General features: G+C 42.5%; 2 protein-coding genes across 3 annotated transcripts in view; both read left to right on the forward strand.

Moving 5' to 3' along the window:
- The first annotated feature begins 14,544 nt into the window (after positions 1-14,544).
- Positions 14,545-39,558, forward strand: LOC141114333 (keratin, type I cytoskeletal 47 kDa-like). 2 transcript variants are annotated; one of them, XM_073607948.1, is made up of 9 exons: positions 14,545-14,591; positions 14,738-15,503; positions 17,523-17,605; positions 18,253-18,409; positions 23,526-23,687; positions 29,460-29,585; positions 34,188-34,405; positions 38,079-38,197; positions 39,318-39,558. In XM_073607948.1, the coding sequence occupies exons 2-9, from the start codon at positions 15,123-15,125 to the stop codon at positions 39,416-39,418; spliced, it is 1,347 nt and encodes a 448-aa protein (XP_073464049.1). In that variant the 5' UTR covers positions 14,545-14,591; positions 14,738-15,122; the 3' UTR covers positions 39,419-39,558. The 2 variants fall into 2 exon arrangements, with proteins under 2 accessions (XP_073464049.1, XP_073464050.1); XM_073607949.1 differs by lacking the exon at positions 14,545-14,591 and having other exon boundaries at positions 14,624-15,503.
- A 10,057-nt stretch (positions 39,559-49,615) lies between these two features.
- The window catches only part of LOC141114334 (keratin, type I cytoskeletal 47 kDa-like), a 23,504-nt gene continuing 7,122 nt past the window's right edge, over positions 49,616-65,997 (forward strand). Inside the window, exons 1-6 of the mRNA XM_073607951.1 lie at positions 49,616-50,041; positions 50,328-50,410; positions 51,325-51,481; positions 52,124-52,285; positions 58,089-58,214; positions 65,771-65,988. Coding sequence (XP_073464052.1) covers positions 49,631-50,041; positions 50,328-50,410; positions 51,325-51,481; positions 52,124-52,285; positions 58,089-58,214; positions 65,771-65,988 — 1,157 coding nt within the window. The 5' untranslated portion in view covers positions 49,616-49,630. The remainder of the gene's footprint in view (positions 50,042-50,327; positions 50,411-51,324; positions 51,482-52,123; positions 52,286-58,088; positions 58,215-65,770; positions 65,989-65,997) is intronic.

The raw sequence follows: 65,997 nt of genomic DNA on the forward strand, positions 1-65,997 counted from the left end.
TAAGGCCAAAAAGTTCTATCATGGTCTCATCAGACCAGAGAATCTTATTTCTCACCATCTTGGAGTCCTTCAGGTGTTTTTTAGCAAACTCCATGTGGGTTTTCATGTGTGTTGCACTGAGGAGAGTGGTGGAGGGCTACAGTGATGGTTGACTTTCTACAACTTTCTCCCATCTCCCGACTGCATCTCTGGAGCTCAGCCACAGTGATCTTTGGGTTCTTCTTTACCTCTTTCACCAAGGCTCTTCTCCCCCGATAGCTCAGTTTGGCCGGACGGGTTCTGGTCGTCCCAAACATTTTCCATTAATTATGGAGGCCACTGTGCTCTTAGGAACCTTAAGTGCAGCAGAATTTTTTTCTAACCTTGGCCAGATCTGTGCCTTGCCACAATTCTGTCTCTGCGCTCTTCAGGCAGTTCCTTTGACCTCATGATTCTCATTTGCTCTGACATGCACTGTGAGCTGTAAGGTCTTATGTAGACAGGTGTGTGGCTTTCCTAATCAAGTCCAATCAGTATAATCAAACACTGCTGGACCCAAATGAAGGTGGAGAACCATCTCAAGGATGATCATAAGAAATGGACAGCACCTGAGTTGAATATATGAGTATCACAGCAAAGGGTCTGAATACTTAGGACCATATGATATTTCATTTTTTTTTTTTTTAATAAATCTGCAAAAATGTCAACAATTCTGTATTTTTCTGTCAATATGGGGTGCTGTGTGTACATTAATGAGGAAAAAAATGAACTTAAATGATTTTAGCAAATGGTTGCAATATAACAAAGAGTGAAAAATTTAAAGGGGTCTGAATAATTTCCGTCTCCACTGTAGGTAGAGAAAGGTTGCAACATGTATTTATACCTATTCACATCAAGGGATAGTCAAAACCTTAACGATGAGAACAAATTTTGCAATTTTAGTATGAATCAGCTTAAAGTGACTCTTTCATTAGCTCATGAAGGTTAAATCAACAAGTTTGTGTAAACGTTACCCTCTACCCCCAATTGCTTATACCTACTTATTCTTGTCTAACCTGCTGCGCAGTTTACCCACTGATATGAGAAGCCCCACTTTAAGCATAGGGAATTCTCTATGCCTTCACATGATGATGCTGCAGCATTTGCCATTGGCCCTATACAATTGTCACATGTATTTTTGAAAAATAAGGGTGACTATGGAGAAAGGACAAGAGCAAGTGTACCGAACACAAATAAGTCTATAGAACAAATAATATGTAAGGGATCATCACTTACTTTTTTTGAGACCATAGTCCAGTCCAAACAATCCATCTCTATTCATTCCAATCCCTACATACAACCCTAAATGCAGTTCTACAGCAAGAAAAAAAAGCAACCAACAAATTGTAGCACCCTGGTGTTTAGATAGGGTTGCTCCTAAATGTACCTGCCAGGTATAGCTACCTTGGTTAATTGTTAAGGATCAAGTGATTTCATTCTAAGTATGTAATTGCTGCACTTCTCTCTTTTGCTGCTAGGTGGCCGGGTACCTGGTGGCATTAGATATGAGAAGGGTAAAGCAAGGTCAGATTATGGGTATATGGGGTATCCCAGCCAATGGGCAGGGGTTTTCTTAACTCCTTTGGCCTGCTGGGAGAACCTATATATTTGGGTGGAGTCGGGTGATTAGTGTTCTGTGCCATCTGGATGGCTGTCTGGGTGAACGTGTGTTGTACTGCCCGGGCTGCTAGGCCAGAGTTTGAGCCTATCCCAGGCACACCTAGCTGCTAGGCTGTCTGAGGGCCTATCCAGAAGCAAGGGAGCAGCGCAGGGTTGGGATTGCGGCTTGCAGTCCAACCAGAAGTGAAGGTTCTGGCCAGAGAACGTGTCGTGGTCAGAGGTAGAGGGGAGGCTGTCATCGCTAAGGGACCAAACACCTTATTACCAGGGACCACCGTGAGTAGCTGAAGCAAGTACCGGAGCAGTATTCTCACCAATTTTCACCAACCGTGGACGGTGAGGAATCGGGAAACTTCAGTGGGTATCAAGCCAGGGACCCAGCCAGTGGAGGTGTTGCTTGCAGAGCAGCTTTGTGTGGGGTGAAGCTTGAGAAGTATCTTGAGTGCCAAGCTAGGGACCCAGCAGAGAAGCAGGGGTGATGCTTGAGGAAGATACTACAGTGAAGATTGGAGGAGCTCAAGGGATTCAGTGGCAGTGAATCAACTAGTCTAGTGAGAGACTTGGAGCTCAGTGGGCTGAAGGACTACAAGAAGTGATTGTAGTGAAAGTGAAGGAACTGTTATACTTTGTGTTAGAAACTGTTAAAGACTCTTGCCATAGGAGACAGCATTCCTACACATGCAGATGTGGCGTCTCGCTGGATGTCTTTCCCTGCATGGCTGTTCTCCTGTTGAAGTCTCGGAGTCTGACAATTAATCTTGCAACTACTTAAGGGTGTCCTGGCTCTAACCCTCTTTCTCAAAGTTCTGTTAAGAGAAATAAAATCTCTTTTGCATTCAAGAAGTGTCTGGCGCCCAAAATAAATCTACCTTGCATTACACCCACTTTGCCTTGCAAACCACCATATACAGAAGGATGTCAGCTATCTCTGACCCTGGAGGTTCTCATTAGACCGGAGTAGGTCTGGGACCTTTGTACAAAATCAAAAAGGCTTTTGTGGCTACTGCTATTATTGCTAGCCCTGCTGCTTTTGAGGATAGTAGTAGAGATATATAAATCAGAATACTTAGCTAAATGCCCAGTTGTGAGAAGAGCAGAAAACAAGAACCCTTAAAGTGGATGTAAACCCAATGTCATCCTTTCTAAACTACTGCCATAGGGGTTATCTATAAGGATATATATGCCTCCTGCATGTATCTTTACCTGTTAAATGTCTCCCCTCTGTCTGTTATGAGAGCCGAAAAACTGCAGATTCTGTGGGCGGGTCTGTTGTCTGGAGCTCGGTGGGTGGAGTCGTGATGTCAGTAGACTCACCTCTACACTCCCCTTGTCAATATGCATTTTCTTCTGTCTCCTTTCTAACACTGAACTTCTGCTATGATCTCTAACATCCAGTGAAAAGACAGGAAAGTAACCACATGACTTAAGCATGCCAAATCATGCTGAGGTGTGGAACAGCCAATCCTTGCAGAGCTGCTGAAGAAAGGAGTGGGGGTGGGAATTAAAAAATAATGCATGTCTTAGGCTAGTGCACGAGATGTAAATCACCTGTCACTCACAGCAAGGGGGAGGATTTGACAACGTTTTTCTCTGTTTGTCAAGATTTATCTCACTGAACAATAAAAGAGGATTGCTCAGAGCTGGATTAACTCTTTGTGGCAAGATATAAATAATTGCCTCACATTATAATATATAATGTATACAATTACATTACAATATAAGTATTGGCACCACATCCCTAAAGTATGCAATATACAAAACATAGAGGGAACTGGGATTTTAAAGGTGCAAAAGGGTAACACAAAATTTATGTAAAAAATGTCACATTTTATTTAGAAAAGTTGATAAAAGCATATTTGTAAAAGAGTTTACATTCAATATACTGAAATAATCTTTAAATAGTGCAACCGAAGGATTAATTTCTCAACATGTTTCACCACACGCCGTGGCTTCTTCAGGAGAAATCATTGAAATAGCGGATTGAATGCAAACTCAAATAGTTAAGCTACTTAAATCGGGAAGCAAACCCAGCCAGAGGATCAGCTGACCACAGAGGGTAAGTAAAATCGCATTTCTAACTGATGGAAGAGGTCCTAGAATGTGAGTGGAGAAAGGAATAAAGCAATCTATTAATTTGAGTCTCTTAATTCTTTGTTTTATTTTTTATATTTATATATTTATAGATTATATTTATATATTATAATAAATATAAAAAATAAAACAAAGAATTAAGAGACTCAAATTAATAGATTGCTTTATTCCTTTCTCCACTCACATTCTAGGACCTCTTCCAAGTAATGGACTCTTGCAGCTGCCCTTACAAGAATTTTACCAGGGGCTGCTGCAAGAGTTTTTTGCCGTCGGAATAAACTCTGAAGGTTTTTCCGACGGAGTTCCGACGGAATTCCGCTCAAGCTGTCTTGCATACACACGGTCACACCGAATTCCGACCGTCCAGAACGCGGTGACGTACAACACGTATGACGGGACTAGAAAAGGGAAGTTCAATAGCCAGTAGCCAATAGCTTCCATCTCATACTTGCTTCAGAGCATGCATTGTTTTTGGTGCGTCGGAACAGCATACAGACGAGCGGTTTTTCCGATAGTAATTTGTTCCGTCGGAAAAATATAGAACATGTTCTCTATCTAAGTCTGTCTGAATTTTCGACAGAAAAAGTCAGATGGGGCATATACACGGTCGGAATATACGATGAAAAGCTCCCATCGGAGTCTTTCTGTTGGAAATTCCGCACGTGTGTATGCGGCAAAAGGCATAATGAACTAGTATGCATAGCATACTGGCTCATTATGAAATACTTACCTTAGATTAAAGCCCCCGCAGTGGTCCCGGCACATCGCTTTGGCCAGCGACATGTCTCCCGGAGCTATTTTCGGGCATCGCGGGCTCCGGCGATGTGATTGGCCGGAGCTGCATGCACGCGGGAGCCGCTGGTAATGGCACAGCGGCTGATAGAATGGCATGAGCCATTTCAGTAGAGCGCATGTGCCTATGACGTTGGCACATGCTGATACAGTGAATATCGCCTAAACGGTGCAAGTTTAGGAGGTATTCATGGTACCTACAGGTAAGCCTTATTATAGGCCTTATTATAGGCTTACCTGTAGGTAAAAGTGGTGTGTAAGAGTTTACAACCACTTTAAATATGGTTAGTCTCTCCTGGCAAATCACAACTGTGTAGGTACTGTATACACAAAAAACACTGCTCACAGTAAAAAGCCAGCGATAATAAGTTTCCTGTCCCCTTGTAATAAGGTTTTTTACCCCGTGGTTGCGGATATGCCCCTTCACAAATAATAGCCTCAAATAATTAAGGTATTATTTGGATATTCCAACAATATGTTCACTTATATACAGGGCTTTTTTTCTCAGAGAATAGGTGCAGGAACTCGCCCTTTCTGAGTCACCCCTTTTCTCCGCCTCTGCCCACCTCCGAGCACCCTCTACCTATCTCCCATTACTGCCCTTTTAGAGAATACAGAACCATGTATCATTTTGTGGTGATAGGTAATTTGGAATTTGTTAATGATAACAAGAAAAGTAGTAAAATAGATCCCCTGTAGCCAGTAACAATAAAGCCCCCTCTAGCAACAATAGATCCCAACATTAACAATGGGCCACACGAAACAAAAGCCACCGGAAGCAACAACAGAGCTCCTCACAGCCAGCATCAATAGACTCTCCAGCAGCCAGCAATAATAGTCCCCCCCTCAACAGTAGATCTCTCAGAGCCATAACTGACCCCTCAGCCATATAAGACCCACCCCCAGCAACAATAGGTCCCCCACCAGTAAGAATAGACCCCCCTGCAAAAATAGATCTCCTCCAGGTAGAATAGATCCCTCAGCAGCCAGCATCAATAGACCCTGCAGCACACCCCAGCCCCCTTTACCATTACATACAGTCAGGGCTGGAGGTGCCGGAACTGCGTTCCCGCTGAAAAAAAGCCCTGCTTATCTATTATGGAAAATAAATAGAATAGTCTATCTGACTACTCAAATTGCTGGACACCCCAACCAAATTATAGTCTATGGCTACTACTCCCCCTCTTCCACTCCCACAAGGGTGTAAGACATATAAAAAAAAAAAAACTAGCACAGTCAGGGATAGGCAACCGTACATACCAACGTCTCCACCCTCATCTTAACGTTAGTCCTGGAAATCTTACAACCAACCCACATATATATTTCTTATTTCAGAAGATTCCCTAAACATTTTCCTTGGAAGCCATATTTGGCAACATTGTTCATATGTGTCCAATTCACGTGACAAGGACATCGCCATCATTACAATATGGTCCATCGCCATGACCCACTCAATCAAAGGTGTGGCATGGGCCGATCGCCAGTGGCGTGGTATGACCGTTCTTGCTGCTGTCAACCAATGCCTAAGAAGGCCATTTTTTATGTATTTATAAGAGCCAAAAAAAAGGATAACAAAGTAATTTGTGGCATATTGGGAACAGTTATCACAGTTGTACGTGTATATAGCTGAAGACTCGCACCCCAAAAATCATAGATATATGGGCATTCCCACCAGATATGCACTAACGAACCCTTAGCGGCATGACAATGCCAACATAGATCTGAAACATTTTATTGAAGCAACGTTCGGCATCTATACCAACGAGAGAGAAACTTGAAATTTGTCTCCTGTGCCCTAGTTGCTAATGATATACAGTGAGTAAGAGTAAATGCTCTTTCCCATTCTTCTGGTTAAATTTGAATATTCATATCTAATATCCACTTATCTGTGTATTCCAGAAAATGTGGATAGGTTTTCAAGACAAGAGCCCTATATACTGTAGAAAGAATATGGTCTGGTATAGTTTCCTGTAAAAGAAGAAACTCAAAAGTATCCAATTCTCTATCAAATACATCTCTTGTAGGAAAAGACAATAAAAAGGACAATGATTGCCTATATTACAGCCAATGCATAATTGATTGCTGCTGTATAGGAATCAGACTTGATAATAATGGAAGAGTTCCCTGGTTTAGGATTCGAGATATTCGGCAGCTTGTCTTCTTACTCCATGAGAGAATACGACTCCGCGCCACTGTCGGCAGAAACCGTTGATTACTGAATAAAGGAGTCATTGGTCCCACTTTGGGGGAAAGACCAAAGTGAGTTTGTAGTTTATCCCAGACACGCAAAAAATGAGCTTTAAGGAAAGGGAAGGCAGAGAGTGGGCCACGGGCAGAAGTGTTTAACCAAGAAAGAACTTGGAGATCGAAAGGGGCAATTATTTGCTTATCTGAACCCATTGATTAGGATGAAAGTGATGGAACCAATTCACTAACTGGGTCAAAACCGCTGCAGTATGGTAATAGTATAGGTCCAGTGCCCCTACACCCCCCTTTTCTTTGGGGAAGATAGAATTCTCCTTTTTAATCTAGGTTTCTTATATCACCAAATAAACCTAGTGAAAGCAAATTGTAAAGCAGCAAAAAAAGGAGCGGGGTACAATGGGTATAGTTTGGAGCACCTGGCACAAAAGTTCATCTCATATAAAGGAGTTTTTGAATCATTTAATGGTTAAGAACATCAAATACAGCCAATGCCAGTAACCCCTATTATCATCAGTAGATGCTAGTCTTTATTAAGCCTTGCACAGGTTGCTTAGCGCATTTTTCTCATACCCTGAAGAAGGGAGAGGCTTTTTCCCCTAAAACACATTGGCTGTATTTGATGCTCTTAAGCATTTAATGTTTTGTACCATGCATTCCTCCGTACACATCCAAGGATTTACTGTCTGACTAGCGCTTCCTTTATTGCAATTAGAGAGGTTAGGATCAGCCTAGGACCAGAACAGGGCCCACTCACACTATATTTTCACCACCGATCTGCTTCTTTGAAAAAGAAAGCACCTTCTGGTATATTCATCAGAACCAGCTTTCACTTCTATCGGTCTAGTGCTTATCGACACACATCAGTGCAGGATCCAGTGCCATTGTTGGGAGGTGACAGCTGTCAGAAGAAACCAGAGTACAGAATTATCAGCCTGTGTTATTCAGTCTTTTTTATTTCATTTTGTTCACACATTTCTTGATGCATCAGGTAAAGCTGAGCACCTTGTAAATCTGCATTTGCCTCAAATTTTAAACCATAAAACTGCATAAAAAGATGTGGGAGGAGGCTGACTAAGGATTTATTTGGACTGTTAACTCCAAAGACATGTTACAAGTAGGTTAATTGGCTCCTGTCTAAAATTGGACCCAGTATGATATTCTATTCAGCACACTAATGCCCCGTACACACGGTCGGACGTTGTTCGGACATTCCGACAACAAAATCCTAGGATTTTTTCCGACGGATGTTGGCTCAAACTTGTCTTGCATACACACGGTCACACAAAGTTGTCGGAAAATCCGATCGTTCTAAACGCGGTGACGAAAAACACGTACGTCGGGACTATAAACGGGGCAGTGGCCAATAGCTTTCATCTCTTTATTTATTCTGAGCATGCGTGGCACTTTGTCCGTCGGATTTGTGTACACACGATCGGAATTTCCGACAACGGATTTTGTTGTCGGAAAATTTTATATCCTGCTCTCAAACTTTGTGTGTCGGAAATTCCTATGGAAAATGTGTGATGGAGCCTACACACGGTCGGAATTTCCGACAACAAGGTCCTATCACACATTTTCCGTCGTAAAATCCGACCGTGTGTATGGGGCATAAAGATGGCTGCCTCACTTTCTATCTCCTCCAAAACCAATGTGATGATGATGGGTCAGAAAATCAAATTTTCTTTATTTTATTAGCCTATTTTTTTTTTTTTTTTTTATGCCTGTTAAAGAATCTATAATTGGATACCAGTGGGAGACCATGAAGCCTCTTTATTTTCATCACTCTTTAAGGTAGTGTGTTATTAGGCACTGAAACAATTCTTGGCAATTAAGGTTTCCCTCCTTTTCCATGTAATTGGACATACAGTTTATCTGAACACTACTTTATAGCTTTTTCTATACATAAAACTTTGCAGTAGGCTCCGGATACAGCGGGCATCACAACCCCAAGACATAAGATTGCTGCATTGAATAGAGACTGTATTTTAGGCCTGACTCTATTGCTATATATGCATTCTGATTATTACAATAAGGCCATTGAATATTTGTTCATATTTATGTTGATATTGTATAAGTTTTTTTTTATACATGATGTTTAAAACGCTACAATAAAAATTATTGAAAGAGAAAAATGCTAATTAATCAATCAATCAAGCCCTCAGAGCTTAGGGGGGCAGTATAGCACCCTTTGACTAAGGCAGGCCATAGATGGTGCAATTTTCATTCTTGCAAGCACTGGTTGCAGGAAAGAAAATCACTCTTGCAGAGCTTTTAGGTTCTCCCGACGAGGGGGTGTCTGGAGAACACAGTGATTATAATAATCGCATACCAAAAATCCAACATGCTGGTTTTACAAAAGTTGATTGATAGCTCGACTTGGGTACGTTCAGCCTGCCTATAGATAGTTCAAATATTGGCCAGTTGCTGCTGAACCAGCCAAGATTAGAATCATCTATGGCCGGTTAAAGGCCACGAGAACCAGCTATAAAAATTGCCCCCTAGTTAGTCTACACTAAGTTGTAGAACAATAGTGCTGCCAAGCTTTTACCAGGAATTCTGTAGGAAATTATGTTTAAATATACACTGTATATTGTTCTCTCTGTATATGGGTGACCCTGAAATTGTAAGAAAAAAGCAGTTCATAGTGTGGCTTAAGTCAAATAAAAACAAATGCATTTCAAGGATAATGTACTGATTATATATATGTAGTGCTACCCCAATGAGGGCCGCTTGAAAGATCTGTACCCCAATGATTGCCCAAACCTTGCAAGTCCCCCGACACCTCTGACACTCTGGGTTCCGACATTCTTGTTGTAACAAAAAGCACTTAGAAACACAAGTAAGGCAGTTGAATCTTATTTTTCTGGAAGATATTTTAGCAATGTAGACTCAGTAACTTACAATTGACACCTGCTGAGGATTTACTGCAACAAATAAACTTGACAGCAGAAACAGTCAAAGAATAACAGTTAAAGGAAATGTAAAGCAAGCACATACTGTATATTGAGCCAACAAACTCTGGTTTGGATTGAGCCCCATGGGTGCAGGCAGGAGGCATAGGAATGACCAGATTTGTGTCAGACCGCTCCCTTCTATTCCCCAACACAGTCCCAAATGAACTGTATAAACACTGTATTTAGTTCAGTTCAAACAATTTAACCTTTATGTCTTTAGACCCGCTCATTTAGTAACTGAGTCCTGGGTGAAAGTATGGGACCCTTATGGCACCAATAGATTCAATGCCTTGGGGGGGTGAATGATATGGTCTCTCAGAGGAAAGAAGGCCATGTGTCTTCATGTAGCTCTCTGGTGGTGCAGTTTAGGTGTTCTGACAAGCAGGGTGGAATAAAGTATGTTTAAGGTGTCCTGGCAAGCAGGGTGATGCTAAATATGCTTGTGAAGTTCTGGCAAGCAGGAGGAACCCTGTCGCTGCTCAGCAATAAGTAACTGTAGCACAAAGTCCTACAGGTTTAGTCAGGGAAACAAGACAATGGTGTCTGCATGCAGTGTCCCTTGTTATAGGAGGTTGGGCAAGTGCCCGCTCACCAATCCCAGCGACCCATGGCACCATGCCACAGTCTGGCTAGATCTGGTGTGGATGTGATGAGAGCTGCCTCCGAGCTGCCACTAAATAGCCAGAAGTGGATGCTCCTGCACCCGCTTGCAATGACTCTCCTTTTCTGTGTTGCAGAGATAGCAACTAGGCCGCAGCACTGTCTGACACTGAGTCACTGCTTGCAGATCAAGGCCGTGATCCCAAGAGCGATTTGGTACCCCACACAGGCTTTTTATATTCTCTCCGAGCATTATGTTCTACTTTCCCAGCCGGCTGGGATTTGTGGTCCATAACAGTTCATAACAGTCTGACAGAGTATAGAACTTGGATCTTTGGACTACATGTCCCAAGATGCTTTGCTCACTTCTTAGTTCTCATTCACCCTGACTGCAGGATGTGATGACATAGAGTCCAGGCTGGACACTAGGACAAAACTGACATTGTAGCAATATTGTAAAGTGTCTCCTGGATATGCAGGCAATATTAGCCAACTCCTGGCTACATGCTATATACTGTATGTCTTGAATCCTGCAGATGGTTCCAGTTTTCTGGTTGCTATAGCACAGGGGTCTCTAAACTTTCTAAACAAAGGGCCGGTTTACTGTCCTTTAGGCTTGAGGGGGGCCAGACTTTGGCCATTAGGAGTAGAAACTGTCTTGACGACAGTGGGAGTAAACAGTGCATCTTTGGCATTAGGGGGAGGGATAGTGCATCATTATTTGTATCAATGGGAGGAATAGTGCTCCATCATTGGTGTCAGTGGAAGGAATAGTGCCTCATTGTTGGTGTCTAGTGGGGGGAATAGTGCCCCATCGTTGGTGTCAGTAGAATAAAAGTGATATATTGTTGGTGTCAGTGGGAGGAAGAGTGCCCCATCATTGGTATCAGTGGGGGAAATAGTGCCCCATCATTGGTGTCAGTAGAAGAAAAGTGATATATTGTTGGTGTCAGTGGGAGGAAGAGCGCCCCATCTTTGGTATCAATATGGGAAGTAGTGCCCTGTTGTTGATGTCAGTAGCAGGAATTATACCCCATTGTTGGTGTCAGTGAGAGGCATAGTCTTGCTTCAGTAAAAGGAATAGTGCCCCATCATTGGTGTCAGTGGGAGGAATAGTGCCCCATCATTGGTGTCAGTGGGAGGAATAGTGCCCCATCATTGGTGTCAGTGAGAGGAATAGTGTCCCATCATTGACATCAATATGGGAAAAGTGCACTGTTGTTAATGTGAGTATCAGGATTTATACCCCATCATTGGTATCAGTGGAAGGAATAGTGCCCTGTCATTGGTGTCAGTGGGGGGAATAGTGCCCCGTCATTTGTGTCAGTGGTGGGAATAGTGCCCCGTCATTGGTGTCAGTGAGAGGAATAGTGCTCATCATTGGCATCAATGTGGGTATTAGTCAGTGGAAGGAATAGTGCCCCATTGTTGGTGTCAGTCAGAGAAGAATAGTGCCCCATTGTTGGTGTCAGTGAGAGAAGAATACCGCCCCATTGTTGGTGTCAGTGGAAGGGATAGTGCCCCATCATTGGTATCAGTGGTAGGAATAGTGCCCCTTCATGTGTATCAGTGGAAGGGATATTGCCCTGTCGTTGGTGTCAGTAGCAGGAATTATAACCCATTGTTGGTGTCACTGGGAGGAAAAATCTTGGATCAGTGAAAGGAAAAGTGCCCCAAGGTAAAGGCAAGCAAAGGGCCGCATCTGGCCCTGGGCCACAGTTTGGGGATCACTGCTATAGCAGAATGGAGTACAACTGAAACATTTAGCTTCTCATCCTCTCCTTCCCTTAAAGTGTATCTAAGCCCCAAATGAAAAATATAATATATTGCAGCTTACTTTGATGTGATAACTGCATTTGTTTTCTTTATTCAAGCTTCTTCTGCTTTATTTTCACCTGGTAATCCTGCAAATAACACAGTTCCTGTTGCTGGGTGGATGCGTTACTCCTCCACTGTATCTATGTAGGGAGCCATGATTGTCACCCTAGGCTGTTCTCCTGATATGGACAGCAAACGTGTGTATTTCTACGTTTTTAACACATTGGGGCAGGGCAACTGGTAGATTACAGAAGATAACTGAAAGGAAGTGACAAAGATACTTAAAGTAGAAGTCCAGGCTAGAGCTAACTATGCCTAAAGTGGCTCCCACCCGCCTTCTAACTCCTATACTAACTACTCTGTAGAAAGAAGATGCCTTTACCTACCCATTCTCATGGCACTCTGATCACATGAACAGCTCCCAGTGGCCAGCTTTAGGGGAGAGCTGGGTGTGCCGACAACAGATGCCCCATAGTAAAGCTGGCCATACACTATACAATTTTCTTATTCAATTTCCTTTAGATTTATCTTCAACTATGTAGTGTAAAGGCCTGCCTGATTGCATACAATTGAAAGTGTTTAGGTTTGACCTCATATTATATGGTTTTGGTAAATCTAAAGGAAGATTGAATAAGAAAATTGTATAATGTATGGCCAGCCTAAGCCTATGGATGACATCACCACCCAGGCATTCTATCCATTGTCAGAGCTCTCTCCTTTCCCCTGAAGCTGGCTGCCATGGGGATCACGTGACTGGACTGGAGTGCTTTGGGAATAGGTAAGTATATGCATCTTCCTTTTACAGGGTAGTTAGTATAGGCATTAGAAGGTGGGTGGGAGCCATTCTAAACATAGTTAGTTCTAGTAGACATGTGCAATTTGATATATTGTTGGTGTCAGTGGGAGGAAGAGTACCCCATTATTGGTATCGGTGGGGAAAATAGTGCCCCGTAATCAATGTTAGTGGGAAGAGCAGTGCCCCATCATTGGTGTCAGTGGAAGGAATAGTTCCGAATTCGTTTTTTAATGAATTTTGACAAATTTGTTAATTCCGAAACCTCCGAATTTTTCAATTTCTGAAATTTCAAAATCCCGAATTTCTGAATTTCCGAATTTTCAAATTTCCGAAAATTCTAAATTTCAGAAATTGGAAATTTCGGAAATTGGGAAATTCTAAATTTCAGAAATTGGAGATTTGGGAAATTGGAAATTTCAGAAATTTCGACATTTCGGAAATTGGAAAATTTCGGAAATTGGAAAAATCGAAAAATACAATTCGGAACTTCAAAATTTTGGAAATTCGGAAGTTCAGAAATTCAAAATTTCGGAAATTCGAAATGAGGAAATTCGAAAATTCGAAAATTTCGGAAATTTGAAAATTCTAAGATTTAGAAATTTGAAAATCTGAAAATTATTTGAAATAACGAATGCCGCATCTAAACAAATGGAATGTAACGATCTAATAATAATAAATAACAATAACAATAATAATAATACCTTTTTCTTATTATTTTTTATTATTAATTTGTTCCATTCCATTTGTTTAGATGCGGCATTCATTATTTCAGATAATTCGTAACTTCATATAAATTTGCATTAGTTACGTTCACAAACAGCCAAATTTGAAAGAAAATTGCAATACCTATAATTTAATAGTTAGCTATTATTTCGAATTCGACTGATTTTCTTTCTTTTTTTCAGATTTTCGAAAATTTGAAAATTTGGAAATTCGGAATTTGAAAATTCGGAATTCAAAAATTTGAAATTGGAAAATTTGAAAATTCGGAAATTCGAAACTCGAAAATTCAGAAATTCGGAAATTCGAAACTTCGGATATCTGAAAATTCGAAAATCTGAAAATTCTAAATTTGCAAATTCGAAAATTGGGAATTCGATAATTTGGAAATTCAGACATTCGGAAATTAAAAAATCCAAATTTTCGGATTTCCGAATTTCTGAAATTTTGAATTTCCGAAAAAAGCAAAAAAACAAATGAAACAAAAACGAACACATTTTTTGTCAGTGCAAATATCTAAGTTCTAGGACTTCTACTTTGTGGCAAGATCAGCAGGTATTTCTTGTTTTTACTAAAAATGTTGTTAGGTGTGGGAAAAAAAGAAGACTAAGGCAGCCAGAACATCTAAGAAATGTACACTGCAATATATTACATTTGGTTCTTGTGTTTAGTTATCATTTAAATCTAGTTAATGTTAGCTAAAGTTTATTCGTTGGCAAGGAGCTGTTGTGTTTTTCACACAGGCACATTGTAATAATCAATATGATCAATTGCACTCTGTCTTTATAGCAGGTTACTGACATCTGAAGCTTGGCCACATTTATCAAACATATTCAGCGCATGTTTTTCCTACTGAGACACAATCAATAACAATCTGGATTTTCCTGCTCTTCAGCAAAAAATCTTAGCGTCAGTTCCTTTTAGCAAAGAGCCAAAAGGCTGAATGACTTCTAAAGGAATGGACTCATTTTGTCACAGTAGGTATCTAAATTCTAACTTTATAGCTGGTGTGACCATAGAGGGCAAATGACCACAGTACTCTGAGCCTTCATATGTCGATATGTCTGTTCAGATCTAAAACTGAATTGCCTTAAAAAATAATAGTTTTGCCTCCTCTATGCAGGTTGGCAGTTGCCTGAAGCTGTGAGCATATTGTAATGTTAATGCCATTATGACGTAAGCCAAGGTGAGAGAGAGGGCCTGCAGAACAACATTCTAAGGAAAGAAGAGCTTGTCTCTAAGTTTCTAGTCAACACGTAAAGAAGAGCCAAACGGCTGCAGCATTTCTGTAAGGATGGACTCATTCTGTCGAAGCAGGTGACATATTTTAATATACTGGACTAAAAAAATCTCAAGGAGGAATTCAGTTGAAATTGCCCCTCTCTGCTGCAGTTTGTATACACATATAGATATATATTTGTGAAGAAGCCAAGGACCATAGTTTGCTTTCTAACTTTTTGCTTTCTGCACTTTCTTTGAGTCAGAGCAAGCCCACCAATACATGCACTATGGCCTTCTATAGGATTGCAAATCCTTATTCTGACGAAAGCAGACATGGAGCTAGCCTTGGTGGATATCTTAGTGGAGGCCTTGGTGGAGGCTTTAGTGGTGGATCCAGCAGTGGTTTTTCCTTCAGCTCTTTTGCTGCCTTCGGAGGAGCACAATCCAGCAGCTTTGGTGGATATGCTGGAAGTGATAAACAAACCATGCAAAACCTCAACGACCGCTTGGCTGCCTACCTAGAAAAAGTCAGGGCCCTGGAAGCAGCCAACACTGAGCTGGAGATCAAGATCCATGAGTGGTATGAGAAGCAAGCTGGCGATGGAGCTGGCACTACAGCCAGTGATTACAGCAAATACTATGACACGATCAATGACTTGAAGAGAAAGGTAGGTTGTCGATTTTTTGCTAAACGTACTTCTACCAATATTTGTATAAGCAAATAACCAGGGCCGTCTTTAATATTGATTGGACCCTGGGCAAAAATTTTCTTGGGCCCCCCCCCCCCCCCCCATGCAATTTCACTTTCCACCTGCTCTGAGACATACAATAAATAGCAGCTAGACTTAAAATCAGTTTACTGTATCAGATCAGGCAGCAATTGTGATTGGTTGCCAGCTGTTACAGCATATCATTACTGCTTACTGACTGCTTGCTAGAGGTTACAGAACATATTACGGCTCACTGATTAGTTGCTAGAGGTTTCAGCAAATGATTTCTGTTTGTTAATTGGTTGCTAGAGATTACTGTACAGTATTACTGCTCACTGATTGGTTGCTAGAGGTCACAGCACATCATCTCATCACTGCAGGAGGGCATGATATGCATATGAATGCCGCCTTTATTTACATATCAATGCCGCTGGCCGCAACTGTTTACTTATTAATGTTGCCACTATTTACATATGAATGCCGGTTGCTTACATGTAAACAGGGTCTGCAGGTGAGTCATCTGTACACAACAATAGGGCAGAGTAGGGCAGCATTAGTACCAGCACTTCACACTGAGATATCGGGACACAGCACAGGACTAAAACTTCAAGTGACAAGGGAATTTAAACTGAGATAGTTAGCAAGTATGAGGCAGCTGCTTTGGGCCCCACAACAATGACAAGGCCCAGGGCAGCTGCCTCTTTTGCCCTGCCTTAAAAATGGCCCTGCATATAGCTAAGCTGATGTGTCTACAAAGCAACTCAAACTTGCTAAAAACAAAATGTGCAAATAGTACATTTTAGCAATATACGGCATGCTTACTGGATAATGTAATGAAGAAGACTAGTGAAAAGAATGGAATGCTGAGTTGAACATTTTGTAAGACACATAAGATATCTGTTCAGAGTTGTGTCTATCACACATCTGCGATAATAAGCAATATATTGAGGCTGGGTTCACACTAGTGTGAATTGGATGCGGGTTCCCCGTATCTAATTCACAATAGCAGGAGATTGCGACTGGCTCTCTATGGAGTCGGTTCACATATCTCCGCTGTGGCTCTGGTGCAAATCTGCACAGGAGTCCTGTGCCTATTTTGGTCTGTTTCTGGTCTGAATTCAGCCAAAAATTCTGGCTGAAATCAGACCTGAAACGGTGAACGGGGACGCACCGGAACCCTGCTGTAAGCTGCATGTGGCAATAGTGTGAACCCAGCCTAAAACACTTCTTGGTTCCAGAGAACATTACAAAAACTTTACAAAACAAAACAAAATAATTATTGAATAAACTATTGACAATAATTATATGATTATTTTTCCAAAGCTTATGATTGCTGAAATCTTAAAGGGGTTGTAAAGCTTCATGTTTTTTCACCTTAATGCATCCTATGTAGTAAGGTGAAAAAACATCTGATGATTACCGGCCCCCCAGACCCCCGGTTTACTTACCTGAGCCCTCGATAGTCCCTCACTCGATCCCGCGCTCGTTCGTTGCCCGGGCTTCTCGGCTCTTCATTGGATAGATTGATAGCAGCGCAGCCATTGGCTCACGCTGCTGTCAATCAAATCCAATGACGCGGGGGCCAGGGGGCGGGGCCGCGTCCTGCACTCAACGGCTATGGACGCCGAATGCAGGACTCGGGAGCGCCCCCGCAAGGTAACCCCCCCGGGACAGTGCTTCTCCCAGGGGGTTATCTAAGATGGGGAGGAGCTAGGAGAGCTGCCAGGGGACCCCAGAAAAGCACTCAGTAATGGTTTATTAGAGCAAATAATCCAAACATAAATGGTTTAAACAGTTTTGAGACTCTAATGTTACCTGTATGAAATATATAAATAAAAATAGTAATGAACATAAAAAAAATTAATATTTTAGATTTGTTTTTGTGGCTCCTTGTTCAACACACAGAGGATCCTTTCCTATTCTTAGCTATGTATCAAAGTACACAATCACGTTAAATAAATGTCTTTTGTTTTTCAGATCCTAGTTGCCAAATTTGAAAACTCTGCCACGGAACTGCAAATTGATAATGCCAGAATGGCTGTTGATGACTTCAGCCAAAAGTGGGTTTTTAATTTTTTTTTTGTAATTTAAAAGTAGTAATACACGTTATAGAGTTTGGAACAAAAAATCATTCCAGGTTCACAAAGCCCATATAATACAAAGGAAAGTGAAACCTGAATTAAACCTGAATTAAAGCTGAACTCTAGGCAAATTGAAAGGCCTACTGTATATTGGAGGTGTGAAAAGAATTTGTGGTTATGTCCATCCAATCATGAGATTTACAACAACCGTACCACAACCTGGCGCCTGACATTTCTCTGATGCAGTTAAGCAACACAGATAGGTCACCTCCCCTTTCCCAGCCTGTGATTGGATAGTGAAGGAGTAGAAACAAACTGGTTATTTCCTCTCACCGCTCTCTCCTCCTGTCAACACAATACATCCCCTGATAGAACTGTACATCAATACAACACAGTACACCACATCAGTACAACTGTGTACAATTAGTTGACTCCATCAAAAGTTTGAATCATTTTTTTGTGCATTACCAATAAAATGTATTCCAATGTAGCATTATTCAGTCAAACTAATATGCTCAGTGCAGTAAAATGATGAGTTTTTGCAATGCCTTATTTTAAAAAAAAAAGTGTGCGTTATATCCTGAGATGTGGCCTTTTCTAAATAAATGCTATTTTTTTTTCCTAAGGAAAGAGATTGAGCTATCTCACCGCAAGCATGTAGAAGCTGATATTTATGCCCTTCACAAAGTCCTGGATGAGCTGTCACTGTCCGGATGTGACCTTGAATTCCAAGTAGATAGCATTTCAGAAGATCTGGCCTACCTCAAGAAAAACCATGAGGAGGTAAGAAAAACAGATGCTTGCCAAAAAACGAATATACTGTATGTAAATAATTAGGGTAGACAATGGATTCAGCAAACTGCAGAGAACCTTTGCTGTGGGTCACACTTATGCCCCGTACAGACGATCGGACATTAGGACAACAAAATCCATGGATTTTTTCAGACGGATGTTGGCTCAAACTTGTCTTGCATACACACGGTCACACAAATCTTGACGGAAATTCCGAACATCAAGAGCGCGGTGACGTACAACATGTACGACAAGCCGAGAAAAATGAAGTTCAATAGCCAGTGCGGCTCTTCTGCTTGATTCCGAGCATGCGTGGAACTTTGTGCGACGGAACTGTGTACACACGATCGGAATTTACGACAACGGATTTTGTTGTCGGAATATTGGGGTACAGATCTCTAATTTTGTGTGACGGAAATTCTGATGGAAAATGTCCGATGGAGCCTACACTCAACAGCAAGCTCCCGTAGAGCATTTTCCATTGGAAAATCCGACCGTGTGTACGGGGCATTACAGTGCTAAGTGCACTGATGTCACACATTGAAGATTATATTTTAACCTACGAAAGTAAAAAGTATGTGAAGGTTCCTGCACAGGCCCAAATTGGCCAATGGTGGGCCTATTTCCAATATGCAGGCAGCTGCATGGCTGCCATGTACAAAGCATAGTTCTACTAGACTCTGAAGCTTCGTACACACGATCGGACCTTCCAACGGAAAATGTTCGATCTCAGGCTGTTGTCGGTAAATCCGACCATTTGTATGCTCCATCTGACAATTGTTGTCGGATTTTCCACAGACAAATGTTTGATAGCAGGTTTTCAAATTTTCTGCGAACAAATGTGTGTTGTCAGATTTTCCGAGCGTGTGTACACAAGTCCGTCGGACAAAAGTCCAAAGTACAAACATGCATGCTCGGAAGCAAGGATGAGCCAGAAGTGGTTGGTCTTGTAAACTAGTGTTTGTAATAGACAATTAAGATTCGTGACGTGGAAAATATTGAAATATCGAAATGCAGCGCACATTCTCTTCTTCTTTAATGGGATAATAATGAAGCTGCTTTGCTGGTGATACTGATGGAGTTATTGCAAACACAATTTCAAAGGCTTTTTTTTCTAGTGATATCAAGAATAGTATTATTATACTTTTTATTTTTTATTTGGGCAAGTTACCACAACACCATTATCCCATAGTTTTTAGGATCAAAGATACAACTATGTTGGTGTCCCTTGTGAATTTTACATTGTATTTTTTTAAATGTAACTGCCTACTCCCAAATTGTCATTTGAAGTAAAACACATAGCCAAGTATTATTCTCCACAATTTTTTTATTGTGCATGAAAAAAAAAGAAAACAAAATAAATTAGACATGCTATCTGCCAATAGAACTTAATCAAAAAGTGCATTCTATGCATCCAAAAATATAGAAAATATACCAAATCAAATCATTATTCAACCAAAAAAATAATGTCAAAGCAATAACTCCAAGGCCAATAATAAATAAAACATTATCTTCTCCGATTCCGCAACATGTGTAGTTGACGAACGGCCACTTAGAAACTAACTGAAAAGTGCAAAATGAAAAGTGCGAAATGACAAGCGCAAATCAACACTCACCAAACTTCTACTAACACGAAATTAGCAGAAGGAGCCCAAAGGGTGGCGCTAAAGGGCTGAAAAACAACTAAGTACGTCACGTAATTGTTGGCTAACACTTGTGTGGCCGTGTGTATGCAAGACAAGTTTGGGCCATTGCCCTTCGGACAAAAGTCCACAGTTTTGTTGGCCAACAATCCAATCGTGTGTATGAGGCTTAACTATACACTTTCCCCTGAATTTAGAGTTGTGAAGTTTTTTTTGCTACACAATCCAGAATGAACTTAAAGGGTAACTCCACTTTTGTGGACAAAAAAAGTAGCAAATAAAGAAAAAAATAGCATAGTGTATACAATTGCGATACAAGTCATATTGTAATTTAATTTTAATAAAAATGACCTTTCCCTTTCAATCTGCAACTCTGTAAATTTCTGAAAATGGAATATGGCTACCTGAAGGTGTTATGTACACAAAATGTGTACAGAACGCCCCCCCGAAACATAATTTCCTGCTTGTGTGATTAGGTCACTGATTTTTCCAAAAGGCTGCACAAGTCAGATTTCCGGCATCCCCTGCAACATTTCATTGTCATTTTTGGTGAGATGCTTTCAACAGGAATACACAGCTAAACGGATGCAGGCCCAGCAGCTTTGCTCATTAGAACCCTGCAGGTGCACAGCTGATTAATAATTATGAAACCACTCCTATTAGACTCACTTTCCCACATGGACACAGACAAACACACAGGGATTTCTTCAGAATAACAAAAGGTAGGAATGTGCGATAAAGTTTGTTAAAAATCCTTGCAATGTACATAGATCACCCAGAGGGGAATTTTTTTTTCTCGACAAAAGTGGAGTTACACTTTAAAAGTTGTTTTAATTAAATCTTTAGTCCTTTGCTGTGGCTAATTCAGTGCAGACTTTAACTTTACTATAATGTAACAAAAATTTAAATTGAAGCCCCACACCACTATCAAAAGGATCATATAAGAGTTTATTCCAATAAAGGTCAAGGGGGAAATCGAACAAGTTTCCAATGCATTTCAGGGGTCCATAACGAGTAATCAGGGCTTGAGATTGAAAATAATATAAATGGACTAGAAGTGAACAGAACCTTTAAAAGAGAAGTTTGGAAAATAACTTTTTTAGAAATCATACTTACAGTACCTAGGTGGATGCAGCATTGGTCCCCTACCGGCTCTAAGACTGAGAACTGAGCGATCAAACACTGCTGATCGCTCAGTTCTCAGTGCTCCATGGGCCTGCTCTGCTCAACCCCCACCCCCCCACATGCTCACTGAAGTGCTAGGCTGTGGCCAGGCCGATAGCGGCTGACTCAGGATCTCAGTGGCCCGCTGAGAGGCTGAGCCGGGTGCCGGTCTCGGTGGATATGGTGGTTCCCGACCATATTGTTGCAATCTTTCCCCAGCCTGGATCGGCACTGTCATGTCAGCCAACAGCGGGCGTCAGTCTGCTGAAAACAGGTCACAGGAGTGCAGAACGAACTACACTCCCGTGATCCACAGGAGAAGTACAGCCAAACGAGTTTTGGCTGCACTTCTCCTTTAATGGTATTTCTTCCAGTGTGATTGCAAGCACAGATCTTGTCAACAACTGATTCTGCAGGAAAATAACAACAATGGAAAAAATATAGCTTCACTTCTAGTCTATTTATATTTTTCAATCTCATCCCTGATGAAGGTGGTGGTTTTGGACACCTGCCCCTTAAAGCGGAGTTCCACCCTAAAGTGGAACTTCCGCTCATCGGATTCCTCCCCCCCTCCGGTGCCACAATTGGCACCTTTCAGAGGGAAGGGGGGTGCAGATACCTGTCTAATACAGGTATCTGCAGCCACTTCCGGGCTTAGATAGCCGCAGAATATCCGCAGATGCCCGCCCCCCCCCCCCCCCCGTTGTGTTTTGAGAAACACACAGTTCCCAGAACACAACGGGGACCAGTGCAGAGGCACAGCACGATTTGCGCATGCGCAGTAGGGAACCAGGCAGTGAAGCCGCAACACTTCACTTCCCGATTCCCTGACCGAGGATGGTGGCGGGGGCAGCCGAGAGACGAGCGATTGAGCGGCTTCGGCTGCCAACGTCACTGGACCCTGGGACAGGTAAGTGTCCATTTATTAAAAGTCAGCAGCAGCAGTATTTGTAGCTGCTGGCTTTTAATCATTTTTTTTTTAAGGTGGAGCTCCTCTTTAACTAGATCTCCTATGCCAACATCAATATGTTAGGAGAAGATAAAGTACCAAGAAGATGACCTGATGGGTGTGGTGTTTTTTTTTCCACTTTCCTAAAGCAGAAAAAGGACATTAGTTCCATGTTAACATGAGAGGGAATAGAGAAATGAAGGCGCACCAGCCTTGCATTATCCTTTAGTAAATTTGTTTGTAAAACAGTTTAAAAACTACTCACAAACATGTGAAGATAATTAGTTTTGTAAAAGCCTCCAAATAGTGGCAGTCAATCTAGGTACGACAGTCTCTAGATGGTGAATGAGAGGACTTCAGGGCCACTGCCGGCTTACATGTTTCGAAGGAATACCTTCTTGCTCAAAGCTCTGAGGAAGAGGGAATTCCTTTGAAACATGTAAGCCAGCCAATCTGTTTTTACAAATAAATTTGGATAATGCACAAAGTTGGTGCACCCTTTTTTCTCTATTCCCTCTCTTGATTGTTAGGATACCCCTATCCTGGAGGGCAGCAAGGCCTGAGGAATTATCCTTTGAACATTAGATAACCCAGACATGACGCTCATGCGCAAGAGTACTGTATTTGTTTGTTGCTTCCATGTTAACACTCCTTGCCTCCAAAAGCTCAATTGCTGGAAATGTCTATCCCAGAATTATGTGTACCTGGTCCTTCAGCTCCCAGAATACTTACATCATATCTCCTAGGTGGCTGCAGCATTGTCAAACAGTGTGGCCAGTGGGCAGAACAGGGGGCAGCTCTGGCGCACCACTGGAGCTCAGTGCCTGTACTCAGAAGAGGTAGCCAGCTGATGGGGACCAAGATGGCGGCACAGGACCCGCTGTATGGCACCTGAACAGTGGATTGGAGTGGCACAACGATGGATTTGCTGGGTGGGTAAGTATGTGTTTTCACGAGAACACAGGCCTACAGTTAAGAGGGAAATAACATGGGTGTGGGGGGGAGAGGGGGTTGAGTACCTATTGCTATACTGGTTTCTAGTGAATTGACCAGTATGAATGTTAATATCACAACAGTATTATATGAAAGCGTGCCTCTCTTTACTAAAGAAACAACATTCTGCTTTAAAGATTTCTACTCGTGATCTCATGGCTATGAAAATTTTTTATTTGGAACTTGAGACATAGAATCTGATTGGGCACTAGTGGCTAGAGCTCCAATGTTATTTGATTTGTTCTTTATAAACATACCCCATAATGCCTCTTTAGCATAAACTTCAAGAATTACTCTTTTGAATATTTTGAATTAGATACATTAGTTTTTTAATGTGAGCTTTAAACAAATGTCTTAGGAGATGCATGTTGCAAGAAGCAGTTCGGCAGGCCAAGTTGATGTACAGATGAATGCCGCTCCAGGAATAAATCTCACTCAAGTTCTGAATGATATGAGGACTAACTATGAAGCTCTGGCTGAGAAGAACCGAGCAGATGCCGAGGCTTGGTTTGCACAGAAGGTAAGATGGAGTCTTAAAGCTTAATTATACACCAGCAAACATATACATGGATGGGCAAATGTATCTTTTGCTTGATTTTGTTGTATGTTAGCACCCTCCTAGCATGGGATTCTAGGCAAAGTTAGTTTTTAGCAGTGATTATTTGTTCTGGGCTGATCAGGGTTTCACATGCTGGGAGTTTGATTGCTTCCCTCTGCTTCTATGGAGGGAGATTCAAATAAACAGTCTCAATATTTATCAAGTTTCAGCCAATCACTGGAGAGGAGTTTCCAAAAAGGATCTAGAAAGGTGATAGTCTGAAACCCCGGAGAGCTGGGTGAGTTACAAAGTATGAGGGGCTTCTGCCCCTGGGCAGCTAAAGGGCTGTGTAGCTGTTCTTGAGGCCTCAGCGATGTCAGGGCTGAGGGCCTGGATGGATCGCCTGAGAAGCTGGCTGTAGAACTTCACCACAAGGGATCTGGACGATCTCCCTCACTACACCACATCTGGAGGTGACCCTGAATTGTTTCCTGGTGACTGTGTGGTTTTAGGGATGTAAGTCCCAGTGGTATCAGTGGACTGATACCACTCTAATAGGGTCTCAGAATTCTGTCCATTCCCCTGTCTTCAGCAGAATCATGGAGTGTGAACCTGGAGAAGATTGCCCCCTTGTTACTGTGCATTGTTTGGGAAACCACACTGGTTGCCATTAGTTGTGCAGTGGCTCAAGGTAACCAGATGCCAAAGAAACTAGGCTCATGGTCTACAGCTGTGAGGCATTAGATTGTCCAATATTCAAATTTACCTAAGCAGAAGCTTGTTTCCCCATAGCTATTTGCTAATTGTTCTTTGGAGTATCCCATGCCCTAACCCCTCTCCTGTTAATGTTTTTTCAAGCAAAAGATATAAAAAAGACATCCCCTAGACTGTGTTATTGGAGCCTGTGTAAATGGACTGGTGCTTGCAGTGGTAGGCAGCCTCTGTACTATTGGGAAAGAACCAGCTATTACCAGTGGCCCCTATGGGGTAGCGCTACACACATTTAAGGATTGATGTTGTAGACCTGTAGTGTCCAGCCTTTTGGTACCCAAATGTCCAGATGGTTTTATTAACAAAAAATAACCACGCTTAAAAAGACCAAATAGATTCTGACTATCGATATTCTGACCTGTAATTGATTGCCAGATTCCCTCCTATAAATGTGGTGATGGTCAACAGATTGGGACTCAAAGGATTTACCTTTCTGTTACATTGGGCTCCATTCACACAACCAGATAGCACGCGGTATGTAAGTGTCCAGACACATATTTCCTAAATATCGCATACGATCCTGCAACTGTCAATTCACTATACCGTTTTGGGGTATTCACTGCAAAACGCTCAAAACAAAATAGTAAATGAATGGTAATTAAAAGGGTTTAAAGTCAATTCACAGAAGGAAATAAATAATTAAAGGCATGCAGTAATTAGGTAGTGGTCCAGACATGCGGTATTTAAGGAATGTAAAAATATAATAGCCAATTTTCAGTAGTCTCTGCCTTTTTGGGTCAGTTTTCTCAACAGTAGTGCATAGAAACCTAAATATGGAAATATGGAAATTATTGAGGTTGATTTACGTAACCACTCATTCTGGGTGGACGTCATATGACTCGCAGCTCTCGCGCGCCCGTGGGGGCGCACATCGCGGTGATCGGTGGTGCGGCGCGTCAGTCTGACACACCACTACACCGATCTCGGTAAAGAGCCTCTGACGGAGGCTCTTTACCACGTGATCAGCCATGTCCAATCACGGCTGATCACAATGTAAACAGGAAGAGCCATTGATCGGCTTTTCCTCACTCGCGTCTGACAGGCGCGAGTAGAGGAGAGCCGATCAGCTGCTCTCCTGACAGGGGGGTCTGTGTTGATTGTTTATCAGCACAGCCCCCCTCGGATGCCAACCCAGGACCACCAGGATGCCGCTAGGACCACCAGGTATGCCACCCTAGACTATCAGGGAAATGCCAATCAGTGCCCAGGCAGCTGCCAATCAGTGCCCATCCCCAGTGATACCTATCAATGCATCTATCAGTGCCGCATATCAGTGCCCATCAGTGCCAGGTATCGGTGCCCAGCAGTACCCATCAGTGCTGCCTATCAGTGCCCATCAGTGCCCAGCAGTACCGCCTATCAGTGCCACCCATAAGTACCCATCAGTGCAGCCTTTCAGTGCCCATCAGTGTCGCCTTTCAGTGCCCAACAGTGTCCACCAGTGCCACCCATGAGTGCCCATCAGTCCCGCCTATCAATGCCCATCAGTGCTGCATATCAGTGCCACCCATCAGTGTACCTGGACGATGTAACTCTATTACGAAACGTGTAGGGCGGAGTGACGCGCTTGCGTCACCTCTCATCGCTGTTGTTGTTACCAGCAGGACGGGTTAGTCTGTGAGCTTACCGGCTGGCACTCCAGACATTTTAGGCACTTATTTTACCAGGACTATGTGAGTGCAATATTTTTTTAAATTTTTAAATAAAGTTTTAAGGTTATACACTATTGGAGAATTTTATCTTTCATTGTGTATCCATCTATCTGCGAGTTGGAGTTAACACGTGGCAGTTTGAAACACACATGTTCCGGTGGCTACGTTCTGGTTATGTTATTACATCCTAAAGACCTTGGCTTATCGGATGTGGTCCAGAGGAATGATTACTATTCAGGCTCTCTCTGATCTTCTGTAGTGGGGGAGCATGAGTCTCTGGTAAGCGGCCAACTTACATCTTTTGGTGGTGGATCGAGCACTATCTTAACATTAACAAGGATCCCACAGTTCTTTGATGGACTTTTCACATTAACTTATTCATTCATCACATGGGTGATACAGACATTTATGTGTTTGGACTCACATTTATATTTATTTTTATCATTTATTTTTAATTGTTTTTTTAATAATTTTTGGTGATATGACACTCTTCAAATGTTCACATTTCACATGATATACATTCAGGAATTTATTGCTGAACTAGTGAGTATATGTATGTATGTATATGTATGTATATCAGTGCGATTCCATTCTTTTCTATTTGTAATACACTGTGTTTATGTTGTGCAGAGGAATTGCTGCTTCTTAACTTGCACAATTATTTAGTTTCACTACTTAGGGTTTTGATAATTTACCAGAGCGCAGTTTCTTCCCCTTTTTTTCCACCCATCAGTGCCGCCTACCAGTGCCCATCAGTGCCGCCTATCAGTGTCCATCATCAGTGCCCCTCAGTGCCCATCAGTGCCACCTCATTGGTGCCACCTCATCGGTGCCACCTTATCAGTGCCCATCAGTGCCGCCTTATCAGTGCCCATCAGTGAAGGAGAAAATTTTAGGTCTTTTTTTATTCGTTTAGCAACAAATAAAAAAAGCAGAGGTGATCAAATACCACCAAAAGAAAGCTCTATTTGTGGAAACAAAATGATAAAAATTATGTTTGAGTACAGTGTAGCATGACAGCGCAATTGCCATTTAAACAGCAACAGCGCTCAAAGCTGAAAATTGGCTTTGGCAGGAAAGGGGTGTAAGTGCCTGGTATTGAAGTAGTTAAAGTATAACTAAAGGAAAAACTTTTTTTAAGTTTTGGAAAGAGTGGAGAGGAATTAGAACACCTGTTGGTTTTTACTGTTGTCTCACTCTCTCTATTTGTCCTGTTTACCATTATCATTGAAAGTAAAAGAAAATCCCAAATTGTGGGTTGTCCCCAAAAAAGTAATAGAGGGGTAATGTTCCAATGAGACACAGGTGGCAAAAAAGAAAACTAACATGGATTATAATCTTTCCTTACTCTATCCAAAATGGAAAAAAAAAGATTTTTGCCTATAATTCTACCCTGCAAGTTTCTCCAGAGCTTAGTATATGAGGTAAACAGTGTCGGCCCGTCCATGCAGGGCGCAGGGGAGACTTAGGACTCCCGGCCATTCGAGGAGTAGCTGGAGTTAGGAGCAGTAGCCCTACCCCGGATCCTTATCTTCTGCCTCCTAAGGTAAGGAGGCCGCTGACCGCCACCTTCCCATTCGTCTTCCGTTGCGGGGGAAGGGGGGATCGCCGCCATCCCATATGTCTCCGGCAGGGGTAGGGATTCGCCGCAATCCCATCTGTCTCCCACACAAGGGGAGGGTGGTGGTGTTGGTTTGATCCCCCCCAAAAAAAATATTGAGCACCAGCCGCCACTGGAGGTAAAGCTTCACTTTCCAAAGAATACCCAATCACATGCAGGAAAAAATGTAAAACAATTATTTTTTGCTTTCACATGATTGGATGATGGAAGTCAGTAGAGGTCCCCCCTCATTTATTAAGCTTTGGAGTAACTGCACTTGCAAAGCCCTCATTGTATGTGCCTTTAGAAAATCAACCCCATTACCAGTAGTGAATTATATCTAATTTCTACGATCTACGAAGACTTTTTCTTGTGTAAATACAAGCATATACATCATTTGCTGCAAACCTCCCTATCACTCCAAACATAAAACAATGTACATGCATATCACAATGGTCTAATCCTTGTTAAAACATACTGTGTGTCATATGTAGTGCCGGGGAGACTTTACTCATTCACAATTATTTTTAGAGATATTTTTGGCTCAAATATTCACAAGACAGAACTGGGTTATGAACAGACAGGGATTCTTACAAAGGTGTGGAACTTGAGCTGTTGAGCTGTTAGGAGAGGGGTGTCATCAGTTTGAAGGCTTGACAGATGGATACCAGAGTGACACTTTCAAGAACATCAGAGAATGACAATGAGTATTCTCTAACAAGAAAAAAACAGACCTGCCCAAAGATATAGCAATGACTTCGCCAAATATCACAACAAAGAATACTTTAAAACAGGGTTTCTCAACCAGGGTTCCATGGAAGCCGAGGGTTCCTCCAGAGGTTACCAGGGGAAAATAGTATCAAAAATTACACACATATATAAATACCTTTCTTCACCACCAATAAAAAAGACGGCTCGTATTTTTTTTATTGGTGGAAGAAGGGTGTTTATATATGTGTGTAATATTTGATACTATTTTCATTCAATATTTGAAATTTTTAAAGATATTTTGTATTTACTTAAAGCAGAGGTCTGCCCCCCCCAAAAGAAATTAAAAGCCAGCAGCTACACATACTGCAGCTGCTGGCTTTTAACAATAGGACACTTACCTGTCCTGGAGTCCAGCGATGTTGGCACCGCAGCAGACGTTTCCATCAGCTGTTAGGTGCTGCCACCACCATTGCGGGTAAGGGGACCCAGCAGTGTAGCCTTACGGCTTCATGCCGGGAACCCTACTGCGCATGCACAAGGCCCTGCTTCTCTCTCCTACTGGCCCAGCAACAGAGGGAGAAGGAGAAAGCCCCACGGTGACGTTATGGGCCACAACGCGGACTCCTAGAAGTGGGGTCAAAGACAGGTATCCTGTCCCCCCTCCCCCACGAAAGGTGCCAATTGTGGCAACGGAGGGGGAGAGGAGACAAATGAGAGGAAGTTCCACTTTTGGTTTGAACTCCGCTTTAATTGAACTTAGTTGTTTTTGATACACCACGCATTTCCTGTGAAAGTAGCGTCCCTTTCACTGGTATTCTAGTCAACTTTCTTCTTTTGTATTAATACATATCCTGCAGGGACCGCACTGACTGAGTGAGTTGGCATATTTCTATGCTTTTGTGAATGGAGCCCATTGTCCCTCGTGTGGTAGTATTTTTGTCTATGAATTCTTTTTTTTACTTTTTTTAATTTAATAAAATAATGAAAACGGAAGAAGCCATCAAAATGTTCCCATTTTAGAGCAATGAACTGAAGACAGAAATTTCAGCAGGTGTGGAACAGGTAAATACAAGCAAGACCGAAATCACGGATCTCAGACGAACCCTCAAAAGCTTTGAGCTTGAGCTGCAGTCTCTGCTGTCATTGGTAAGTCAAGAAACTAATATAGAATCTAAACTGTGGAATTAAAATTTCACCCATTTTTATAAGAAGGTCTTGTTTTAGAAAACATGCTGCTTTAACCCTTTCTCTGCCAGAGATGTTTTTGCATAGTTGCACACATGTTTAAAAAATAATTTTAGGTCTCATAAACCACTTACATAAACCCCCAAAAAACCGTATGTATTTTCTGAAAGCAGACACCCTAGAGAATAAAATAGTGTTAGTTCCAATTTTTTATTTCACACAATATTACTGCAAAGGTCAAGGAAACTCAACATTTCAGTAAAAAATACACTAAAGTAAATTTTAGGCCATACAAATACACTAAATTACCCGTTCTATAAAAGACGAGATTGGACCAAGTAAATAGATACCCAACATGTCAATATCTGCTAACAAATTATGGTGTCATCCCACCAGTATGGCCCCACAGTGGGAAGGAGGGACAGTTCAAAATTCCATTATTACACCAATATATGGTGTGGGTCAGCATACACAAAAAAACAACATGCAAAAAGATTGGGGAAAAGTGCCCCAAGGAAAAGTAGGTATTAAATGTGACCTCAAATGGAAATGTCAAAAAATACATATACAAAACTTTATTAGGACTTAAAACTTCCACCCGTTACTTTAAAAATAACAATGTTGTTACTTAAAAACAGCAGAGTCCGGACTCAAAATGACAAAATTGGGAATCACTTATAAAGATGACCACCACACCATAAACACCATCCACGTCTTAGTGCTCAACCAGAGCCTCTGAGAATGTCAGATAAAATATCAATGACATAAAGGCATGAATGGTGATCAGGTGATAGTGGTTATACTTGAGTATGCATCACAGGCTACACTCAATTCAGGTTAGTAAGCTCAAAAAATCATGGGGGCGTCAATCTACAAAAAACTCAGATCTCAAAAATAGACATAAAAGTGTTTCCAGTAACTGAAAGAAAATTTTCATGTTTGCATACCCTTCCCACTGCCTAAACCAGGGAGTTCAACATTACCCACGTATTGACAGAAGTTTTAGACAACATTAGAGTCCAGCATGATGGATAGTGTCCACAGCACCATAGAAACATGGGTTAACAGTTCCCAAAAGCGTACAGATCACAGGGTAATTCCTACTGCAGACCTTGAGGCTGTGTTAGGCTAAGGACCTTTTGGTCTTATGCCAGAGATCATGCCCAACAAGTAATCAGACCACCATGGACCTCTCCGGCTCAATAGCAAGCAGACTGACTCACCTCCCAGGTGTTTAATAGTTAGACTAGCACAGCTGTCAAGTGGAGATAACAACCCCGAGCTGGTTGTTGCTCTAAGGGGTAAATACTCAGATCCACGGCAGTGAATGACGCCATCCTGCAATGTGAGCCGCTTGTGTAGTTGGCATTCCTCAAGTCCACTCCTGCTTTAGTAGTATTGTCCAGACATGTGCAGTGGATGTACACTCACAGAGCTTACAGAGCTTTACTGCATGTTGTTCCAAGAGTCAATGCGTTTCGCCCACTTTCTATTGTTGCAGGCTTCCTCTGGTCCTGAGTCCTGGTCCTATGTGAAGACCTTTTGGTGACAGATTCTCTTTAAGGAGACATCCGGGGTCTAAAAGACCCCGGATATCTCCCCTGTGCTCCACTGAATGTATTGCAATGTAGATTGCGTTGCAATCTATTCTTTTCTTAGCCATGCTGGCTGAGGACACTAAGAGGCGGATCCGGAAGATGCATCAAACGCGTCAAACTCAGCTCCCTCCCCCCCATCCAGCGGCACCCACTATGCTGGTCCCAGGCCCGCAAATGGGCAAGTGGAGCCTGGGATACATGGTGGGGAGGACTGCGTGGAACAGTAAGTTGCCAGGGGTGTGTGGAAGCAATCGGTGGCAGTACAGCCGACTGACTGCTTCTATCTGACAGGCAGAAGTCTGCTTGTCAGATATGCACACAAGGGAGTGTCTGTAAAACCCCTGTTCTGCCGAGAAAGTTCCCCTCGGCGGATAAGGACCCCTCTCTACTGCGCAGGCGCAGCGCTTGCGCAGTAGGAGCCGGCGGAAATAGCCGAAGCCGAAAAGAATACAAATCAGCTGTACACGGCGCCTGTAAGAGGGCCCCCTCGTGGGCTCGCTTCGATCGCCACGATTCGGGCACGGCCTCGCTTCGCTCGGCACTTTTTAATTCTCCCTCTGGGTCCACTTGGATGGTGGGGCTTGATCCTGGACCTAGGGCACAGGCGCCGTGTACAGCTGATTGAAGTTTCTCAGCTTCGGCTATTTTCGGCGGCTCCTAGTAGTTCGTACTGCGCAAGCGCTGCACCTGCGCAGTACAGGGGGGTCCTTATCCGCCGGGGGAACTTTCTCGGCAAGACACCCCCGCAACAAAAGGGTTAAAGTAGACCTCCTCCCAAAAATAAGGTAAAATATATAGCTTTTAAAAGAAAAAAAAGCAAAACAAACTATTGCTGCAATGTTCAACTTCAATCCAGAAAGCCCCAACTAAATGCTTTTTTTCTGCAACTAATGTCCCCAGTCTGATCACCACTTCCTCTTAGCCCAGGTCATCCTGGACAGGCCCCAGCCTGTGACTGGACAGTGGAAAGAAAAGAAGCACATTGATGAGCTCATGTCGCTGTCACTCTACTTTCTCTTCCAATTAGCTGCTTAGTATGAGACCCAGAAGTTAGCGGTGATCACTGTAGTAGTGGTGCCTGCTACAGCGGTTGCCACCTTACATAGATATCAGGTATAGCACATACATGCTTACATTTGTTCAAGCTGAACCACGCTTGTCATGCCTCCCCCCCCCCCCCCCCCCCTCTGCTGCACCTTTTGGGGGGACAGGTAACTGGTTTTGACAGGTACCCACTCCCACTTCCGGCTCAGTTGACCCCCCTCCTTCCCTGCAGCCTTCTGGAACACTTCAAAGGTCAAGATGGCAGTGCCAGCACTGGATAGCCGATTGAAGAATCGGCTCTGGATGCTTGGACAGGTAAGTGCCCTAATATTAATTTTATTTTTGGGGGCTTTTGTGGAGCTGCTCTTAAATATCTGTTAGTCCTTAACCCCTACTTTTTTTTGTACCTTTTTTAACTTCATACATGTTATGCACTGACAGCCCGTGAAAATACCCCTTCCACATCCACCCAACAAAGTCAGTTTTGAGTAAAATGAGCTGATTGAGCAAGAAAATCCTGCATATACACTGGAAAGACATCCAAGCTCAGTTCAGCTAGTGTTCTGAGAGGGAATCAAACCAAGGGTCCAGGCATTACAAAGCAAGAGTGCTAAGCATTTAGAACATACAGTATATAAACCCCAAAAAGTGTAATGTATTACAGCTTGCCAGTCTTTTATATGTGGTGGCTGCATTTGTTTTCTTTTTTCAGGATTTATTCACTTTATTTTCACCAGTTGTAGAATAGACCTAAAATGTGGGAAGAAATGTGGTTGTTATAGTACGGCCAGAGGCAAGTCCTGTTGCTACAGCTAGCAGGAGTAATGTAATAACTGGGCATACAAATGGTCGTTTTGTTTTTAACCACCATTTCCTACAATCCTGATAAAAACATACTTTTTAGCCCTATGGTGACAACGGTAATTTACTGCATTTGAGGAGCAGTGTTGCAAGACTACAAAAAGCTCCTATTCAGTCCATGGACACTATTGCATCATTTTAAACGAATCCAATTTTTAAAATATCCATTTATTCTCCTCCCATACATGTAGGCTTTTATGTATGCAGTGAAACTTGCCCAAAACTCTTCTAATATTTTTGACAGCTCCATCCCGTCCTCTTCTCTAGGATGGACAAGCTGTTAGGACAAGTGCCCCTAGTGGTACAGGAGCGAGTGCCGTCCTTCCAAGGGTTTTCTAGTTTGCTACAAAATAGTACCAATAGCAATTTTATTTTTCATAAATTACATGTTAATTGACTAAAGTAGGGATCTCAAAACTTTCTTAAGCCCCATACACAGGGGCAAAATGTCGGGAGACATTAGCCGGTACAAAAAATACCATCCGACATTCTGTCCATGAGTATGTCAGCCTGTCTGACAGACGCCGGCTGGCTTCTGTCGGATGTGCATGCTGGAAAACCAGCAGCCGACTGACTCCCATTGGCTGAGAGCGCCGATCAGAATGTTCTTGCGGGGTGGCTGTCCCCCTGTCAGAACACAACAGCTTAGCAGGGGAGATTGCTGTACTAACCTCGCATGGTTAGTACAGCGGCTCCCGACCAATAACTGTAGTGTGAACCTGGCTTAAAAAAAAGGGGCAGTTTATTTATTTTGCTTTTAGACTTTAAGGGAATGTGGCCAGCAGGAGTGGAAATTTTCCTGGCATCGGTGGGAGTAAACATCACTACATTTGTATTGGGGGAGGAATAGTGCCCCATAATTGGTATCATTGGGAGTGGTGCCCCATTGTTGGTGTCAGTTGGCAGAATAGTGTCTCCTATCAGTGGGAGAAATAGTACCCCAAGGGACAGATAAAGGCAAACAAAGGGCCACATCTGGCCTCCGGGCCGCAGTTTGGAGACCACTGGACTAAAGGACACAACATGGTTTACTGAAATTATTTGTCATCCAACATTTTAGAAAAAAACCTTTGAGGACACACTTGCGGAAACGGAAGCCGATTATGGAGAACAGCTTGGTCAGATCCAGGTCATCATCACCAGGCTAGAGGAACAACTCCGTCAGATCCGAGCAGACATGGAACACCAAAGCCTGGAATACAGAGAGCTTCTTGATATCAAGACAAGACTGGAGATGGAGATTAAGACGTACCACCACCTGTTGGAGGGAGAACTAGGGTAAGTGCAGGAAATAAAAAGTTACTGATATTATAGGCTCCTTTCTCACTTTTTTATTTTAATGCGTAGAATGCATCAAGATAAAAAAAAAAACCTTCTGGCTTAACAAACCCTTTAATAAAATTACAACAGAATGCACTAAGAAACCCGTGTTAAAGCTTAGTGATTATTGTCATTTCCTAACAGGATTCTAGGCAGTTGTGCATTCTGTTGTGATTTTATTAACAAGGACTGCTCAAGCCCTGAAGAAGGCGGAGATTTTTTCCTCGAAACACGCTGGCTGTATCTAATACTCTGAACCATTAAATGTTTCAAAAAGTCCTTTAAGTGAGAAGAGCTTTTGTACCAGGCGCTCCTCCATACACATTCAAGAATCGACTACCTAGTCTACACCAGACTTCAATCATAAACTTGCTTCTTTAAGAAGGAACCATTTTAACAGTGGATCAATCGGAACGGGTTTTACTTCTAGGGCTATTACACACACAAAAGGCACAAAAGAAAAAGAGTAGCGAGTCAAATGCTCCTCAATACTTGGAAATATGTATATTGTTTTTTTGCTCCCAGTTGCTGAATGGAACTGCAGTGGCTTGAAATGTGGTCCTGGGAAGGCCATTGAAGGGAACCTGTTGCTTTGCCATAGATGGTTTGTTTCTAAATGTTTTTTGGGAAAACATAAGAGGCTCTGAGGGTGCTAAGGACATTGACTCAGAAATCTTACCCTGAAGATGAACATTTATAAAGTGGCCAGTGTGTAAACAGGCACTTCCAAAATGTTCTGTGTATTAAAAGTTTTTCTTCTGTTTAGTTATACCTCCTCGGTTTGGATATATCAACTGTATTTGTGTGTAGAAGCCATCGTTAGTTGACCTGTGAGTTGCTGTGAGGAAGAATTAACACTGCTAGCCAGGTTTTCCCACTCTTTTTAGGAAGGTTACTGCCCCCTACAGGACATGCCATATAAATAGGGGCTCTTTAGTGCCCTAGATAGGTCAGCTAGGGGAAAGACTGCCAAAAGTGGCCGTTATAATGCAAGGTGTACCACCCCTTTGGGGGGGGGGGGTGCAGTCAGGGTTCTAAGAGAGGTATGGACATACATGGACTTATGATGCCAGTCATGGGTTTACTACTTTTTATGGATTATCACCACCTCATGGATTATCACTACCTAAGCACTGTATGGCTACCTCATGGAGCACTATTCAGTGGCACTAGAGAAGTTTGTTCAGAATGTGTTGAAGATACTTTCAAATGTCTCATCTAAAGTATTAAATATTTTTGATTTTTTTTTCTACTCAGCCTGTTCTGAAGTCACTAAAGGTGTGAATGCATGGCGTATCAAAAAACAGGGCTTACAACAGAGGATTAGTTATGTTAAAGAAGATAAAGTACCAGTTCCCCTGCTACTGCGACCAATCTTGTGGCACAGAGTACCTAGGAACCTACCCTGCATTTATGGCAGAAGATGTAGTGGGTGTTTTTCGGCAGAATTCAGCATATTCGTTAATTTTGAAAAATCCAAATTAACGAAAGACCATTTAACAAGTTTTTTTTAAAACAAATTTTTTAAAACAATGAAAATTCAAAAGAACGAAAATCCGAACATTCGAAAATCTGGAATTTGAAAATTAGAAAATCAGAAAATCCAAAAACCAGAATGAAAATCCCAAAATTCAACAATCAGAAAATCAGAAAGAATGAAAATCAGAAAATCCAAAAATCCGAAAGAACAAAAAACATTTGGATAATTTTTACTATAATTAAAATATTACGTTTATTAACCATTATTATAGTTTTTTGATTATTATTATTTATTAATAAAAAAAAAAATAATAATAATAATAAAAACTATAATAATAGTTATAAACAATAAAATTATAGATATTGGAATTTCCTTTCAAATTTGGCTGTTAGCGAACGTAACAAATATGAATTCATCCGAAGTTACAAAATTATCCAGCATTCGTTATTATGGATAATTCGTAACTTCGGATAATTTTGTATTTGTTACGTTCACTAACAGCCAAATTTGAAAGGAAATTTCAATACCTATAATTTAATAGTTTAAACCTATTATTAGTGTTTTTATTATTATGATTATTATCTGTTATTAATAAATAATAATATTAATAAAACAAATATAATAATGGTTAATAAACTTAATATTTTAATTATAATAGCAATTATCTGAATTTTTTTTGTTCTTTCTGAATTGTCTGATTTTCGGATTTTCAGATTTTTGACTTTCAGATCTTCGTTCTTTCGAATTATTACGAATTATCGAAATAACGAATACCGCATCTAAACGAATGGAATAACGAATTTGAATTTATCTGAATTTTCAAATTATCGAAATAACTAATACCGTATCTAAATGAATTATCCGAAGTTATGGATTTATTCAAAATAACGAATATCAATCATAACAAATGATCCGAAAAATGAAAGACAAAAAACGAATGAAACAAAAACTAAAAAAAATAAATTCTTTCGGCAGTGCACATGTCTAGTAGTGGGATCCTGGGAGGGGAACAAGCATGGATCTACGGAGAAGTGTGTTTCCTGTATTCAATAGTAATATATGAAACATTATCACTGGGAGTGGGGTGACGGGACAGCTAAGTTGGTGGAGACTGATGCACGCTCTGCCGTGGTGGCTCAGAAAAGTTGCACCCCTGGGGAGAGGTGATCTCTTACAGTGGACTATAGAAAAGAACAAAAACCCCTTGTGGTGGACTTTAAAGGCACAAAAGTTATTTAAGAGAATTAATCTAGTTTGAAAAATATTTATTAAATATAGTAAATACAAAACATGTATAAAAATCACATCAAATGTATTAGAACAGATTATACAGTGCTGTCATCATAATATGATACAAGTAATGGACTAGTGATTCTTGCACCTGACGCGTTTCGGTGTACATGTGTATCTCTCCTTCTTCAAGGGTGTAATTAAGCAAGAATACTTTAGTAGGATGACAGCCCTTTCAGACCATGCAGATTAAAAACATATTAGTGCAAAAAGTGCTCCTAGTTTGCTTGAGCCAGAGATCCAACAACAGAGGTAGCGTGCCTCAACAGAGGGGTACCTAGCCCAAAAAGGTGACCCAGCTCCACTACACCACACAGACCTGAGGGGGGGTGCGCCAAAAGAGGAAAAAGACCCTGCAGATGGTGCGTGAGGACCACTTGGATATAGAGAAAGAGTTTTTTTGTTGTAGAACAGTCCCCACAACTGTTAAACTTTTGTGACCGTTCGCTCCAGCATCCAGCACAAGACTCAATAGTCTAACAGTGGACTATGTACACTATGGACAGTTGTGTCCATAGTGTAGTAGCGTCAACAGTGTAAGAAGTATGATCACAGATTACAAAGTGTTAACAGTGTAAGTTGACTGGTTTGCTTCTATATCTGGAGTGCCGCCTTAATGCTGAATTCACTTGACAGCGTCTCCTACCTACCGTGCAGGCAATAGCAAGTCCTGTTCCACAGTGTCCTCACTAGGGCCTGTTAATTCCCACTCACAAGTATATGTCCCATTAAGTAGTAAAGCCCTTAACCTCAACCCTTTACTACCTACCTACAGAGAAGTGCAAAAGTATGCTGATTGTCTGAAAGCTTGTACCTTCATTCATTCTTTGATAAATTGATCAAAAACCTTTGTTCTTGCAGTAAACTCTCCATCCAGAGCTCATCCTCCGAGTGTGCATCTTCCTCAACAGTGTCAGATGAACAGACTTTCTCATCTTCAAATACCATATCACAGACAACCCCTGTAGACTCCAGCAAAGGTAACAGGACACTAACAGCTGTTTAATATCTGTTCAACAAGTACATTAAAATGTATTCATAAACATGAGATGGTATCAGTTTTATCTTGCCGAAATTACAGAGTTGAATATAAGGGCGTAACTACAGCCATAGCAACTCATGCAGTTAATGTGCAACCCATGAATAGGGCACCTGGTCATTATATAAACTCACTTACTTTGTTTCTTCCGTTTCACCTTCTCATTGAAAGATTTTTGTTTGTTGGCCCAGAGGCTGAGAATTACAGACTAGTTTTGATCCATCTAGCAACATAGTAACAGCTTTTGAAGTGGAAGTAGCATTATGACCCATGGAATGACCCATTCAGATTGCCTGGACACAATTTGTAGGTGTTCAGTTACAGCAGCCACCTGTGTTAGGAGACCTGCAAAAGTTCATTATAAGCTACCCACCTCTGACCACGAGTATAGTGGCCATATAGCCTCCTAATTGACAGCTAGGTGGCACCCTAGTCTACAGGGAATTGGCTACAACCATTTTCACCTTTAGCGTAGGCAGATTTTCGACAGGTAGCTCCCCAGAATTCCATTAGGTATCATTGTTTGTTAGTGCGGGACACCCTCATCACTGTGTATTGGCCCTTCATCTATAACCCCCCCCCAACCCAGTCAACATGGGCCCTTAGGGCACCATCCACTGCTGGGCTCCAGACGGTTGTTAAAATGCACGCATGATTCCATAATTCATAACAGTTTTAGGGGTTCATTATAGCTGCATACCACTGATTGGGGCACTATCAACATTTTGCTATGAGGTCCTGTAATTGCTAGCTACGGCTCCGATTATATAAATACATGGTTGCCAATGGGCTATTACAGACTTGAGAAGATATTGTTAATAAGTTGATTGTGAAGGAAATGGCAACTGGCTGAGTTGGATTTCTCAGCTGATTTAGGATTAGCATATGCATATATACTGATTGGTGGCAACAAACAAATTAGGAGATTGAATGCCCAGTTTACATCATAAGAGATATACATTTATAAAAATGTTACTCTTGCACAGCATTTTTTTTGTTGTATTGTTACTTCAGTTACAAGCAGAACATAAATAATTATAAATCAAAATCTTCATTTGCAGCACCGACCAGAGCCGTAATGGTGAAGACCATCATTGAAGAAGTGGTAGATGGGAAGGTAGTGTCATCAAGAAGTGAGCAGTTTGAAGAGATGAGGAAATAAAAAGAAAGGTTACATTAAAGAAAGCCGATGGTGAAGACAAGAAAAGGCGGCGCTGGGTTGTGTTGGGACACCTACCTAATGCTATTGCTCTAAAGTAAAATTTTACAAAATTGACTGAATAAAGCCTGCATCCTTTCTGACTATGGCATATCTTCTGTTAAGAGGACAGGGACGAAACATGCATTTAATACATATAGCTAAAGCTTCATTCCAGCCAAAACTTGTACATTTTGGTTAAAGTAGGATTAGAAGATCTACCTTTTTTTTTTTTTTTTTTTTTGCTGTGTTTGACCCATGCTGGAGGAATTTTTCCTCAAATCATCTTCCAGAAACACAAGAACATAAAGAAGTGAGGGGAAGTGTCTTTAAGGGAGACACAGAAAACGACGATAAATGTTCCTAATGGAGGTATTGAAGCCAGAAAAATGACATAGGTTATAAACCTTCCACATGCTTTCCAAAATAGACCTCTAAATGTCTATTTTACTGCTTTTTTTCCCCCTATTCATTTCAGAGAATTTTTAGTTTGAGTATAACAATCGTAAAGGTAAAACAACGCATTAACCACTTGCCAACCACCCGCCGCAGTTATACTATGGCAAGGTGGCCGTACATGTACGGTGGCTCGTGCACTAGCTTTTGTGGGCACGCGGGTGCCGCCGGAGGCATGCGCACGCTCTCATTGGCCAGCGGGGGAGCTAATCAGCAGTGACAGAACGGGGATTTGCCTGTGTAAACGAGGCACATCTCCATTCTGACAGGGGAGATCACACAGATCCTGTCTTTCTGCTATGCAGGAAGACGGATCTGTGTGTTGTCCCAGTGAGCCCATCCCCCATACAGTTAGAACATACAGTGAGGGAGCACACTTAACCATTTGATTGCCCCTGATGTTAACCCGTTCCCTGCCAGTGTCATTAGTACAATGTCAGTGCATATTTTTACTGATTACTGTAGTAATGGCACTGGTTCCCAAAAAAGTGTCAAAAATGTCAGTTAGGTGTTCGATCTATCCGCCGCAATGTCGCAGTCCTGATAAAAATCGCTGATCGCCGCCAGTACTAGTTAAAAAAAAAACAAAAACGGCATAAATCTGTCCCCTATTTTGTAGACGCTATAACTTTCTATAACTTTTGTGCAAACCAATCAATATGTAGCAGAATACATATTGGCCTAAACTGATGAATAAATTTGTTTTTTTACATTTCTTTTTTTTTTTTTGGAAATGTTTTATAGCAGAAAGTAAAAGTTTGTTGTTTTCAAAATTTCCGCTCTCTTTTTGTTTATAGCGCAAAAAATAAAAAACGCAGAGCTAAGCTCTACAGTATTTGTGGGGAAAAAAGGACATACATTTTGTTTGGGTGCAATTGTCAGTTAAAGCGACGCAGTGCCGTATCGCAAAAAATGGTCTGGTCATGAAGGGGGTAAAACCTTCCGGGGCTGAAGTGGTTAATCAAATGCCCTTCAGTCATTGTTAACAAATTGTAGATCTACTTATTCAAAACATATAATATAGTGATATCAGACTATTGTTAGCAATAAAGCTAAATACAGACATTTCAAATTGTATGTCTTCGAGCCCATAAAATGTTGCAACTTTACACAGTATAATGCAGGGGTAGGCAACCCCCGGCACTGGTGCTGCAAGCGGTACACGAAGCGTCTTTTGCCGGCACTCGACTCCCTCCCCATCAGCAGAGCAGTGCAGGAAAGTGTCAGTGAGACACTAATACATTCCAATTTCAGAATTCCCCACGCAGCATCTGCACTGAGGGGGAGGCACTGTGCCCCCACACATTGTAAAAGATGGGAAACATTGTTTGGTTCTCTAACTTTGCTGTAGCTGCAATCTTCAGCTTTTGTGATGGGGAAGAGATTGGGTGCAGTTCTGCTGGAGTTCTGTTTCCAGGAGGAGGAGGACTGTCATTGGCCACTGCTAAAGCCAATCACAGTCCTGCTAGCCCCGCCCACCATCTGGAGGAAGATGACTCGCTTGGTTGCCACCACCAATCTCAGAAAGAAGGGATTTCACTGTGATTGAGAAAACCACAATCAGGTGACAGTTTGTGGAATTAGTGCCGGTTCACACTAGACGCGGCACGACTTGCAGGTCGCCTCACCGAGGCGACCTGCACACGACTGCCGGGGCGACTTGCAAGACGACTTCTGTATAGAAGTCTATGCAAGTCGCCCCCAAAGTAGTACAGGAACCTTTCTTCTAAGTCAGAGCGACTTGCGTCGCTCCGATTAGAACGGTTCCATTGTACAGAACGGGAGGCGACTTGTCAGGCGGCTAGGTTGCCTGACAAGTCGCCCCCGTGTGAACCGGCTCTTACTGTTGAGCTTCTGGGAACTTTGTTGAAATTATTCCTGAACCTTTGCGTCACTTACTACTGAACCCCGGCACTCTATGTCCCTTTAAGCCACAGCCAGTATTCAGCGCAGTGAAAATCACACCCAACCACTTTTTTTTCAGCTGCGGGGGCCCATCTTATGATCCTGCACACAGGCCCACTGCTTTCAGAAAATGCCCCTGACCAGAACTCATCATTGCGCATCCATTCTAGATACTTGTATGTGACATCACATACATCCCATACATCACATACAAGCACGTGGGCTGAATGCAAGTTGGATCAGCAGGATGAGTGTGCTAGGACAGGTGGATGAGTCTCATCTCTGCTTCCTTTCACCACTCTGCATATCATAGATGAGAAGAGGGTACAGCAGTGGAGCAGATGAGCAGGAGGGTACAGTAGTGGGGAAAATGAGCAGGAAGGGTTCCGAGGTGGAACAGAAGAGCAGGAGGTACAGCGGTGGGGCAGATGTGAATGGAGGTAGAGTGGTGGAAGAGATGAGAAGGGGGTTCAGCAGTGGGACAGAATAGCAGGGGGGTTCAGTGTTGGGACAGAAAAGCAGGGGGGTAGAGCAGTGCAGCAGATGTGAAAGGAGATTTATTGGTGGGGCAGATGAGCAGGGGGTTACAGTGGTGGGGCAGGAGATCAGGGAGAACAGAGGTGAGACAGATGTGCAGGAGATACATTGGTGGGGCAGATGAGAAAGCAGGTTACAGTGGTGGGGCGGATGAGCAGATGGGTTCAGTGTTAGGACAGATGAGAAGGTGATTCAGTAGTGAGACAGAAGAGCATGAGGATACGGTGGTGGAGCAGATGTGCAGGGAGGTACAGTGGTGGGGCAGATGAGAAAAGGGGTACATTAATGGGGCAGATGAGCAGGGGGGTTACAGTGGTGGGACAGAAGAGCAAGGGGGTACAGTGGTGGGGCAGATGTGCAGGAGGGTACAGTGGTGGGAGGGATAAGAAGGGGGTTCAGCTGTAGGACAGAAAAGCAGGGGGGTACAGGGATGGGCCAGATGAGAAGGGGGTTACAGTCTTGGGAAAGATGAGCAGGGGGGGTTTAAGTGTTGGGGCAGAGGAGAAAGGAAGTACATTGGTGGGACAGATGAGCAGAGGGTTACAGCGGTGGGGCAGAGGAGCAGGGGGTACAGAGGTGAGACAGATGTGCAGAGAGGTACAGAGGAGAAAGGAGGTACATTGGTGGAACACATGAGCAGGGGGTTACAGTGGTTGGGCAGAAGAGAAGGGGGAACAGAGGTGGGACAGATGTGCAGGCTAGACAGTGGTCGGGCAGATGAGAAAGGGGGTTAAAGTGGTGGGGCAGATGAGCAGATAAGTTCATTGTTAGGACAGATGAGAAGATGGTTCAGTGGTGGAGCAGATGTGCATGGAGGTACAGTGGTGGGGCAGATGAGAAAGGGGGAACATTGGTGGGGCAAATGTATAGGGGGTTACAGTGGTGGGACAGATGAGCAGGGGGGTACAGAGGTGGGGCAGATGTGCAGGGTAGTACAGTGGCGGGGCAGATGTGCAGGGGGTTACAGTGGTGGGGCAGATGAGAAAAGGGATACATTGGTGGGACAGATGAGAAAGGGGGTACATTGGTGGGGCAGATGAGCAGGGTGATACAGTGGTGGGGCAGAGGTACAGGGAGTTACAGTGGTGGGGCAGATGAGCAGGGGGGTTACAGTGGTGGAGCAGAGGTGGGGCAAATGTGCAGGGTAGTACAGTGGTGGAGCAGATGTACAGTGGTGTGGCAGATGTGCAGGGGGTTACAGTGGTGGGACAGAAGTGCAGGGGGTTACAGTGGTGGGGCAGATGTGCAGGGGGGTACAGTGGTAAAACAGATTTGCAGGGGGGGCAGTGATCTGAGGTGTGAAGGTGCATGAATTGGGGCTAAACTGAGGTGTGAGAGTGCAGGATGTTAATTTCTCACTACTAAAGTAGTTTACAGCATTTACTTTATAAAAAATCTTTTTGTGATTGAGAGTGTGAAGTTTACATTTTTTTATTATAAAATCAGCACGCTCAATTTCTTTGAAAACATTTTTCTGCACACTGTGCTCAAGGAGGAGCAGTATAGGAATAAATTTATTGGGGGGGGGGGGGGGGTTGGCAATACGAGGGCCCAATGACTTTTTTTTCTGCATTGATTTCAAGCAATTGAAAAAATATAAAATGTTTCATCCTTAGATACCTAAATCTACAGTTGCTCAAGAGGAAAGCAAAAATCCTTTATAAAGCATGGTCCCATTTGTTCCAACAGGAATAAAACTGTCTTTCTACAGTGTTATTACTTATAATTATTAATAGCCAGTTATGTTCTGTGCATCCAGCTTTCTTTTTTTTTTTAAATACAAAATTGGCTTTTCAGTGCCTTGAAGAAGTATTCATACCCCTTGAAATTTTCCACATTTTGTCATGTTACAACCAAACACTTAAATGTATTTTATTGTGATTTTATGTGATTTACCAACACAAAGTGGCACATAATTGTGAAGTGGAAGGAAAATGATAAATGGTTTTCAACATTTTTTACAAATAAATATCTGAAAAGTGTGGCGTGCATTTGTATTCAGACCCCTTTACTCTGATACTCCTAACTAAAATCTAGTGGAACCAATTGCCTTCAGAAGTCTCCTAATCAGTAAATAGAGCCCACCTGTGTGTCATTTAATCTAAGTATAAATACAGCTGTTCTGTGAAGCCCTCAGAGGTTTGTTGGAGAACCTTAGCGAACAAACAGCATCATAGAGGCCAAGGAACACACCAAACAGGTCAGGGATACAGTTGTGGAGAAGTTTAAAGCAGGGTTAGGTAATTAAAAAAAATATCCCAAGCTTTGAACATCTCATGGAGCACTGTTCAATTCATCATCCGAAAATGGAAAGAGTATGGCACAACTGCAAACCTACCAAGACATGGCCGTCCACCTAAACTGACAGGCCGGGCAAGGAGAGAATTAATCAGAGAAGCAGCCAAGAGGCCCATGGTAACTCTGGAGGAGCTTCAGAGATTCACAGCTCAGGTGGGAGAATCTGTCCACAGGACAACTATTAGTTGTGCACTCCACAAATCTCCTCAAACCTTATGGAAGAGTGGCAAAAAGAAAGCCATTGTGTAAAGCAAGTCATAAGAAGTCCCAATTGCAGTTTGCAAGAAGCCATGTGGGAGACACAGCAAACATAAGGAAGAAGGTGCTCTGGTCAGATGAGACCCAAATTTTACTTTTTGGCCTAAAAGCAAAATGTTATGTGTGGTGGAAAACTAACACTGCACATCACCCTGAACACACCATCCCCACTGTGAAACATGGTGCTGGCAGTATCATGTTGTGGGGATGCTTTTCTTCCAGCAGGACAATGACCCTAAACATACAGCCAGAGCTACAATGGAATGGTTTAGATCAAAGCATATTCATGTATTAGAATGGCCCAGTCAAAGTCCAGACCTAAATCCAATTGAGAATCTGTGGCAAGATTTTAAAATTTCTGTTCACAGACGCTCTCCATCCAATCTGACAGAACTTGAGCCAATTATTGCCTGAGAGGCATGTTGAGTATTTTTGTCACAAAGTTTTAAAAATTGAAAAAAAAAATATGTTCTTTTCTTTTTTCATTTTCAAAAATAAATGACATATGCAAAATACTCACCATGCCGTTTAGCAAATACCTTGGGGTGTCTACTTTCCAAAATTGGGTCATTTCCAGTGCTATCTGGATATTTCAGGGCCTCCGTAACTGTGCCTTTAGAAAGTCTGAAGGCGGTGTTTGGTTTTTGGGGTCCTGTACGCGGCTAGGCTCCCAAAAAGTCTCACACATGTAGTATTCCCATACTCAGGAGAAGCAGCAGAATGTATTTGCGGTGTAATTCCACATATAACCATGGTTTGAACAATGTATCATTTAGTGACAACTTTGTGTAAAAAAAAAATAAAAATTAAATTTTCCTGAAACTTATGCCAAAATATCAAATATTCCATGGACACAACATGCCTCTCAGCAAATAGCTTGAAGTGTTTTATTTCCAAAATGGGGTCATTTGGGTGGGTTTTGTGCTATCTTGACATTTCAGGGCCTCCGAAACTGTGATAGGTAGTGAGGAAGTGAAATCACCATTTTACGCTCTTAGAAATCCTGAAGGCGGTGATTGGTTTTCGGGGTCCTGTACACGGCTAGGCTCCCAAAATGTCAAGCCAGTCATACAGCTGTGAGTCCGTGGCCCCTGAAGGAAGACGGGAGAAGATGGATGCGGCCTGCAGCGGGGACGATGCAGGCTTTGTGTGCAGGTAAGTGTTGCATAATGTGCGATGCATACTAGCACATTATGCCTTTACTTTGCAGGGATGGTTAAAAAAAAAAAATTTGCAGAGTTTACTTTCTCTTTAAAACCAGTGTGCCTTTCACAGTCTTTGTAAGGCTGTAAAAAGTTCCAGCATGTAAAAATGGAACAGGTGAGATTTGAAATTCAGTAAAAAGAACCCACAGTTTAACCGCTTGCTGACCGCTACATGACGATGTACGTCGGCAGAATGGCACGGCTGCACAAATGGGCATACCCGTACATCCCTCCGTCATCGCAGGCTATCGGGCACGCGCATGGCGATGTCCACCGGTGGCCGCCGGTTGCCCGCAATCGTGACACGGAGAGCCAGAACGGGGAGATATAAACAAGGCATTTCCCTGTTCTGCCTAGTGACATGACAGGGATCTACTGCTCCCAGTGATTGGGAGCAGTGATCTCCGTCATGTTCTAGTGAGCCCACCCCGCCTACAGTTAGAACACACTTAGGGAACACACTTAACCCCTTGATCGCCCCTAATGTTTAACCCCTTCCCTGCCAGTGACATTTATACAGTAATCAGTGGCTATTTTTAGCTCTGATCGCTGTATAAATGTGAATGGTCCCAAAATAGTGTCAAAAGTGTCCAATCTGTCCGCCGCAATGTCGCAGTCACGATAAAAATCGCAGATCGCCGCCATTGCTAATAGAAAAAAATGAGTAATAAAAATGCCATAAATCTATCCCCTATTTTGTAGACTCTGTAACTTTTGCGCACACCAATCAGCATGAGCTTATTGCGATTTCTTTTTAACAAAAAATATGTAGAAGAATACATATATATATATATATTTGGGATATTTATTATAGCAAAAAGTAAAAAATATTTTTTTTTTTTCAAAATTGTCGGTCTTTTTTTGTTTATAGCACAAAAATGTAAAACCGCAGAGGTGATCAAATACCACCAAAAGAAAGCTCTATTTGTGGGAAAAAAAAGGACACCAATTTTGTTTGGGTGCAACTTAGCACGATCGCGCAATTGTCAGTTAAAACTACGCAGTGCCGTATTGCAGAAAATGCTCTGGTCATTAAGGGGGTAAATTCTTCCAGGGCTGAAGTGGTTAAAGAAGCTAGTATTAAATTGTTCACCTTTTCATAAAAAATGAAAAGGTGAACTAACACCCTACACCCACCTCGGTTCCTACTATACTTACCCACACAGCCAGCACAGCGGTATGAAAACTTGAAATCCCCACTCTTCTCCCTCTTCTCTCTGCAGGACTTCCAGGATAGATCAGAGTAATGCTCTGTGCTGGTGCTGACTGTCACGCTTACCCTTAACACAGGTGGTCAGGCACTATAGCTAGCTTCAGTGTTCCTCACCTATAGCAGCCCCCTTTCCTATAAGGCTAGCAGGTCTACTTGGTTGCCCTCAGGATTTATACACAATGCTATTTTGGCCACTGCGCTGGGGCAGGTGCGAACTAAGCACAGCAAACAGGTAATTGCAGTTGTCAGAGAGGCAGAATAGTTAAATGACAGTCCAGGTACAAGGCAGGCAAGGTTCAGAATAGTCAGGGTCAATCCGTAATCAAAAGGCAGGCAGAGTTCAGAGAATAGTCTGAGTTTCAATCCAAGGTCATAAAACAGGGGGATCCAAACAGAATACCGGGCAGACAAGCAGGGACCTGGGAGCATATGTTAAACATAATATCACAAGCATGAGACTGCAGGCTTGGCTGGCTTAAATCAAGGCTGTTCTATATCAATCACCATGCAGGTGGAGAAGCAGACAGGGAGTCTGCATCTCAGCTAAAACCTGGATGCTGGAATGAGACCAGCAGCTGTAATGGAGCAGGAGTGCTTCACGCTCCTGACACTGACCAATCAGAATTGCTTCGATCCATCCTAGAAGTTCTGTAGAAAGAAGAGAGAGACGTGAAGGGATTTCAGACTTCAGACTGCTTCACCATTTGGGTGGGCTTATTACCCACAGAAATATGTATAGCGGACCAGGAAGGTGGGAAAGATTTACGGTGTTAGTTGACCTTTATATTTTTTCTTAAAAGGTGAACTAACACTTTACGGTTATATAATAATTGTGTGCAGGGACAAAAACAATTAAAGTGTTACTAAACCCTCAACAGTAAAATCAGTCTGTAAATGCAGTAAAGCATGCTTGTTATACTCACTGTGGAACCTCATTGTGTAAAAATGCTGTGTGATCCTGTCTTCTCTGTTCCTCCCCTTCTTCCACAGTCCCCAAACCTGATAGAACAAAGGCTATGGGGTAAGCTGCACATGCTCTGTGTGGTGTGTATTGCTAGAGATTTTTTTTTTTTTCTTGGGAGAGTGCATGTGATCAGCACAGGGCCAATCAGCACTGTCCAGACAGAGGGTCAGCCTCATAGGATGGTCAGAGCAGAATGAAAACTCCTACAAGCTTTAACTAGACACTGATAGAAGTCACAAGACTGCTCTAACTGCTGATGAGAAAAGGTATTTAGAAATGTATATTTACTAAAACTATTGCCATGTTCTGTGTACTGTGAGAGACCAGATATAGTGAATGCGGGGTCCTGGGTTTAGTAACACTTTAAGTAATAATATAAACTAATTATTATTATTGCTACTGCAGCTCTCTTTTTTTAAAAAAAGCTATTAAACTGCAGCGTAAAACCCTTTCTCAATAGAGCTCAATGGATGTGGTGCGAATAAACGCATATTCTATGACTTTCATCAACGAATTCCTATCTCAGCATTCTGTCGGACACCCTTCCTTCCCTGGCTGAGTGCATGATAGACAGATTGGGCCAGAAACTGCATGGCTGTATCATTGAACCAGAAAAAAGTAACCTGCAAAGAGGGCTTAGCATGACCAGTACAGTTGGAGGAATAGAACTGGTGTTTTTAGGTCGTACTACCTGAATAAGGTACCACTATGGATAAGGGAGAGACATTGACTGCCTGTTTTAGGACTGTCTATAGAGGGTGGTATGTAACAGGCATGTAAATATTAAACTTGTTTGTATCTGGAATGGACTACACAGTGAGGTGCACAAGGTTCAATTTTTTTAAATTAATGGCAATGAAATACATATAATGTGTGTATAGAAATTCAATTGACAGGCACATTTAGTGTTGGGGTGTTGTGTGGTGAGACTCAGGGGTCATCAGTGCTTAGCGTATGAGGCCTGAGCATGTTCCACAGCTTCATACCATGATGCCGATAGCAAATGAGATAGAAGGATTGAAGAACAAACTTCTGAGGAAAGAGGAATTTGCCTACTCCAGTGTATATGTGACAAACAGCCCAAGGGCAGCATTATTTATGTAAGTTCAAACACACTCCATCATAGTAGGTGACAAACAGGTGTTGACTAGTCTGAGAACAAAACTCTAGGAGGAAGTTCATTTGGAAAATAAAACACCCACTGCTCCCTACATACATAAATAAATATATGTGTAGGTAATATATAAATAGAGGTAAAGAGGTCCTTAAGTCCACAGGTCTGTCCTTTTTTGCTTCTTACACATTTTGTGTGACAGAACAAGCCCTCCAACACATCAGCCATGACCTTCTACAGCCATAACCATGAACCTCCTCAGGCTGCACGTTTTAGAAGTGGTGTTGGACTAAGTTTTGGTGGTGGTGCTGGCTTTCAACCTAGCTTTGCTGCAAATCTTGGTGCAGGCTTTGGTGGTGGATCCAGCAGTGGTTTTTCCTTCAGTTCTTCTGCTGGATTTGGAGGGGCAGAATCCAGCAGCTTTGGTTTCCTGTCTGGAAGTGAGAAAGGAACCATGCAAAATCTAAATGACCGCCTGGCTGCTTACCTAGAAAAAGTCAGGGCCCTGGAAGCAGCCAACACCGAGCTGGAGATCAAGATCCGTGGTTGGTATGACACGCAAGCTGGCGCTGGAGTTGGTGCTGCAGCCAAAGATTACAGCAAATACTATGACATCATCAATGGCTTGAGGAGCAAGGTAAATTATGGATGTACTTCTAAATACATTTCTAACAACCTCATTAATTACTAATCATATATATAGATAAAAACACATTAATAATAACTATTTTTTTTTAATTTACAGTTAATATAATATTGCTGTTTACTAAAGATGATTTATGCATTTAATCCAAACATTAACATTCACAATGATTCATCAGAATTTTTCTATTGATTTCTCTACAATACTATGATGGAAAACTGTTTATCACCTGTAGGTATTAGAGCATATAAGTAATACAAATAAACTTTTTTTCTACTAGCTCCTGGCTGCCAAAATTAAGAACTCTCAAATTGTCCTGGAAATTGACAATGCCAGACTGGCAGCTGATGACTTCAGAGTAAAGTAAGTCAGTTGTTCATTATAATGTTAAAGTATTATTTCAACAAATGATGTATTTGTTAAATTGATAAAGATATAATGCAAAATCCAACCTTTAAAAATAACAAGAACCTCCCTATTCGAAGACCAATGTCCAATTTTACTCCTGTCCTTTCTGGTTTGGTCTCAGACACCCATTAGTCCCATCACTGGTTGAAGAATGTTTACTTTTGTTACATCTCTTATAATAAAGAACCCCTTAGAAAACCTTTTTTTAAATATTACTTTAGCAGACCTCTCTGCATTTATTTTTTGTTGGCTTTCAATGTTGGAAATGTTTTAATTTACTAGGACCGATTCTTACTATTTCTCCTGCAATGAACAAATCCAAATAGTTTAAAGAGTATTTCCAACCATTACAGAAATGTACCTCCAACTCTTCCTCTCCCACTCTAGAATATATCATTTTAAATGTCATCACCAAGTTTGAAAAACTTTGCAGGGAAAGTTGCTGAAAGGTCAGCTGCTATTGACACTTGCACACCATCAGAACTACATCTCCCAAAAGCCCTTTCTCTGCACACAATGCGTAAGCAGACTCTTGGGAGTCAAAGCAGCAGTATGTGTTGCTGGGAAATATTTTACAAAGCAATGTATGCATGGGTAGTGTGGGGGGGGGGGGGGTTGGTATGATTCTGTAGTTGAGCAGGCAGGGCAGCCAACACTGGTTGGGATATTTGTGAAAAGTCACTAAGAGTTGTCAGCTCAAACAGGACATTAGGAGGCCACTGGATTTCTGCCAAATTAAAAGGTATTTTCCTGTATTTACAGTGTTAAAAAATACAAATAAACCCAACTGAGTAAAAAAAAAAAACTGGTTTATGAAATATACTCTGGAATGTGTCCTTTAAAATGTATTTTATTTGTATTTCCCAAAGGTATGAGACTGAGCTGGCTCTCTACCACAGTGTGGAATCTGATATTAATGTGCTCCGAAAAGTTCTAGATGACCTTACATTGTCTAGAGGAGACTTTGAAGCTCAGTTTGAGAGCTTGAATGAAGAACTGACCTACCTGAAGAAGAATCATGAGAAAGTAAGCAGTATGCTTGAATCATGCTTGATAAATATCTAATATATGCTAGACATCTTTGGAGAGGGGTACACATGCAGTGATGCATAAATGATCAATAAAACCATTAAGGCTGTCACTTTAAGAATTGTAAATGCTGCTGACACATCTAAAATGCAATCACCCAGTGGCGCCCTGCTGTAGCTTTCAGTATCCAGTGGTTCTCCTATATGCCACGTTTCTGATGGGGCTACTACACTTCTGGGTAGAATTGAGGCTTGCTACTAGGTCCTGTCCCGACACATTCCTATAAATTCATCACTATAATGGGAAGCCTCAGTAGCCAATAGGAATTGTGAAGAATTAAAGGAACAGCAAAAATGGCCTACATACTGTACATTATGGCATATCTATGGCCAGCATTGAACGCAAGATAACTATTGAATAATTTTGACTGATCAGTTTGTTAGCCAAAAAAATGTGTAACATATGGGCTCAGTTTATTCAGTCAAATTTGGAGGCCACAGCTCCACTTTTTTTCCTCAATTTTTCTAGACAATAGTCATGTATGTGCATTCATTTTTAGAGCCTCTATCCTGAAATTAAGTACATGAATAAATTTGATGTGAGTTTTTAATATAAAAAAACTTTTCTACCAATACCTAGGAAGCACATGTTGCTAGAAGCAGTGCTGCCGGTGCTGTCAATGTAGAGATGGATGCTGCTCCGGGAGTAGACCTCACTAAGATTTTGAATGACATGAGAGGTAACTATGAAGCTCTGGCTGCGAAGAACCGCAGAGATGCCGAGGCTTTGTTTGCACAGAAGGTAAGGTGGAGCTTTTTCAAACATTGAAGTATTCATACCCTTGTAGATATATCCACAGTTGGATAAAAAATATTTCTGCTGGTAATTTAGTTATTCAATTATGGTCTACTCTGAAATACCTGGTCATTCAGTTCCCAAACCAAAAAACTGATTTTATTTATGTAGCAATAGGGACAACCTAGAATGCGAAGATCAGACACATAGATGAGTGTGGTTATCATGGCATCATTTTAACTATGTAATATCCTGATCTAATATTGTTAGAATTGTTTTTTCCCTATCAGTGTAGTTTGGATGTGATCAGCCGAATAAGCATAAACTGGCTTCATTCGCTGTGACAACTGGCTTATGTAGAACTTTCTTTAAGCATCAGGTACAAAATATACATAGTTGCCAACATTGTAAAAAAAAAAAATGTGGGACACTTTTGTGGCTGTAGGCAGAGCCGTACAATAATTAGGGGGCGGGGCATTCGTTTGTAGGTGTAGCTTACGGAAAACGTACAAATGCAGCGGAAAAATGGGCGTGGTTTACGCAACATAGTGGGCGTGGCTTAAATGGGCATGGCTCAAGAGGGTGTGGTTAGAGTCTGAGATGAATGAGGGATGGAGAGGGATGGAGAGGGGGAGGGATGGAGAGGGGGAGAGAGGGAGAGGGGGAAAGGGGGAAAGGGGGGGGAAAGGGGGAGAGGGGGAGAGGGGGAGAGGGAAATGACGGGACAGCAGCCCCAGATCCTAAACAATAAAAATGTGTGTATTCTAGAAAGTTTAACAATCAGCAGATAAAGATACTCCAAACACCTGGTGTTAGCACTTCAATCATCCCGCCACCATGGTTGTTATGGTGTCAGGATGATTGAAGTGCATTATTTCTATTATTAATATAAAATGAAATCATTCAACTCACCATAATGCAGAATCAGTGGGATCCCTGAGCGTGTCACCTGCCACGTCGCCTGCCACCAGACATCCGTCCTTGCGTCAGATGTCCCAGCAGAGTTCGTGCTTGCATCAGGTGCCCCCAGCGGAGCCCCCCTTACATCAGATGTCCCCAGCGGAGCCCCCCCTCACACCAGGAGTCCCCAGCAGAGCCCCCCCTCACACCAGGAGTCCCCAGCGGAGCCCCCCTCACACCAGGAGTCCCCAGCGGAGCCCACCCTCACACCAGGAGTCCCCGGCGGAGCTCCCCCTCACATCGTGTCCCCAGCGGAGCCCCCCTCACATCAGGTGTCCCCGGCGGAGCTCCCCCTCACATCAGGTGTTCCCGGCGGAGCTCCCCCTCACATCAGGTGTCCCCGACGGAGCCCCCCCTCACATCAGATGTCCCCAGCGGAGCCCCCCCTCACACCAGGAGTCCCCAGCGGAGCTCCCCCTCACACCAGGAGTCCCCGGCGGAGCCCCCCCCTCACATCAGGTGTCCCCGGCGGAGCCCCCCCTCACATCAGGTGTCCCCAGTGGAGCCCCCCCTCACATCAGGTGTTCCCGGCGGAGCCCCCCTCACATCAGGAGTCCCCGGTGGAGCCCCCCTCACATCAGGTGTCCCCAGTGGAGCCCCCCTCACATCAGGTGTCCCCAGTGGAGCCCCCCCTCACATCAGGGACCCCCCCTCACATCAGGAGTCCCCGGTGGAGCTCCCCCTCACATCAGGTGTCCCCAGTGGAGCTCCCCCTTACATCAGGTGTTCCCGGCGGAGCCCCCCCTCACATCAGGAGTCCCCGGCAGAGCCCCCCTCACACCAGGTGTCCCCGGCGGAGCCCCCCCTACCCCCCCTAACATCAGGTGTCCCCAGTGGAGCCCCCCTCACATCAGGAGTCCCCAGTGGAGCCCCCCTCACACCAGGTGTCCCCGGCGGAGCCCCCCCTCACATCAGGTGTCCCCAGTGGAGCCCCCCTCACATCAGGAGTCCCCAGTGGAGCCCCCCCTCACACCAGGAGTCCATAGCGGAGCCCCCCTCACATCAGGTGTCCCCGGTGGAGCCCCCCCTCACATCAGGTGTCCCCGGTGGAGCCCCCTCACATTAGGTGTCCCCTGTGGAGCCCCCCTCACATTAGGTGTCCCCAGTGGAGCCCCCCCTCACATTAGGTGTCCCCAGTGGAGCCCCCCCTCACATTAGGTGTCCCCGGCAGACCCCCCTCACATCAGGTGTCCCCAATGGAGCCCCCCTTGCATCAGGAGTCCCACAGCGGTGCGCCCCCCCCTACCTCAGAGGTGTCCTCCGCATGGCTAAAACCCCCGCCCCTTTCCATTTTAGACTGGCAGGGGGGCGGGGGGTAGGCGGGGCGAGGCAGAGCGGGGCGGGGGGTAGGCGGAGCGAGGCGAGGCGGGGCGAGGTGGAGCAGGGCGAGGCGGAGCGGGGCGAGGTGGAGCAGGGCGAGGCGGAGCGGGGCGGAGGGTGGGCGGCGACGCAGGAGCTCTGTCTCCCCCCAGCCGTCTTCCTAAACTACAGAAAAATGGCGGCCGGCGGAGTTCTAGCGGCGGCAGCGGCGGCGGTGGATGCGAAATCGTGAAGAACCGGATTTCTCGGGACATTTACCGGGACGTCACAAATTCGGGAATGGCGTCTAAGTCCCGGGAATGTCCCGGGAAATCCGGGACAGTTGGCAAGTATGCATATATAATAATTTGAATTTATCAGAAGAATTAAAGGAGTTCCATGGTCACAGCGTTTACTTTCGTTTTATAACAATACACTAGTTACTGTATATTTAACAATCCAATATAAGCTTACTTATCTCCTTTAGTGTCATGAGTTCTGCCTATCTGCTGCCTATCTCTTTCCACAACTTCCTGGATTCCCTGAATGCTTTGAAGCATCTCCTCTGCTGTTTACTTTCAAAGTCTAAGGACTACATATCCCATGGTACCTTGCTGCCTGCAAAACAATGATTCCTGTACTGATTTCACCTCCTGAAACACCTCTGCTCAGCACCTCTGTAGTTCACAAGGCAGGCTCTGTTAATTATGTGACCCAGCAGTGCCTGCTTATAAGGCATAGTGAATACGTGTCACAGAATTAAATGAAGTAAATGTGTGGGGATCTTCACAAAATCATTTTACAAACGTCAAGATCATTCAGATTAATGACTTGCCAGCTGTATAACTTGCATATATGGTGGAAAAGTGTCCTTCTTTGCCTGGATCACGTACCTAGTATGTGATCCGCGTGCTGGGGCAGTGTGCACCCGCTGGCCTGGCTGTGCTGTGATTCGTCACCGCGCATACCGATCACCAGGTCCCAGCCAATGATTGATCGCTGGCACCCGGTGATCAGCTGTGAGCTTCACTGAATGCAGCTCTGTGAATATAAACATCACATAGCTGTGTTTAGTGACAGGGGATCTTGTTGTTTGTTCATTCCCTGCTAAACAGGGAATGAGAACAACTAGATCCCCAGTAACAGCAGCACACAGTACAAACATAAACACTTGTTAGGCACACATTTAGCCTCTTGATCACCCTAGATGTTAGCCCCTTCTTGCCCAGTGTGATTAGTACAGTGACAGTGCATATTATTATCACCGATCACTGTAATAATGTCACTGGTGATGTCAGTGGCAGTTAGTTAGTTCCTGGTAGTGTCTGATTGCCCGCCGCACTATCATAGTCCCAATATAAGTCGCTGATCACCACCATTACTAGCATAAAATAAGTAAATAAATAAATAAAAATTCCAGTATAAAGCCCATAGTTTTTAGACACTATAACTTTCACACAAACCAATCAATATACACTTATTGGGATTTTTTCTTTTTACCATAGACATACAGTCAGGTCCATAAATATTGGGACATCGACACAATTCTAATCTTTTTGGCTCTATACACCACCACTGGATTTGAAATGAAACGAACAAGATGTGCTTTAACTGCAGACTTTCAGCTTTAATTTGAGGGTATTTACATCCAAATCAGGTGAACGGTGTAGGAATTACAACAGTTTGTATATGTGCCTCCCACTTTTTAAGGGACCAAAAGTAATGGGACAGATTAACAATCATCCATCAAACTTTCACTTTTTAATACTTGGTTGCAAATCCTTTGCAGTCAATTACAGCCTGAAGTCTGGAACGCATAGACATCACCAGACGCTGGGTTTCATCCCTGGTGATGCTCTGCCAGGGCTCTACTGCAACTGTCTTCAGTTCCTGCTTGTTCTTGGGGCATTTTCCCTTCAGTTTTGTCTTCAGCAAGTGAAATGCATGCTCAATCGGATTCAGGTCAGGTGATTGACTTGGCCATTGCATAACATTCCACTTCTTTCCCTTAAAAAACTATTTGGTTGCTTTCGCAGTATGCTTCGGGTCATTGTCCATCTGCACTGTGAAGTGCCGTCCAATGAGTTCTGAAGCATTTTGCTGAATATGAGCAGATAATATTGCCCGAAACACTTCAGAATTCATCCTGCTGCTTTTGTCAGCAGTCACATCATCAATAAATACAAGAGAACCAGTTCCATTGGCAGCCATACATGCCCACGCCATGACATTACCACCACCATGCTTCACTGATGAGGTGGTATGCTTTGGATCATGAGCAGTTCCTTTCCTTCTCCATAGTTTTCTCTTCCCATCACTCTGGTACAAGTTGATCTTGGTCTCATCTGTCCATAGGATGTTGTTCCAGAACTGTGAAGGCTTTTTTGGATGTTGTTTGGCAAACTCTAATCTGGCCTTCCTGTTTTTGAGGCTCACCAATGGTTTACATCTTGTGGTGAACCCTCTGTATTCACTCTGGTGAAGTCTTTTCTTGATTGTTGACTTTGACACACATACACCTACCTCCTGGAGAGTGTTCTTGATCTGGTCAACTGCTGTGAAGGGTGTTTTCTTCACCAGGGAAAGAATTCTTCGGTCATCCACCACAGTTGTTTTCCGTGGTCTTCCGGGTCTTTTGGTGTTGCTGAGCTCACCGGTGCGTTCTTTCTTTTTAAGGATGTTCCAAACAGTTGATTTAGCCACACCTACTGTTTTTGCTATCTCTCTGATGAGTTTGTTTCGTTTTTTTCAGCCTAATGATGGCTTGCTTCACTGATAGTGACAGCTCTTTGGATCTCAAATTGAGAGTTGACAGCAACAGATTCCAAATGCAAATAGCACACTTGAAATGAACTCTGGACCTTTTATCAGCTCCTTGTAAATGGGATAATGAGGGAATAACACACACCTGGCCATGGAACAGCTGAGCAGCCAATTGTCCCATTACTTTTGGTCCCTTAAAAAGTGGGAGGCACATATACAAACTGTTGTAATTCCTACACCGTTCACCTGATTTGGATGTAAATACCCTGAAATTAAAGCTGAAAGTCTGCAGTTAAAGCACATCTTCTTTCATTTCAAATCCATTGTGGTGGTGTATAGAGCCAAAAAGATTAGAATTGTGTCGATGTCCCAATATTTATGGACCTGACTGTATAGCAGAATACATTTTGGCAAAAATGTTTTAAAAGATTTGATTTGTTTTCATTTTTATTGGATATGTTTTATAGCAGAAAGTAAAAAAAAATAGAGGTGATCAAATACCACCAAAAGAAAGCTCTCTTTGTGTGAAAAAAATGATATAAGTTTCATTTGGGTACAGCATTGCACGACCACGCAATTGTCTGTTAAAGTAATGCAGTTCCGCATAGCAAAAAATGGTCTGGTCATAAGTGGGGGTAAAACCTTCTGGCACTGAAGTGCTTACTAGAAGAAGGCTAGAAATAATTGAAACACTCTGTAAAATTAATATGTGATTTTTTAATTTTTACAATAGATAATGCTTTAAATAAGACCATAAGAACTGAACAAGTTTTTTATTTTATTTTAGGGTAATGAGCTGAAGAAGGAACTTTCAGCTAGTGTGGAACAAGTGCAGACAAGCAAGAGTGAAATCTCTGACCTAAGACGTTCCTTCCAAGGATTAGAGGCTGAGCTCCAGTCTCTGCTTACAATGGTAAATCTAAACGATAATATAAACATCTACACACAAATGGTGCTTAATCAGCCAAGAAAAACGTATTATTTATTAACACCAAAGCATATCTCCTGACTTGGTGGTTTACTGATGGACTATAAGAGCTTCTTTAATGGTGTAGCAAACAGGAAACAACCCATAAGCCCTATACCCATACACTCAAACCCTCTGTGAACTTCAGGTTCGATTTTATTAAGGTAGTAAATGATACTGTATCTGTCTATAGAATTTAGGATACAATACATAAAATAAGACTGATACATGCTCTGGAACTCCTGTATTGTAAATAGACAAAACTGTTTATGAGGTATCTGAAAAATACGCATCACAAAAGCTATCCTTAAAGCAGCCTTCTTTAACCTGGGTGCTGTAGCAACCTGAGGTGCCTTCTGGGTTCTTCTGGGGGTACCTTGGCAAAATCTCTTAAAAATGGCTCAAAATTGCCCAAAAACTGTCAACAAGGCGGCGGCAGGTGGATCAGGCTTGGCTTTTTTTTTTTCTGGTAACACAAAGCCACAAGTTTTTTCTGTGCACCATTACAACCTTGGGCACCGTGTAGGCCAGGTGCCAGCTTCCTTACAACCAGTGACGTCATGGGTTGATAGAAGGACATTGGGCACCTATGGACGTTCTTGTTTCCTCCTCACCTGCCTCTTTCTGCCAGAACTGGGGTCAATGTATGTAGATGTGTGTAGATGTTGCAGTGATATGTAGATCTATAAGTTTATTTTTTTACACTTTAGAAAGGGGTGCCTCAAGGTTGTGCATTATTTAAAGGGTGCTGCAACTGATAAAAGGTTTAGAGACACTTCATTAAAGAATATGTAAACCCAACATATTCCTAATATGTGTTTTCTGCACCGTGTACTTTTATAAAAAAGTCTCCTGTTCTCTAATGCTTTCTATGTGTGAAATCACTGGTGTTCCTTCCAATTCCTCTGTTTTCCTATGAAAAACTGACTATACTAAGCAGGAAAGTGGTCAGTTCTCTAGTTATACTCTCCTCCAATGATCAGACTTGTCCTGACACTCCTCCACCCCTGAAAAGTCACTAGGGAAGTTCAGTGTACTGCAGCTTCTCCTCCCCTAGCTCTTATGCAGCTGAAAACAGAGGATATGTAATCACTTATAAAAGGGAAAAGGGTATTAACATTTCTTTTTTATTTCTATATAGAAATGCTTTGCCTTCTATTTCTATTTTAACCACTTAAAGAGGAATTCCACCCAAAAGTGGAAGTTCCTCTCATTTGAGTCCTCTCCCCCTCCGGTGCCACAATTGGTACCTTTCGGGGGGAGGGGGGACAGGATACCTGTCTATGACAGGTATCCTGTTCCCACTTCCCGGAGTCCGCACCGCGGCCCATGATGTCACCGCGGGGCTCCCTCTGGGCCAGTAGAAGAGAGGAGCGGGGCCTCACGCTTGCACAGTAGGGTTCCCGGCGTGAAGCCATAAGGCTACACTGCCGGGTTCCCTTACCCGTAATGGTGGCGGCAGCATCTGAAAGCTGATGGAAACATCAGCTGCGGTGCCGACATTGCTGGACTCCAGGACAGGTAAGTGTACTATTAATCAAAGCCAGCAGTTGCAGTATGCGTAGCTGCTGACTTTTCGTTTTTTTTTGGGGGCGGACATCAGGATTTGCCCCCTTAATGACCAAGCCATTTTTTGCAATATGGCACTGGGCCGCTTTAACTGACAATTGCGCGGTCGTGTAAGATGGACCCAAACAAAATTTCTATAATTTTTTCCCACAAAGAGAGCTTTCTTTTGGTGGTATTTGATCACCTCTGCAGTTTTTATTTTTTGCGCTATAAACAAAAAAAGACCAACAAATTTGAAAAAAAAAAAAAAAAAACTATATTTTTTACTTTTTGATATAATAAATATCCCCCCAAAAATTAAAAAAAAAATTTCTTCATCAGTTTAGGCCAATATGTATTTTTTTTACATATTTTTAGTAAAGAAAAATCGCAATAAGCGTATATTGATTGGTTTGCGCAAATGTTATAGCGTCTACAAAATAGGGGATAGATTTATGGCATTTTTATTATTTATTTATTTTTTACTAGTAATGGTGGCATTCTGCGTTTTTTAGCAGGACTGCGACATTGCAACGGACAGATCGGACACTTTTGACACTTTTTTGGGACCAGTGACATTAATACAGCGATCAGAGCTAAAAATAGCCACTGATTAATGTATAAATGTCACTGGCAGAGAAGAGGTTAACACTAGGGGGCGATCAAGGGGTTAAGTGTTCCCTAGGAAGATGTTTTTAACTTTGGGGGGAGTGTAGTGAATGGAGGAGGAGAGAGTTTGCTGTTCCTAATCATTAGGAAGAGCAGATCTCTCTCTACTTGCCTGACAGAATGGGGATCTGTCTGTTTAATTGACAGATCCCCGTTCTGGCTCTCTGTGGAGCGATCGCGGGTGGCCGGCGGACATCGCACATGCCCCTTTTAGCTTTTTAAAGCGGCCAACGTACAATGGCGGCGATTTGTGCAGCCATGCCAACCTGCCACAGTACGACTGCAGCGGCTGGTCGGCAAGTTGTTAAACTGAATGGGTTGTTGTACAAGCTGATCGTTTACAATCACTTTTAGCACTGTTGAAAACTGGACTGTATATCTCATTTTTCGAAAGCTATAAAAAGTTGATTAAGCTGAAAATGGTTATCCTCTGCATTATGAAATAATCTATAAACTCTAATCTATACACAGCAATATCAAAAGTTCCATATATATGGACCTATGGATCATAAAAAAATAAGTCTTTTGTGCATGTATTGCCTGACCGAAAAAACGATTTCTGTTTCTCTCCCAGTTAACCTTTTCAGGTTAAACATGTAACAATTGAGACACTGATTGAGAAAAACATAATCTGTTCCTCAGTCAGCCATACGTCATGCATGTGGCCAAGTTCACGTTCCTATAAATATTCTGTAAACCATTTATTTTCTTATGAGAATAGGGGGTGGCCCTCAGTTGGTCACAATGTGTTTCCTTATTAAAGTATAACTACAGTGGAACCTTGGATTACGAGCATAATCCGTTCCAGTAGAATGCTTGTAACCAAAGCACTAGCATATCAAAGCGAGTTTCCCCAAAGAAGTCAATGGAAACAAAGATAATTTCTATTGCATGCAATACCGCATGTGGCCAGAGGTGGGGGGGTGCCGGAGAGCCTGGGAAATACTCGGGACAGCTTGGCTGAACTCGGAAACCCTCAGAAAGGCTCGGAAACACTCGGGAACGGAGTATTTCCAAGTGTTTCCGAGTATTCTGAGTATTTCCGAACAGTTCCGAAACGTTCCGAGTGTGACCGGTGCCCCCGCACCTCTGGCCAAATGCGGTACTGCACACTACATTAGCTTAAATTCTGCTAGTTTTGCGAGACAACACTCGCAAACCGAGTCAGGATTTAAAAAAAAAAAAAAGTTGCTCGTCTTTCAAAACGCTCGTTAACCGCGTTACTCGTTAATGTTCCACTGTAAAGGCTTTTTAGTATTGGATAGAGTGGAGAGGAATTAGAATGTTTGTAATTTGTATTTATCGCTGTCTGTGTCTCCGTTTAGGAGATTTGCCCTCGCTGTTTATCCTGTTTACCATTTTTATTGAAAGCAAATGTAAAGGAAAATTCAAAATTTTGGGTTGTCCCCAGTAAAGTAATAGAGGAGAAATCTTCCAATGGGGACAATAATTCTGGTGGCCTGGGAGTCCCCAAGGAATTTCCTTAAATTGCAGAGATTTCCTCTCACTTCCTGTTTAGTTATGGGACAGGAAGTGAAGGTAAATCTCTGCAATGGGACACAGATGGCAAAAAAAAATCTGATAGCGGTTATAACCCTCCATTTCTCTATCCAAAATTTAAAAAAAAAGTTTTGTCTGTAGTTCTATTTTAAGCCCTATTTACACTGAATAAGATGGAAAATACCACCAACCCGCGCAGATGGGATAATAATCGATTAATCAATTAATATGTGAAATTTATATGAGAGCAGCACGTTGTATAAAAATATTAAATAGAAATAATAATTAACAAGTTAATTATAACCGCACTCTACTGCAAAGTGAAAGTGCAAAAAAATGGTCAATTTCTTGACACAAAAACTAATAAATACTTATATTAAATGCATTCTCAACAAAAGTCAAATCGTGAAGACACCAACATGAGTGTTTCGTGATAAGTGTGCAAAAATCACAAATATGAAATAATGAAATAGTGTTCAAAATTAACAGGCAAAATCTGAATGACTTCTGGATACAACCTTCCTAGTATTCAGCGATCATCAGAGGGGTTAGCAGGGCTTTTTTTCAGCGGGAACGTGGGGGAATGCAGTTCCGGCACCTCCAACACTAAATGTATGTAATAGCATGGGGTGTGGGGTGTGCTGGAGGGTCTATTGATGTTGGCTGCTGGGGGATCTATTGTCACTGGTGAGGATCTGATTTTGTGAGAGGGTCTATTGTTGCTGATGGGGAATCTATTGTTGCTGGGGGGTCTTATGTTGCTGGAAGGGATCTACTGTTGAGGGAGAGGTCTATTTTTACTGGCTGCTGGAGGATCCATTGATGCTGGCTGCAGGGAGATCTGTTGTTGCTGCTGGGGGGGGGGGCGTCTAATGTTGCTTGGGTGGATATTTTGTTGTGGGTGGTTCACTGTTGCTGCAGGGAATCTATTGTTGTTAGGGTGGAGCTCATTGTTGTGTGGGGGATCTATTGCTGGGATTTTATTGTTGCTGGCTGCAGGGGATCTATTTTACTGCTTTTCTTTTTATCATTAATATGTTCCATACAAATGATTTAGCACCACAAAATGATACTTGGTTCTGTATTCTCTCAAAGGGGCAGTACTGGTAGGTGGGTAGGGGGTGGAATCAAGGGACGGTGGTCAGAGGTGGGTAGGGAGCAGAGACAAGGGGTGACTCAGACGGGGGGAGTTCCTGCACCTATTCTCCGAGAAAAAAAGCCCTGGGGGTTAGTCTTCTACCACCATCACCGGTCACACAGTCTACTCACCAGAATGCAGTGACTCCCATTACAGGAGTCAGAAGCGCCTGTATGGAAAATGCCAGATGGAATCGTGACTTAATCCGAATACTGTGTAGCTGGAAATGCTGTGACTTGACTGGACACTGGATGGACTTAGTTGTGGAACTCTCAGTGCGGATTTGGTCATAAAAAACCGTCAATGCCATATAATGGGAAAAATATATAAAATGTTCCCATGGTGAAGTATGTCAAAAAGATTTATTAAAAACGTCATAAAAAACAAAGTGAAACGTGTCACGCTCAGTATACCCTACCGGTTTCGTCAGTAACGCTCTGACGTAATCAGGGGTCGTGAGGGCGGACACGTCGCCTCCATCTAAATACAACCGCCAATTTGGGATATCCAATCTGCCTTCATGTGGCTAAAAAGCCAAACTACAATTACATGTCAAGTTTGTTATAAACAAATTTTTTGTAACATCTAGGCTGCAATCTTGTGGCTGAAACGTCAAGCTGCACTTAACAAAAGAAATTTATTAAAAAGCCATCTTGTGATAAAAAGGGGAAATAAATAACAATTATGATACATGGTTGCTCATAAGAGGTACTGCCTACTAGTGGTAAGATTTCAAAACTAGATGTCAAAAATGAGACTGGAATGGATTACCCTTTAACAATAATTCAGTAATTAGACAGATAACAATTCAAATTAATATGAACGTTGATAGCTGCCGGAGTAAGTGTATTTAATTTATATATCCATTCCATTTTGTTTTTTGATATTCTCTGGACCTTATTCCCTCCCCTCCAATCAGCATCTGGGGTCCCTATTGTGATGGATTCTGAAATGGTTGGAGAGGCTGTGTTTTAAAAACCCATTTTTTATGTTGGTGAGATGTTCGTTAATACGTGTACACAGATTTCTTTTGGTACGTCCCACATACTGTAACCCACAGGGCCAGACAATGAGCAACCATTTATCATAATTGTTATTTATTTCCCCTTTTTATCACAAGATGGCTTTTTAATAAATGTCTTTTGTTAAGTGCAGTTTGATGTTTTTGCCACAAGATAGCAGCCTAGATGTTACAACAAATTTGTTTATAACAAATTTGACATGTAATTGTAGTTTGGTTTTTTAGCCACATGATGGCAGTGTAAATTTATCTGACCAATAACATCATAATATATTAGCTTTTTGAAGTTTATATCCATCCAGCTAATCCTAATCACATTTTCTTCTTCAATCATCATGGATGGCACTGGATTGGATATCTTAAATTGGTGGTTGTATTTAGATGGAGGCGATGTGTCTGCCCTCACGACCCCTGATGACGTCAGAGCGTTACTGACGAAACCGGTAAGGTATACTGAGCGTGACACGTCACTTCCGCCTTTGCTACGCAGCTGAAGCACCAGCGGCGTTTGTTTGTGTGAAGATTGTCTGCACAAACTTTGATGTAACTCATTGTTTTTTTATGACATTTTTAATAAATCTTTTTGACATACTTCACCATGGGAAAATTTTATATATTTTTTCCAATCTATGGCATTGACTTTTTTTTATGACCAAATCCCGCACTGAGGGTTCCACAACTAAGTCCATCCAGAGTCCAGTCACAGCATTTTCAGCTACACAGTATTCGGATTAAGCCGCAATTCCATGTGGCATTTTCCATACAAGCGCTTCTGACTCCTGTAATGGGAGTTACTACATTCTGGTGAGTAGACTGTGTGACCAGTGATGGTGGTGGAAGACTAACCCCTCTGATGATCACTGAATACTAGGAGGACTGTATCCAGAAGTCATTCAGATTTTGCCTGTTAATTTTGAACACTATTTCATTATTTCATATTTGTGATCTTTGCACACTTATCACGAAACACTCATGTTGGTGTCTTCACGATTGGACTTTTGTTGAGAACCTATTTACACTGACCCATTCAAAATTGTTCTTGCCCCAAAGCTTACAGCTTTAATCCATAGGTCCCTTTCACACAGGGTGGAATCCATGCCAGTGGATCTGCCTGCTCAGCAGGGGGGGGGGGGGGGATCTCTCTGCTGATCCCTGCTGAGAAGGCAGATGACAGGTCCATGTCCGCTAAGCAGAACAGACACAGACTCGGACACAGCCCGCTCTTCTCTATGGGGCGGTCTGATGGAAATGTCTGTTTCCATCTGACTGTCATTCGATCCGCTGGACGGATGGTGAACATATCCCCACATGTCTGTTTTTAGCTGATCGGATGGCAGCGGGTGACAGCGGACGCATATCCGCTGACTTTCACCACCTTATAGAGGACAATGGGTGGTCTGATCGGCTCTGCCTGAAAAACGGACAGGCGGACCCGATCGGTCCGCTGATATGAAAGGGGTCCTATTCTCATCATGCCCACTTTGAAATGTAGGCCAGTTATTGAGCAGTATGTCTTTGGATTGTGGGAGGGAACAAACAGACAGACCATTCACATTTTTAACACTAGCTTATAACTATAGAATGCATATTTCTTTAACTAATTATTTTTTATAAAACAAATTTCAGAAAAAATCCTATGAAGACAACCTGGCTGAAACAGAAAGTCGTTATGGAGCACAGCTCCAGCATCTCCAGCTTGTCATTAGTGGAACAGAGGAGCAGCTAATACAGATCAGATCAGACACAGAACATCAGAGCCTGGAATACAGAGAATTGTTTGATATCAAAACCAGACTAGAACTGGAAATTGAAACATACCGACACCTGCTGGAGGGAGAACTAGAGTGAGTGCA

Source organism: Aquarana catesbeiana, linkage group LG12 (assembly GCF_042186555.1).
Source record: "Aquarana catesbeiana isolate 2022-GZ linkage group LG12, ASM4218655v1, whole genome shotgun sequence".
Taxonomy (NCBI): Eukaryota; Metazoa; Chordata; class Amphibia; order Anura; family Ranidae; genus Aquarana; species Aquarana catesbeiana.

Bases quoted from the DNA above. Each gene is read 5' to 3' on its own strand.
- LOC141114333 (XM_073607948.1), top strand. From the start codon at position 15,123: ATGGCCTTCTATAGGATTGCAAATCCTTATTCTGACGAAAGCAGACAT. The intron at 23,688-29,459 runs GTAAGATGGAGT...TTCCCATTTTAG, and splicing joins AGGCTTGGTTTGCACAGAAG to AGCAATGAACTGAAGACAGA. The intron at 38,198-39,317 runs GTAACAGGACAC...CTTCATTTGCAG, and splicing joins CCCTGTAGACTCCAGCAAAG to CACCGACCAGAGCCGTAATG.